Source organism: Balaenoptera musculus, chromosome 11 (assembly GCF_009873245.2).
Source record: "Balaenoptera musculus isolate JJ_BM4_2016_0621 chromosome 11, mBalMus1.pri.v3, whole genome shotgun sequence".
NCBI classification, from domain to species: domain Eukaryota; kingdom Metazoa; phylum Chordata; class Mammalia; order Artiodactyla; family Balaenopteridae; genus Balaenoptera; species Balaenoptera musculus.
The window spans coordinates 23183467-23250565 of NC_045795.1; the positions used below are offsets into that span (position 1 = coordinate 23183467).

General features: G+C 52.5%; 4 protein-coding genes and 2 long non-coding RNA genes across 16 annotated transcripts; 3 read left to right on the forward strand and 3 right to left on the reverse strand.

Moving 5' to 3' along the window:
* The first annotated feature begins 7131 nt into the window (after nt 1–7131).
* On the forward strand, nt 7132–24393 carry DDR1 (discoidin domain receptor tyrosine kinase 1). 8 transcript variants are annotated; one of them, XM_036868874.1, is made up of 19 exons: nt 7132–7186; nt 10499–10664; nt 13414–13543; nt 13634–13736; nt 13938–14166; nt 15489–15636; nt 15896–16004; nt 16497–16683; nt 16793–17039; nt 17586–17681; nt 17797–17948; nt 18837–19002; nt 19691–19801; nt 20889–21133; nt 21302–21429; nt 21643–21858; nt 22325–22559; nt 23134–23283; nt 23396–24389. In XM_036868874.1, exons 3-19 carry the CDS (start codon nt 13456–13458, stop codon nt 23534–23536), a joined length of 2751 nt encoding a protein of 916 aa, XP_036724769.1. In that variant the 5' UTR covers nt 7132–7186; nt 10499–10664; nt 13414–13455; the 3' UTR covers nt 23537–24389. The 8 variants fall into 8 exon arrangements, with proteins under 8 accessions (XP_036724769.1, XP_036724773.1, XP_036724776.1 ...); XM_036868875.1 differs by lacking the exon at nt 7132–7186 and having other exon boundaries at nt 10394–10664; nt 23396–24393; XM_036868878.1 differs by lacking the exons at nt 7132–7186; nt 23134–23283 and having other exon boundaries at nt 10392–10664; nt 23396–24393.
* On the reverse strand, nt 19812–28755 carry LOC118903658. Its single transcript, XR_005021848.1, has 3 exons — nt 28621–28755; nt 28275–28385; nt 19812–20627 (listed from the first exon to the last, which is right to left on the reverse strand). It is a non-coding gene; the product is annotated as an uncharacterized LOC118903658 (long non-coding RNA).
* A 262-nt stretch (nt 28756–29017) lies between these two features.
* Nucleotides 29018–34639, forward strand: GTF2H4 (general transcription factor IIH subunit 4). Of its 3 annotated transcripts, none has more exons than XM_036868896.1 (14): nt 29018–29266; nt 29958–30044; nt 30300–30404; nt 30764–30895; nt 31169–31265; nt 31361–31449; nt 31664–31775; nt 31925–31993; nt 32183–32266; nt 32511–32643; nt 32824–32954; nt 33574–33621; nt 33795–33873; nt 34345–34636. In XM_036868896.1, the coding sequence occupies exons 1-14, from the start codon at nt 29031–29033 to the stop codon at nt 34515–34517; spliced, it is 1575 nt and encodes a 524-aa protein (XP_036724791.1). In that variant the 5' UTR covers nt 29018–29030; the 3' UTR covers nt 34518–34636. The 3 variants fall into 3 exon arrangements, with proteins under 3 accessions (XP_036724791.1, XP_036724792.1, XP_036724793.1); XM_036868897.1 differs by having other exon boundaries at nt 31970–31993; XM_036868898.1 differs by having other exon boundaries at nt 29098–29266; nt 29902–30044; nt 34345–34639.
* LOC118903656 lies at nt 33940–34446 on the reverse strand. Its single transcript, XR_005021846.1, has 2 exons — nt 34305–34446; nt 33940–34198 (listed from the first exon to the last, which is right to left on the reverse strand). It is a non-coding gene; the product is annotated as an uncharacterized LOC118903656 (long non-coding RNA).
* Nucleotides 34640–34733: 94 nt separating the features above from the next.
* On the forward strand, nt 34734–46380 carry VARS2 (valyl-tRNA synthetase 2, mitochondrial). Of its 2 annotated transcripts, XM_036868865.1 has the most exons (30): nt 34734–34906; nt 35380–35607; nt 35742–35823; nt 35940–36040; nt 36332–36453; nt 36822–36888; nt 36981–37078; nt 37629–37710; nt 37881–38000; nt 38458–38569; nt 39281–39369; nt 39884–39974; nt 40114–40241; nt 40359–40462; nt 40649–40730; nt 41049–41125; nt 41207–41282; nt 41568–41673; nt 41892–41962; nt 42091–42216; nt 42435–42539; nt 42697–42765; nt 42890–42968; nt 43089–43216; nt 43349–43501; nt 44296–44502; nt 45191–45302; nt 45448–45623; nt 45785–45913; nt 46030–46380. In XM_036868865.1, exons 2-30 carry the CDS (start codon nt 35407–35409, stop codon nt 46123–46125), a joined length of 3189 nt encoding a protein of 1062 aa, XP_036724760.1. In that variant the 5' UTR covers nt 34734–34906; nt 35380–35406; the 3' UTR covers nt 46126–46380. The 2 variants fall into 2 exon arrangements, with proteins under 2 accessions (XP_036724760.1, XP_036724761.1); XM_036868866.1 differs by lacking the exons at nt 34734–34906; nt 36332–36453 and having other exon boundaries at nt 35467–35607.
* A 4116-nt stretch (nt 46381–50496) lies between these two features.
* Nucleotides 50497–51447, reverse strand: SFTA2 (surfactant associated 2). The gene is made up of 3 exons (XM_036868926.1): nt 51187–51447; nt 50850–50938; nt 50497–50711 (listed from the first exon to the last, which is right to left on the reverse strand). The coding sequence occupies exons 1-3, from the start codon at nt 51245–51247 to the stop codon at nt 50625–50627; spliced, it is 237 nt and encodes a 78-aa protein (XP_036724821.1). The 5' UTR covers nt 51248–51447; the 3' UTR covers nt 50497–50624.
* Between the last annotated feature and the right edge of the window lie 15652 nt (nt 51448–67099).

Consider the following 67099-nt stretch of genomic DNA (forward strand, 5'->3'; position numbering starts at 1 on the left):
GTTTTTTACGTTTTTTTCCCTGTAATTCATTTCTAATCTCATAGCGTTGTGGTCAGAAAAGATGCTTGATATGATTTCAATTTTCTTAAATTTACTGAGGCTTGATTTGTGACCCAAGATGTGATCTATCCTGGAGAATGTTCCGTGCGCACTTGAGAAGAACGTGTAATCTGCTGTTTTTGGATGGAATGTCCTATAAATATCAATTAAATCTATCTGGTCTATTGTGTCATTTAAAGCTTCTGTTTCCTTATTTATTTTCATTTTGGATGATCTGTCCATTGGTGTAAGTGAGGTGTTAAAGTCCCCCACTATTATTGTTTTACTGTCGATTTCCTCTTTTATAGCTGTTAGCAGTTGCCTTATGTATTGAGGTGCTCCTATGTTGGGTGCATATATATTTATAATTGTTATATCTTCTTCTTGGATTGATCCCTTGATCATTATGTAGTGTCCTTCCTTGTCTCTTGTAACGTTCTTTATTTTAAAGTCTATTTTATCTGATAAGAGTATAGCTACTCCAGCTTTCTTTTGATTTCCATTTGCATGGAATATCTTTTTCCATCCCCTCACTTTCAGTCTGTATGTGTCCCTAGGTCTAAAGTGGGTCTCTTGTAGACAGCATATATATGGGTCTTGTTTTTGTATCCATTCACCAAGCCTGTGTCTTTTGGTTGGAGCATTTAATCCATTCACGTTTAAGGTAATTATCGATATGTATGTTCCTATGACCATTTTCTGAATTGTTTTGGGTTTGTTTTTGTAGGTCCTTTTCTTCTCTTGTGTTTCCCACTTAGAGAAGTTCCTTTAGCATTTGTTGTAGAGCTGGTTTGGTGGTGCTGAATTCTCTTAGCTTTTGCTTGTCTGTAAAGCTTTTGATTTCTCCATCAAATCTAAATGAGATCCTTGCCGGGTACAGTAATCTTGGTTGAGGGTTCTTCCCTTTCATCACTTTAAGTATATCATGCCACTCCCTTCTGGCTTGTAGAGTTTCTGCTGAGAAATCAGCTGTTAACCTTATGGGAGTTCCCTTGTATGTTCTTTGTCATTTTGCCATTGCTGCTTTCAATAATTTTTCTTTTTCTTTAAATTTGACCAATTTGATTACTATGTGTCTCGGCATGTTTCTCCTTGGGTTTATCCTGTATGGGACTCTCTGCGCTTCCTGGACTTGGGTGGCTATTTACTTTCCCATGTTAGGGAAGTTTTCGACTATAATCTCTTCAAATATTTTCTCTGGTCCTTTCTCTCTCTCTTCTCCTTCTGGGACCCCTATAATGCGAATGTTGTTGCGTTTAATGTTGTCCCAGAGGTCTCTTAGGCTGTCTTCATTTCTTTTCATTCTTTTTTCTTTAGTCTGTTCCACAGCAGTGAATTCCACCATTCTGTCTTCCAGGTCACTTATCCGTTCTTCTGCCTCAGTTATTCTGCTATTGATTCCTTCTAGTGTAGTTTTCATTTCAGTTATTGTATTGGTCATCTCTGTTTGTTTGTTCTTTAATTCTTCTAGGTCTTTGTTAATCATTTCTTGCATCTTCTCAGTCTTTGCCTCCATTCTTATTCTGAGGTCCTGGATCATCTTCACTATCATTATTCTGAATTCTTTTTCTGGAAGGTTGCCTATCTCCACTTCATTGAGTTGTTTTTCTGGGGTTTTTTCTTGTTCCTTCATCTGGTATATAGCCCTCTGCCTTTTCATCTTGTCTATCTTTCTGTAAATGTGGTTTTTGGTCCACAGGCTGCAGGATTGTAGTTTTTCTTGCTTCTGCTGTCTGCCCTCTGGTGGTTGAGGCTATCTAAGAGGCTTGATGGGAGGCTCTGGTGGTGGGTAGAGCTGACTGTTGCTGTGGCGGTCAGAGCTCCGTAAAACTTTAATCCACTTGACTGTTGATGGGTGGGGCTGGGTTCCCTCCCTGTTGGTTGTTTTACCTGAGGCAACCCAACACTGGAGCCTACCTGGGCTCTTTGGTGGGGCTAATGGCAGACTCTGGGAGGGCTCATGCCAAGGAGTACTTCCCAGAACCTCCGCTGCCAGTGTCCTTGTCCCCACGGTGAAACAGAGCCAGCCCCCGCCTCTGCAGGAGACCCTCCAACACCAGCAGGTATGTCTGGTTCAGTCTCCCCCAGGGTCACTGCTCCTTCCCCTGGGTCCCGATGCACACACTATTTTGTGTGTGCCCTCCAAGTGTGGGGTCTCTGTTTCCCCCAGTCCTGTTGAAGTCCTGCAATCAATTCCCACTAGGCTTCAAAGTCTGATTCTCTATGAATTCCTCCTCCCGTTGCCGGACCCCCAGGTTGGGAAGCCTGACGTGGGGCTCAGAACCTTCACTCCAGTGGGTGGACTTCTGTGGTATAAGTGTTCGCCAGTCTGTGAGTCACCCACCCAGCAATTATGGGATTTGATTTTACTCTGATTGCGCCCCTCCTACCGTCTCACTGTGGCTTCTCCTCTGTCCTTGGACGTGGAGTATCCTCCTTGGTGAAGTCCAGTGTCTTCCTGTCGATGATTGTCCAGCAGCCAGTTGTGATCACCTTCATATAATTCTTTATAGCATTATGCAAATCTAATCATGCCCAGATTCAATTTTTAAAAACACTTTCCAGAACGTACTGGATAAGACCCAAACCCCTTGGCATGGCGGGCAAGTCCTTTCACGAAAGCCTGTCCAATCTCATGAAAGCATTTTGTAGAGGACACTTTTGGCATTCACAAAACGGCCATCCCTACTTCCTTGCTGGGTAAAGCTTTTACAAATTTTATTTGTTTATTGTTTCAGTGCTGCCCTCCCATATATTCAGAGAAGACGGTCCCTTCACGGCCGAAAGAGATATATTACTATGATTGCTCTAAATCAGCCACACCATTTCCATTCCTTTTCCCATGATGGATTTAGGAGTGGGGCTCTGGGCCCAGTGAGACATGGCAGGGAGAGTTAGGGGGGAGTCTGCGGGGGTACTTCTGGGAAAAGCTTTCCACCTCTGTACATTGCTGTTGAGGATGTGGGATGTGGTGTCTGCAGCTGAGGCGGCCAACCAAAGTCTATGAGGCTGAGTCCTGACACACTGAGGATGGGAGAGCAGAAAGTTGGAAAGAAGCTGGTCCTTGATGACATAATAAAGCCACCAGATTAACCAAGAACCTTTCTTTCCCAGGAAACTTCTTCACCCAGAATTTTTTTTTTCTTCTGTTTTTTTTCATTTGTTTGTTTAAGCCTTTTCTGGTACTTGCAGCCACAAGCATTCTCACTGATAAACCTGCCCAGCATCATCTTTTACAATTCACCTTTCCTTCTACTTAAAGCCTGCAGTGGTCTCTCTCACACCTTCACATTCTACACACTCTCACCTCAGTTTTCGGTTCTGTCTTGTAAATTCTTCTTGGAGTTTTCCCCAGGTGCTGCCCTATGACCGTTCACTTTGTGACCCCTCCTTCCCTCCCTCAGTCTCAGCAGCCCTGAGGTCCCCAGCTCTAACTTCCTTGCGCTGGATCTTTGGGGGAGGGTGGGGGTTTGGACTTTAACAGAGATTCCAACACTACAGGTTTCCTTTGGAGACTCCTGAAGGCCCAGGTCGAGTTTAGCCCTGCACTGAGGGCTAGAACTTGAGTAACGTATGGACCCTTTTGGAAGACATACAATTCTCATGGACTTGACTTAAATTATTTTTATAACAAATGTGTGCAAACACAGCTAACTATGAACTCTTCCTGCTTCAGTACTTAAGCAGTCATAAACCCAAAACAAAGTTGCAATAAATTCAAACAAAAGTGGAAAGACAATTTAACCTAAAAGTAATTTGATGTGATGAATAGTGTCCTTTTTCTGAAATGAAGTTGGTGCTGGCAACGTGAACACATAATACCTAACTGGCTCTTTTGAAGTTGACACAATATTCCACTGTGTGCCCAGCATGATTCAGTTCTCCCCCTACTTGTGTCTGTTCAAATAACGAAGAAATCTTTGTTAGTACGTGTCCCCTGGACTTCACTTGGTACGAACGCAACCCAGACAATTAAAGAAGTGCTAACTTGACCACAAGTAGGTAAACACACAACACAAATGCAGGCACTCACATGCAGGGCCCTATAGATCAGTTACATAGGATCCAGAACATGCTTAAAATACTTTCCAAAAAATTACCAATGAAACAAAAACATGGAATTTAATAATTTTCACAGAGCATTCATGGAACCTCAGTTTGAGAAATACTATCCTAGCACTGACCTTGACTTCTGGTGTGACCTTGGGCAAACTGTTAGCCATCGTTCAGTCTCTGTACATTGTGCACAAACAAGAATAATTTGGACCACTAGTATTCTTGGGAGATGAAGGAAGTTAGAGGAGTTAAGGACAATGTCCCAAGATCTTCAAGGACGATAAAGGAAGGGGTGAGGATTTATGACAGATCCCTAGAGTTGGACAAATAACGATAGCTCAGACACTCCAGTCCAGCTTTGACTTTGGAGTCAAAAGGACTTGTGTTTGAATTCCAGATCTGCCAATTGCTGTGTATGTGTCTGTGGGCAAGTTACTTGATTTCTCTGACCCTCAGTTTCTGCCCCTGTAAAAGTGGAAGTATCTCAAAATGCCACCTCACAGAGCTGCAGTGAGGGCCAAATGCGATGACTTGGGCAAGTGCTGAGGGCAGAGCCTGGCACCTAGCAAGGCTCAGTAATCAGCAGCCTTTATCAGGAAGAGGCCAAGGGTTGCCGAGAATGCCACAGGCTTTGGCAAAGAATGATAGAAAAGAGAAAGTGAAGATTCTAAGCTTCTGTCCATAAATAACAGTATTTCTGCTATGTGACTGTCAGCATACTTCACACTAATGAGCCCCGCAGCTACCCTAAGCTTCCGCTCAGCCTTTCTCTTTTCTCCCTCCCTGGCTGCCTCTCCAGAGCTCTGCCCGCCCCGGTTCCACGTCCAGGCTTGAAGCTCCTTCCCTCCAGGTTTTCACTTTCTCCAGTAATTACCGTAGTGTTGGTCACCTGTGCAGCGAGCGCCCCCCAGTGGTCTTTCTGTTCATTACAGGGACCGTGGGGCCTACAAAAGACTGAAGAAAGGTGCGGTTTCCAAGGCGGCAGGACTCAAGAGGCTCAGGCCTTTGCCTAGTCCAGCCACTCAGGAAGCCGTTCTGGATCTCCCTCCTAGCCCCGCCCCCTTTGGAAGAGAGAGGCGGAGGAATCTAGAAGTCCTGGGTGGAAAGCAGCAAGTTGCCACAGATCTAAGGCAAGTTACAACCTCTCCGGGCCTGATTCCCTTTTTAAGAAGATCCCTGCCCCATCCACCTCAGAGGCCCCAAGGAAACAACCAAATGATAGGTGAAAACACCGGGAGAGAACCGCGCATGTGCTTTTCTGTAGGATCTCAACATTTCCTCACGGCTTTGCTGGTTGGGGGGTGGGGGCAGGGGCGGGGGAGAACCCCGGGCGGATGTGGACGAGATAAAGGGGGAATGAACTCCTCTCTTCTCCTCAGCCATTCCTCTGCACTGTGTATCCAACGTGATGCTGCCAGAAACCACTTTTAAAATAACACCCATCTAATCATGCGTTTCCCAGCTCAAAGGCCCAAGGCCCTTCCTCCTCACCTTCAGAATAAATGAAACTACTAATGAGATTACCCCACCTCACTCTGCCTCTCTGGGGTTAACGCGTACAGGCTCTGCCTTCCAGCCACAGCTACGTTTTCACAGAACCATGTTTACGTCTCCCTGCTATTAGCCAGGAATGGCCTTGCTTCGTTTCTGCAAATCTTTGTCTGACTTAAAACCCAGTTCCAGCTCCAACTCTTCCATGATGTTGTCCTTGATCTTGCCTCGCCCCCACTCAGGAGGACCTGGCCTGCCCCTCCTCTGGGTTCCCACAGCCTCTTCCAGCTCTGACTATAGCATGGGTCAGGCTGTCTTCTGTGATTATATACATATACAAACATACACACATACACATATGCGTATTTATATATATACATATATACATACATATTTATACACACATATACACATACATGCCTGGCTCCCCCTCTAGACTGTAAATGCCCAGAGTGGGTTGTGTTCCTCTATGTATCCTTCATAGCTCTTACTGTCAGAACCCTGCCCTGCACAAACCCTTCATAACTGTGGAATGAATTGGGACATGGAACTCAGGGACCCAAGTGACACATGAGAAAGCCACAGATGGAGATCATGTTAGTGGGGTTTGGATGGTTGTTTCCATCAATGGGGCCTGTACGCCATCTCACATTATCATCCCAACAGACCCCCAGGGGTCTATTAGCTCCATCTTTCTGATGAGGGGACTGGCAGGCTGTAGGACTCAGCAAGAGGAGCTAGATGGTGAGTGGCAGTTTTGTTCCTTGCTTCTCAGCGGCAAAGCCTTGCTTTCTCTCCTCCCCTTTTGGTATTTTGCTTCCTCGCATGTGAGGCCTCGTTACTGCTCCCTCCTGGCCCTACTTTCTCCAAGCCTAATCAGTCCCCTTTGGCTTTGGGAAGCATATTTTCCAAATCAAGAATTGGAGTACATTGTCTGACAATGACATTTGTACTTCAGAGGAGACAGGTCAGAATATGTTTGAATTGGGATTGTTCTGGAAAACTGAGGGTGCCTTTAGGCCTTGGGTACTTCCTATGCTTTGGTACAACTTTGGGGGTGCACTCACCAACTAGGAAACTGGTATTCTGGTTCTCCCCAGAGTGCAAAACCCTGACGGAAGAAATGAATTGTTAGGGACGCAGAAGGAGACCTCCTAAGGACCACTGTTAATCTCTTCTCCCACCTCCTGTCTGTTTGTCCCTCTTGCCTGGATTCTCTCCCTCAGCAGGACCTAATGCCTGCTGCCTAAGCTCTCAGCCACAGCCAGCCGCTGCTGCTTTCTCCCGCGCTGCTTCCCTTCATCTCCCTTTGTCTGGGGTCTTTGTCTGCGGTGTCCCTGCGGTTCACAGTCCTCCGCCTCCCCTCCCTTTCTCCCTGGCCTGGCTGCTCCCTCCCTCTCTGCGGGGGCCGGGAGGCTCGGCGAGGGGAGCGGGCTGGGTTGCCATGGTCACGTCGAAGCCCGCCGCAGCTGGCCAGGGCAGCTGCTCCCGGGGCTCCGGATGGGCGGACAAAGCCAGGCGGCCTTGGCAGCCCTAGAGCCGGAACCCTAAAGGCCTGAGACTGGGGGGGACTGGGACCCAGGATAACCCTGAGCTGGAGGTGAGAGGGAGGAAGCGAGAGCCGAACAGGGAGGGCAGGAGTGGGGACTGGTGTTGGGCCCTCCCCTCTTGGGGAGGGACCGGGCGGTCCAGGCTGGAGGTGTGGTGGGAGGAGGGGAGTGTGCCTGAGCCAGAGGGGTGGGGAGGAGGGAAAGGATGGGGAATAGAGTTGGGGGCCGTGGTGTGGCAGATGGGCTGAGGACTAGGATGTATCCAAGTAACCAACCAAGAGGTCTGGGGCCTCTGTGTCCTGCCTTCAGAAGCAGGTTTGCTTCAATCTTTGGAGTTGGGGCCTCTGTCTCCCCTGGTCTGTCCCTCAGTTGTCCCTTCCCTTCTCAGCCCCTTACTCTTCTCTTCTCCCCAGTCCCTTCGTTTCAATCCCCGTGCCTCCATCTTCCTCTTCTCCCATCTCTGGGTTTCATTCCAACTGCTTCTTCTCCCCTTTGTCCTTGTTTGGCGTCCCCTTGGTGTATCACCTCTCGAGGCCCCTCTCTTTCCTGCCCTCCTCTCTGAGTGTCCCCCCACCCTTTCCCCATCGTCTCCACTCCAGTTCACTTGCTCACCCAGCCCTTTTCCCCAAACTCCACTCTTCCCACCTTTTGCCGTATGCCCTCTTATCCCTTTCCTCTCTCTGATCCCCAGTTCCCCTCTGCCTCAGCCTCAGTTTATCTCCTGCCTCTCTGAGTTCCATCACCATGGCCCCATCTCTTTCCATCCCCCAGGCTGCCCACAGCTGAGCTCTGTCTCATCTTTCTCCCTGTGCTATATCATCTCTTCCTCCTCCTGCTCCTGGGCCTCAGTTTCCCATGTGGACTTGGTGGTATCAAGGCCTAACTCACACCCAGGGCCTTGTCCACCCCCTCACTCTGCCCCCCACCCCCCAGTGGATTCTCACTCTCCCCAGCTGCTGACCCAGAGGCAGCTGCACCTCCCAGGAAGGGGACAGCAGCTTCTCTGTGGGGCCCATCTGGCCCATCCTCTCTCTCACTGGTCCTGCTGGGCTTCCCTGTAGTGGCCCAGTAGTCTGCAGGCCTGAAGCTCCTCTCTTCTACATGCCTCTCCTCACATTTTTTCAGCTGTTCCTCCTCCTCTCTTTCCTGGGCAGCAGGAGGCCATTGGCTTGAAGGGGAGGGAGGCCCTGAATTGGAGGACACGGATGGGGGAGGGGTAGAGGGTCCTTTGGGGGCTCAGGAGGACATGGGGGCCTCTGGAGCTGTGAGTGATTCAGGAGATATGAGATGGGCTCTGGGGACCACGGATGGGTGGGTGGATACACTAGGTCTTTGGTACTACTCTGGGGGCCCCTGAATGGCTGGGATTTCCCTCTCTGGCCCCTAAGAGTCTCGGCTCAGAGCCTGGCATTCCAGCCGGCTCCAGCCCCCTTTCCGCTGTCACTTGACTCCACTGGGCCCCAGCCCTGCATCCCTCCCACTCCTCCAGCTCTGGGCTGGGTTGAGGTGGGCATCACCGACTAGGAATTTCTCCTGGGGGAGAAGAGGGAGCAAGGGTTTCAGGATTCTATGGTTTCTTATACTCTCCGCAGTCGACCCCTCTGTCTGGCACCGCCATGCCACCTGGCCGGGGTCAGCGTGGGCCTGCGCTGTGGAATGTCCCACTGGGGTGTGAGGGGATGTTCCTCCTTCCCTGAGGGGTCTGGCTGCAGCTCAGCCGGGCCGCCTGCCCGGGGCTTCCCGGGAGCACAGCCCCTGGAAGGAGGGGCTGAGAGTCCGCCCAGGTGAGGTTACTTGGGAAACCTTGGCCCCACCCCCGGCCTGGCTCCACCCCCGGCCCAGCCTCTCCGGGCCCAGCTTCCCCAGCGGCCCTCTCCGGAGGGGTAGGTGCGCCGGGGGAACCCTGGGGGTTTGGTGGGAGGGGACGATGGGAAGAGGTAATTCTCAGGGTGGCCATGGGGCTGTCTGTTAGTGAGTCCCTCAGCAGTTGGGGCGCCCTAGGGTTTGTGCGTTGACCCGTGAGTTGGAGTACGTGCCCATATGTGCCTTGGCCTCTCCCAAGGGCCAGCCTCTTCCTGGCAGTGCTTTTGTGTACTTGTCTGGGACTTCGTGTTTCTTTCTTGGGACTGTTGTCTGGGACTGCACGTAGGGTGAGTTTATATCTATCTACTGTGAGGTGCAATGGGGCAGAGATCTGCAGTGGCGTGAGACCTTACCCTGCAGGTGATTGGTAGGTGTGGGGTGTGGAGAGAGGTGGTGGGGCCCCAGGTAGCGCTGAGCGGGGTGGCACAGTTACCACCACAGCCCTTCTGTCCTGCCCACCTCACCCAGCAGCTCTCCCGCTCTTTCTCTCACATTGGGTTTGTACCTAGTCTCTCTGCACCCAACTTCTCTGGGTCTCGTGTACTGTTACTTTTTGTCTGTGCGTGATTTTTCTTTCCCCCCTATCCTCCTCCTCATCCCCACCACTCACCTTGTCCGGGCCTATCCTTGCCAGCGGTCAGACCCTCCGACCCCACCAGGGCAGAGCTGGCTGCCCTGAAGAGCACTCCCGAGCTTTGAGCAGGGAGCCCAGGGGAACCAGGACCTCGGAGTCTGGACCCCAGGGTCCTTGAGAGGACTGGGGAGGGCCTTGTGGAGTTATGGGGAGGAACTGGAGGTGGAAATAGAGAGAGGAAGGGGCTGGGAGAGAGGGGGCTGGTCCTACGGCTGGGTTGGGGTGTAGAGGACCAGAGGCTCAGAGGGTGCCAGACAGAAGCAAGGTTGGCGGTGTGAACAGAGTAGGTCTAGGAGGCCAGGTTGGACAGGTGAGCCCTGCTCCCTTCCCCCATTCAAACTCCTGCTGCTGGACCGGGCGCCGGACCTGTGGGAACGTGCTCCTTCCCTGTGCCCTGGGGCTGCTCCCCTTCACCTCCCTCTCCAGGAACTGAGCCCAGAAAAGGGGGAGTAGGGAGGCGGGCCATCCCCTCGTGGGGCCTGGGAGTGGGAGAGGCCCTGAGCGGTTAGCCGCTGGCCCCCTGCTTGGGCCGTTCTTCTTTGTGGGGATCCTGGGGGAGTGGGCCGTGGGTGGGTGGAGGGGGATGGGCACGCAGCGCCGAGCCGGCGGCGGGGGCCGCGGCGCGGGGTTATGGGGAGGGCCGGGGGCGCGGGGGAAGGGGGTGGGGGCCGGGCGTGGGGCGGGGCAGAGGAAGAGAGGGGGGGCCGGAGCGGCGCTGGGCGTGGGGAGAGGGGGTGGCTGGTTCAGCCCGGAGGGGGGAAGGGAGGGCAGCGGCACGAGCGGCGAGCGGGCGGCAGGGGGGAGAAGGAGGGGGAGGCGGCGCCTGGGCGAGCCGCCCCAGCCCTGGCTCCTCTCCCCGGAACAGGCCCACGAGCTGCTTCGGGAGCCGCCTCCCGACACCCGAGCCCCGCCGGCGCCTCCCGCTCCCGGCTCTTGGCTCCCTCCGCCTCCCCCTCCCCGCGCCCCGCCGCCGCCGAGGAGGCCCCGCTTCGGGGTCGGACGCCGGGGTCTGCCGTGAAGAGCGATGAGAGGTAGGAAGAGCGGCGGGAGGACCCCTGCGGGACGGAGAGGCGGGGGCGGCGGCCTGGGGCTCCGGGGACGCGCGCAGTGGCCAAAGGATGAGGGCCTGGCCGGGAGGCAAGATGTTCCCGGGCTGGACTTCGTTGTCCAGCGCCGCTAAGTCTGTCCCTGCCCGCCTCCCAAGTGCTCTGGCTTACTGTCTGAAAATGGGGGGGGAACCCCCTGACTTCCGAGAAAGTGTGTTCCAGCCTTGAGGAAGGACCGCCTTTACCCAGTATAGAGGAACTGAACCCCAGGAAGACAGGTGCTCATATGTGGTCCTACTGAATCATCTCCATGCCTCCTGGAGAAGTGGGCCTGTCCTCCTACTTGGCCAGTCTCTGCGGGCATCTACTAACTGTTAAGCCTCCATCCAGCCAGCTCCCAGTTGGGCAGCCTGGCCTCAGCCCAGCAGAGAGAGGGCCTGACACCATAACCTGCCAGTGACAGCCGCTCATCCAGGGTTGGATGGTCAGTTGGTTCTGCCAGGAGTTACTGTCATTGCCCAGTGAGCACCATCCTCAGTGTCCCTCCCCCACTCCCTCCTCTCCAGCCTTCACCCTACAGGTCCCCTGCTGGCTGGACATTCCTTTCCAGCACCTCTACCCCCAGCCAGAGTCTGGTGCTCAGACTCACTGTTGCTGAGGGCACATAGTGTGTCCAGAATTGAGTGGTACAGTGGAGATGAAAGCTGAGCATATGGGAAAATAGAGAAATGACTTTTTTTTTTGGTCACTCCAGCCACCCAAGTTTCCTTCTGTTCCCCACTCTCTTGACTTCCCTCTGGCTTGGTCACCTTGAGTATTAGGGGGTGGGCCCCAGTTCTCTTGGGATCCTGTGCCTGAGGACCTGAGTGTGTGCCTCACACTGTCCTCTGATTGTAGGAGAATGTTTGTCATTTCATGTTCACAGGTGTCTGAAGATGACTATTAACTAAGTGATGGGATTGAACTTGAAAGAATGCCGAGGTGTGGATGGAGGTGATGTGTGCGTGAGTGTCCGTCTGTGTTTGCCTTGGCTGGGGTGTCTATGTGTGTAATGGATTTATGAGGATGTCACATGTGTCTGTCTCTGAAAGTCTGTAAGACAGTTGTGTGTGCATGTGTGTGTGTGCGTGTGTGTACAGAGCTGTGTGGTGTTGTCTGGGGTGAGGGTTGGGGGTTGGGAGAAGAGGGTGAAGGGCTTGTGGCAGTGTTCCAGCCCCTGGCTTCCAGCCTCATGCTGCACCCAGGGGCGGCACATGGGGGGCCTGATTGATTGTAGTGGGGTTGGGGTAGGTTTTCTGGGCCTGTCCTTGGTGTTTGTGACCCAGTGGAGAGAAATGGGGTGACAGGGTGTCAGAGAACAGATTGCCCCAGACGTCTCTCTGTGTGTTTCTCTGCTTGGCTCTGTGCCCTGCGCTTCGAAGCCTGCTCTGTTTACCTCTTGCTTTGTGTTTCTCGCCCTGTCTCCCCCTGCCTTCTATCTTCTGCCTGTCTTTGTATGTCTGCCCCGGGCTCCTCTTGCTTGCTCCGTCTGGCTCTGATGACTCATCTGGGATAGGCATGAAGGTTACCCAGGGGAACAAGGGCCCTGCTGTTCCCGAGAGAGGTGGGGGTGGAGAGCAGCACCCAGGAATTCCAGGCCAGCTGCCTGGGGCTCCGGCAGCTTGCTCCCCTGTGCCAGCTCCCAGACCCCCAAGGGACCAGGCATGATGCTTCCGGTTCCAGCTCTCCTTTGATACCTGGGTCCCCCCATAACTCAGTCAGCCCCCTCAGCTGCTGCTTTGGAGCTGTGGGGTCTCAGCTGCCTCTTACATTCCTGCCCTAGAGCATTGTGGGAGCAGCTGGAGGAGGACAAAGGGATGGGGGAGTATCCCCCCACTCCTCCTACCTCCTGGGGTGACCTGGCTTCCCTGTCTTTAGATCCGCCCTCATCTCCAAGGCAACTCAGCCTTTTCCTCAGCCCTGGGCTCTTCCTTCTGAGGCAGCCCCCTTCAGAAACTGGGAACTGGGGGGATAGGATGTCGAGGTCTTAGGAAGGGAAGGCAGAGCAGGGAGAGGGGATGGAATGCTTTGGACCTGATGGCAGAGGATCAGGGTTTGAGGGGTGGCACTAGGGGTCCCAAAGGATTCCAGGGCCTGGAGAACTCAGAGCAGACCTCTGCTGGGAAGAAGACAGATCAGGATCGATTTTCCTGGGGCTGGGGCTGGGGTTGAGGCTGGGGAGGGTAGATACCTGGGTTCATAAGAAGTTGTAGTTGGAATGGTTTTCAGGCGGCAAGCTGCCAGGGGCCCAGTGAGGGGGAAAAAAAGCAGGGATTCTCAAGCTTTAATAGGCACAGGTCACCTGGTGATTGTGTTAAAATGCAGACTCTGATTCTGCAGGTCTAGGTTGGGACCTGAGATTCTGCATTTCTCCCAAGCTCCCAGGTGTGGCTGAGGCTGCTGGGTCAGGGGCCAGCAGGGCTACAGAGGACACTGAGATTGGAAGGTTGCTGGGGTCCCCCGCTTCGCTTAGAATTCTGGTCTCCTAGGTGGGGAGGGGACCAGAATTTAGCTCAGTGTCTGGCACATGGGAAGCATTCTAAAAATATAGCTGATGCAGTTAAACAGTGACTGTTGTTGTCATTTCACTGCTATTATCCCCAAAGCAGCCCATTCTGTCTCTTCATTATTGGCTGTGAGCCAGTCTTCTTGATTGCCCTTTAACTAACCTCCCCCCTCATTATGTCCCCTGCAGAGATGTTGCCCCCACCCCCATAGGCCCAAGGGATCGAGAGCAATGGGGCCAGGGGCCCTCTCATTTCTACTGCTGCTGCTGCTCTTGGTGGCAACAGGAGATGCTGACATGAAGGGACATTTTGACCCTGGTGAGGAGACTGGCTCTTGGGTCCCTGAGGGATGGGGCTTGGGAGACCGAGTTGGGAGCCTTGACCCTCTGTATGCCTGTGTTCACCCAGCCAAGTGCCGCTATGCCCTGGGCATGCAGGACCGGACCATCCCAGATGGTGACATCTCTGCTTCCAGCTCCTGGTCAGACTCCACTGCTGCTCGCCACAGCAGGTAGCTGGCACACCTGGGCTGCCCCGGAGGGAACCCCTGGGGACTCTACTTGCCCTTCCAACCCTCTGCCCAAGCCAAGAGGCTTCTGAGAGGGTCGATGCCAATGAAGCCCCCCACAGTACTGGGGGGTGTGTGTTAAATACTGGAGAGAGAGGCAGACCTAGGGCCAGATGTTCCCTGTGGCTTCCTGCCCCCTCCCAGGCTGGAAAGCAGCGATGGAGATGGGGCATGGTGCCCTGCGGGGCCGGTGTTTCCCAAGGAGGAGGAGTACCTGCAGGTGGACCTGCGGCGGCTGCACCTGGTGGCGCTGGTGGGCACCCAGGGGCGGCATGCAGGGGGCCTGGGCAAGGAGTTCTCCCCCAGCTACCGGCTGCGCTACTCCCGGGATGGCCACCGCTGGATGGACTGGAGAGACCGCTGGGGCCAGGAGGTGAGGCTGGCAGGGACAGTGCCCAGGGAAGGCTGGCCCTCCTCTGTCCCCCTGCTGTACCACCTATCCACTGATGACTCTGCAGTGTACGCCCTCTCTAGCCCGGACATCTCCCCTGAGCTCCATCTAGTGTTGCAAACCTGACCACTTTCCACCTAGATGTATTATGGTCATCTCAAACTTACCATAAACTTCTCAAGCTGACGTTGAGCCCCATTCCCATCCCAAACCTGCTCCTCCCCCAGCATTCTCCAGCTCAGGAAATGGTACCACCATAAGCTAAGATGATATCCCTGATTCCTCGTTTTCTCCCACCTCCTACTTCCAAAGCATCAGCAAGGCCTGTCTGTTCCACCTCCATGATATTTCCTGAATCTGCCCACTTCTTACCACCTCCACCTCTACCCCTAGGCCAGGCCCCCACCATCCCCAGCTTAGATGAATGCAGTAGTCCCCAAACTGTTCTCCTTGCTTCTTTCTCTCCTGAAGTCAAATCTCCACCTGGAGGCTACATCCAGGGTACCTGAGAAAATGCAAAGCAGATGCCTCACACCTGGCTCACAGCCCTCTGCTGGCTTTCCTCGCTGCCAGAACAAAAGCTGAGGTCCTTCGTGGGTGCAGAAGCTTAGCCTGTGCTGGCTCCTGTCCACATCCCTTACCCCTCTCCCCATTCTCGCTCCACCCAGGCCATGCTGGTTTTCTTGCTGTTCCTGGTAAATGCTCACCCCACGGCCTCAGGACACCTTCACTTGCTGTTCTCTGTGCCTGGAAAGCTCCTCCCCCAGCTGTCCACAGGCTCTCCTCCCTCCATTCAGTTCTCCCCGAAGATATCACCTCCTCATAGAGCCTTTATCTGACTTCCCACCTCCAGCTGCCTCTTGTTTGTCACAGCTGTTTCTCCTACTGGACTGTCAGTCCTACAGGAGAGGGACTGATTCTCACCCCCAGGAATGTGCCTGGCTGGTGCAGAGTGGGTGCTTAGCCAGCATCTGCTGAGTGAACAGAGGGAATGGGTGCAGGAAGAGGGGAAGCCAGAGCAGGGGTGCAGAGCTGCGAGGGACTGGGTAGAATCTGGGCACAACAGGATGAGAGACTTAAAGGTCAGGACAGACCATCAGGCCCAGAGAGGTGTCAGGGGGCTCTGCTGCAGCCCCTTGTCTTACAAATGCCTGGCTGTACTCCATGCCTTGGGTGCTCAGTGCCACCCTTCATGGGTCTCTTTGTGGCCATTGTGGGCTGGGCCAGGGAGCAGCTGGTGGCTGGGAAATTAGATCCGACCTGGAGCCTTCCTCCCCCATCCACCCCTGCGTCCTGGCCCACAGGTGATCTTAGGTAATGAGGATCCTGGGGGAGTGGTGCTGAAGGACCTTGGGCCCCCCATGGTGGCCCGACTGGTTCGCTTCTATCCCCGGGCGGACCGAGTCATGAGCGTCTGTCTACGGGTGGAGCTCTATGGCTGCCTCTGGAAGGGTGAGTCATTCAGACCCCTGAGGATTCATTCCTGTCCTGGGGACTGGGGAGTGGGAATGGGGGAGAGGGGCATCTAGGATCCTCTCTCCTGTTGGGAATCTGTCACTCTGAGTGAGGAGGGGACTGGCCAGCATTGCCTCCTCCATGCCAGCGGCCTGTGGAGGGATACGAGAGAGGGACCTGAAACCTGCCCAGGCCTGATGCAGGGGTGGGGGATGGAGGCTCCGTGCCCCTAATGCCCCTCCTCCCCCTGCCCCAGATGGACTCCTGTCTTACATGGCCCCTGTGGGGCAGACGATGTACTTATCTGAGGCCGTGCACCTCAACGACTCCACCTACGATGGACACACCACACACACCGTTGGCGGGTGAAAGAAGCGGGCCCCGCAGGACATGGAGCCTGGGGTGGGAGAGTGGATGGAGTGGGTTGGGGAGGGGGTTGTCTGGGCAGTGAGAGGGAAGAACTGCAGAGAGGGATGGCTTAGGTGGGGCTCAAGGGACAGGACCAGGATTTAGGGATAGCAAGGTGACCACTAGCTAATGTGACACTTTGTGCGAATTAGAGAAAGGCCTGCCTCTGGTAAGACACTTAAATCTGTTGCAAATTGTCACAATAAATACACACATCATAGGTTGAGCGGTGTCCCTTAGAGGCGGTGCCTTTGTGTAGCATGTGACTTCAAGGTGCCCTAGAGAGTCCTGGGTGAGGGTAAGAGAGAGCTGTGTGAGGTTGGGGCAGGGGTGGGGGGTTGCTGGGCTACGCTGGCCAGGCCATTGGAGGATGGGGGTTGTAGAGCACCCAGATAGGTGACACTTTCTTCTCTTCCAACCTCTTCTTCCTCGGCTCCCCTCCTCTCCAGGCTGCAGTACGGAGGTCTGGGCCAGCTGGCAGATGGCGTGGTGGGGCTGGATGACTTTAGGAAGAGCCAGGAGCTGCGGGTCTGGCCAGGCTATGACTATGTGGGATGGAGCAATCACAGCTTTCCCAGCGGCTATGTGGAGATGGAGTTTGAGTTTGACCGGCTGAGGACCTTCCATGCCATGCAGGTAAGTGCGGCCAACTCCCAGGGAGGGCTCTGAGACCAGGGTGAGTGCCCTGGGGTGCTCGCTCGGGCTCTCCTGGACTTGACCTTGTGTCCTTCCTTCCTTCCCCCAGGTCCACTGTAACAACATGCACACGCTGGGAGCCCGCCTGCCTGGCGGGGTGGAGTGTCGCTTCAAGAGGGGCCCTGCCATGGCCTGGGAGGGGGAGCCCGTGCGCCATGCCTTGGGGGGCAGCCTGGGGGACCCCAGAGCCCGGACTGTGTCAGTGCCCCTGGGTGGCCGAGTGGGCCGCTTTCTGCAGTGTCGCTTCCTCTTTGCTGGGCCGTGGTTACTCTTCAGCGAAATCTCCTTCATCTCTGGTAAGCCCCTGGTCTCTGCCCAGTTCCCAGCCTCTGGTATTACTAACCCATAGTGCCCTCGAATAACCACTCCCGGCACCAATGAGACTTTACAAGTAAGGCTGCCCTAAATAATTTGAACACTTTCCTCCCCCTTTCCCCCTGCCTGTCTCAGTCTTTCGTTTATGAGCCCCTCACTCACGACTGATGTTGAGCAGTATGACAGTGTGGTTGTTAAAATACTGAAATATTCTGTGCTGGTTGAGAAATAGCCTCTTCTCTAAGCCTCCTGACAGCCAGGATCCCCACCCTGGGCTCTCCTCAGGAGTCCCACTTCTCCCCACAATCCAGCAACTAAAAGATTAACATCCAGCACCACCACAACCATCCAGGACCCTCCAGGATCCTGTTCCACCACCTATCCTGGTTGGTTGGTACATATATTGAGTATCAGCCCTGCTCCTACTCCTCACCGAATAATAGAATTCCCTCGGTCTCATGCATGTGTGCCTCCCTTTGGTCGCCTCCTCCCTATCTGACCTCCCCTTTTTTCTTCCTTCTCCCCAGATGTCGTGAATGACTCCTCCCTGGCTTTGGGGGGCACCTTCGCACCAGCCCCCTGGTGGCCACCCGGCCCACCTCCCACCAACTTCAGCAGCTTGGGTGAGCTGCCCTGGGGCCCCCGCCAGGGCGTGTGGGTCCTGTCACCAGTCCTCCCTGGGCCCCCTCAGCCTGGGTGGGAAGCCTCCCCTGGTCCTGACCCTTCTGCCTCCACCAGAGCTGGAGCCCAGGGGCCAGCAGCCCGTGGCCAAGGCCGAGGGGAGCCCGACTGCCATCCTCATTGGCTGCCTGGTGGCCATCATCCTGCTGCTGCTGCTCATCATCGCCCTCATGCTGTGGCGGCTGCACTGGCGCAAGCTCCTCAGCAAGGTGGGCAGAGTGGGGTGGGGACCCTTGGGCTACTGGGGGTGGGGCAGCCTGGGGAGGGATGGGCAGGATGTGGGTGTGGAGAGTGAGGCCAGTGTGTGTCGGGACTCCTGCGTTAGTTAGGATCCAGCAGGGACCATAGAGCACAGTCGGATGAGAATAATTTGAGGGAGGCTTAGTAAGGAGACCACGTAGAAAGATGTGGGCAGGGTGTAGGTAAATCATGAGAAGCAGTGCAGTTCCCCAGGCCTGGTCACCGCAGAGCTGCTACCATCCCTGGGTCTGTGGGGTGAGCGAAGGAGGCAGTCACTGGAACGCGGGAGGAATCTAGGAGGAGTGTGTGGAGAGGGCGCCTTAGAGGGGCAATGGACTTTGGTTCCAGGATGCAGCTCACCTGGGTCCATCCCTTAGGGAGGGGCTGGGAGAATAAACACCCTGACCTCACTTCCTGTCTGCCCTCCAAACTCCTGCTGGGGCTCCTATCTGGCCAGCCCAGACCCAGCCCGTTGAGGCAGTCCACACTGATCGACCTCTTGGGGCAGAAGCCCAGCGGGAGAAGGTGGCAAGTGGAGCTAGAGGAGCAACTGGAAGAAGTGCGGCACCACCCTAACCCACGTCTTCCAGGCCAGAGTCCAGTGGTGGTGATATGCGTTAAAGTTAATAGTTATGGACTGGTAGGACTGGGGTTGGAATCCCATTGCGGGACATCAGGGAACCCACTTAAATGCCTTGAGTCTTTCTTTACCTGTGAGATGAGTTAGTAATACATACGACTACAGGACTTTGTGAGCACTGAAGGAGGGAACACGGCGTGTAGGATTTAACCAGGAGCTGGGAAGGGGCGCGCTGAGCGGGTAGCTGCGCTTAATATTTCCCGTTCCCCATGACAAGGCCGAGCGTCGGGTGTTAGAAGAGGAGCTGACGGTTCACCTCTCTGTCCCTGGGGATACCATCCTCATCAACAACCGCCCCGGCCCTCGAGAACCACCCCCTTACCAGGAGCCCCGGCCTCGTGGGAATCCGCCCCACTCTGCTCCCAGTGTCCCCAACGGCTCTGGTAAGACCTTCCTTGTTCCAGTCCCACCTCCGTCCTCTGCCTGTCTTCTTAGTGTATCCTTTTTCCTCTCCTTTACCATTCCTTTCTTTTACTGTCTTCCCCAGTTTCAACTCATTTTCTTATTTCTGTGTGTCCCTGGTCACAGCCTTCTGTGTTACTCCACGTCCTTTACCATATCATCTCCCTCAGGAAGTTTCCATGCATTACTCACAGTCCCCAGTGCTCTCATCCTGTTTCTGTGTCCCACACACATCCCTCTCTCGTCTCTGTTGTGCCCTCTCATTGTGTCTTTCTGGCTCCTCTCCTCTCTCCTAGACTCACCATGTTCATTCCATCCATCTACCTATATTTATATATCCATTCATCATTCATCCGTTTGTTCATCCATCCATATATATTCATACGTCCATCCATCATCCATTCATCAACCATGCATCCATCCATCATCTATCCATGCATTCACTATCCATCCATCCAGTCATTCATCATCCATCCATCATCTGTTCGTCCATCCATCACCTATCCATCCAGTTATCCAGCACTCTCCAGATGCTTGTTTTATTCCATTTCTGTCTCTTAGTACATTTGTTCTCATCAGCCCTAGTCTTGCCCTATTCTGTGTCTCCCTGTCTGTCTAGCCTTGAGTCTCATCCCTTCCCCGTGTTTCCCCCCCTCCTTCTCCCGACAGCGTTGCTGCTCTCCAATCCAGCCTACCGTCTCCTTCTGGCCACTTACGCCCGCCCCCCTCGAGGCCCGGGCCCCCCCACACCCGCCTGGGCCAAACCCACCAACACCCAGGGTAAGCCCCTCTGCCCCTAGTCTCTGCCAGGCTCCCCATACCTCTACTGGGGCAGGGAAAAGTCCTCACACCTTGCACTCCCTCCTCTCCCCACTGTGGCCTCTTCTGCTCTCCTGAGCTCCCAAGGAGGAAGCTCCTGTGCCCTTAGCTGTCCTCTGCTGCTGCTTGCTCCTTTTTAAGGCCTCCCCCTTGAGCTGAGGAGTAGAAATCTCCCTGGTTCTCAGCTGTTCCCCTCCTCCTGTTCCACCCCATCTCTTGAGCTCTCCAGAGCCAGACAGGAGGTTGCTATGGTGGCTCCAGGCTCTCTTGAGCCTGAAGTGAAACCTTCCTTCACTCTCCCCTCGCTCTAGAGCTGCAAGGACGGCCTCTCCCCCAGTGCTTGCCCTCTCCCCCAACATGTCCTCTCTCTGCTCACGCCCCCGCCCTTCCTGTCTGCCCTTCTCTTCTGTGTTACCTTCTTCTCATCACCCCTTCCCCAGGGCCAAGGGGGGACAGCTCTGCTTCCTCTCCTCTGTCTGTAGACTCCATGTTGTGCGGGCTGTGAGGAACTGTTTTCCTTTCCCTCTGTGTGCCCCTGTCTCTGCTTGTCTTTGAGCTTGGTGTGTTGGGTCAGGGAGGGCTTGGGTAGCCACGGCAGGGAGGATGAAAGGATGAAAGCAACCGGTAGAATGGCTACGTGAATGACAGTGGCTGGCGGTGAGTGGGTCATGGGTTTGGAAATTGGAGGGTGACCGGATGGCTGGGACCATCCTTCTTCCAATGGTGGGTAGAGGAATTCCACTTGCAGCCAAGACTTCTTTCATGGTCTTGTACTGTGCTGGGATCCCTAGAGAACAAGACTTTATGACATTCTTTGCTCAACCATTTCCACTGCCTTGAAAGCTCTGTAGCAGCTAACTCTTATCCCATGCCAGCGCCTTCTCTGTTTTGAGGCTGGCGGGTGGAATACCAAGAAGAGGAGGGTAGACCCAGTCTCTCACCCACCTGGGAGACGGGGCGCCTCTGGGAGACGGGGGTGTGGAGAACCGTGGCTCTCGGGGGCTGTTCCTGATGCCTCGTCCTGTCTTCTTTTCCCTCATCCCTCCAGCCTGCAGTGGGGACTATATGGAGCCTGAGAAGCCGGGTGCCCCGCTTCTGCCCCCACCTCCCCAGAACAGCGTCCCCCATTATGCCGAGGCTGACATTGTCACCCTGCAGGGTGTCACTGGAGGCAATACCTATGCTGTGCCTGCACTGCCCCCAGGGGCAGCTGGGGATGGGCCCCCCAGAGTGGATTTCCCTCGGTCGAGGCTCCGCTTCAAGGAGAAGCTTGGCGAGGGCCAGTTTGGGGAGGTAAGTAGGATTCCTGCCCAGCCATCGGCAGTGTCTGCCTCTCTGCCTTTCTTGATGCCATGCCCAAACATCCCCCCTGGCTGGGAAACCGTCATCTGTGTTGTCCCAATTGACCATTTCTCCTTGGTGAACCTTGTGACCCCGTAGCAAATCACCTTCTTTCTCCAGGTGCACCTGTGTGAGGTAGAGAACCCTCAAGATCTGGTCAGTCTTGATTTCCCCCTTAGTGTGTGCAAGGAACACCCTTTACTGGTAGCTGTCAAGATCCTCCGGCCAGATGCCACCAAGAATGCCAGGTGAGGACCAGGGATGGCATCTGGAAGAAGGGAGGGGGGAGGCCATGAAGAGAGGGGAGGGATCTAGAGAGAAACATGGTGGAGACCAACAGTGGGGGAGTGTCTGGGGACTAGTGAGTAGAGGTGGGGGAGTGGGGCACTGGTTTGTGGGAGCTGGAGGGAAGCTGCAGGTCAGCCCCTCGGCATCCCGCCACCTTCTCCCTGCTTCTCCAGGAATGATTTCCTGAAGGAGGTGAAGATCATGTCGAGGCTAAAGGACCCAAACATCATCCGGCTCCTGGGCGTGTGTGTGCAGGACGACCCCCTCTGCATGATAACTGATTACATGGAGAATGGCGACCTCAACCAGTTCCTCAGTGCCCACCAGCTAGAGGACAAGGCGGTGGAGGAGGACAGAGATGGGGAGGCGGCCCAGGGGCCCACCATCAGGTACACAAGGGGGTCTCCTCCGCTCCCCTCACTCCAGCTTAGAGGGAAGGGGGGAACATGGGATGGGCAGGCAGGTAGAGGTTCCGGGAGGGGGCCTGGCATGAGACACATGTGGCCATGTTCATCTAGAACTTGAGGGGCAGAAAGGCTGGAGATTACGACAGTGAGGGTGGTGAAGGGACTTGGACCCTGTCAGGAACTTCCCTGTGCTCTCTCGCCCTCACTGTCCCTGAGTCCAGATTGTGGAGCATAACAAAAGCGGTAGCTCCCTGGGGTCGGATGAGCTAAAGAAAGGTTGAGTGGGCACCTACCCGCTGGCCTCCACCAGGGCTTTCCACCTCCGCACCAGGAGGAGGGGTAACCCAGTCCTGGGGAGAGGGCTCTCCTTCATCTCCCAGGAATCTGTGAGGTGGGGACGAGTCTAGAGCTGCCCCTATAACCCGCTGTTGTCGGCTTCCATACTCAGCTACCCGATGCTGCTGCATGTGGCGGCCCAGATTGCCTCGGGCATGCGCTATCTGGCCACACTCAACTTTGTGCATCGGGACTTGGCCACAAGGAACTGCCTGGTTGGGGAAAATTTCACCATCAAAATCGCTGACTTTGGCATGAGCCGGAACCTCTACGCCGGGGACTATTACCGTGTGCAGGGCCGGGCGGTGCTGCCCATCCGGTGGATGGCCTGGGAGTGCATCCTCATGGTGAGAGGCCCTGAGAGAGGCGGGAAGGGAGGGGCGGTTAGGGGAGCACTGGCTGCCACTTAAGCTCTGGGATCTCGTTCAGTCACTTGCCTTCCCTGGACTGCAGTTTTCCTCATCTCTGAAGTGGGGGTTTGGACCAATGCTCTATAAGGTTCCCTCTGGCTCAAGGGACTGGAGAAAGCAGAGAGTTATGGTATGATTGGAAAGGGTCCAGGAGCCAAGAGCGAGTGTGAGAGATGGAGTCAGGGTAGCAGAGAGGAAGAGAGATAAGGAGGCTAGAGATAGAAGGCGATGAGTTGGGAGAGTCAGGACCAGAAAATGGGGGGCAGGATGGGTAGAAACGGGAAGAGGTGAGGAGAGGACTAGAGCACAAGAAAGAAGGCAGAGCCAGAGGAGAGGAGCAGGCTTAGTGGGAAAGAGGGCCAGCTAAGGAGGGTGGAGCGCCGGGGGTTGGGAGGGAGTCAGGTGGGTGTGAGGATGATGCTGAGTGGATGTGGGGTCCCATTGGGGAGAGGAGGAGGGTCTCTGTTGACTGATGCCTTTCTCCACCTCTGTTGCCTTATCCATGCACCAGGGGAAGTTCACGACTGCCAGTGACGTGTGGGCCTTTGGGGTGACCCTGTGGGAGGTGCTGATGCTCTGCAGGGCCCAGCCCTTTGGGCAGCTCACCGATGAGCAAGTCATCGAGAACGCGGGGGAGTTCTTCCGGGACCAGGGCCGGCAGGTCAGAGCAGAGGGGAGGGAAGATGGGTCTGGGGGTCCGGGAGGGCCAGAGCCTGTCATCTTGGGGACTAAAGAACATTTGCCTGCCTTTCATCCACGCTGCCACAATGCAGGTGTACCTGTCCCGGCCCCCGGCCTGCCCGCTGGGCCTGTATGAGCTGATGCTTCGGTGTTGGAGCCGGGAGCCTGAGCAGCGACCACCCTTTTCCCAACTGCATCGGTTCCTGGCAGAAGATGCGCTCAACACAGTGTGAATCACAACACCCAGCCGCCCCTCCCTCAGGGAGGATTCAGGGGAGGCTAGCGGCACTAAACAAGAGGAGCTAAGCGCAACCCACTCCATTCCCCCTCCTGACCGCCCTTCACCTCTGAGAGAGGCAGTGTGGCTTAAGGTGGGCTGGGCCTGCCGGGGAGCTGACGCCCTCCCTTCCCCAGATATGCTCTCATGCCCCCTTCCTGCTCCTCTCTTAGAAGCCCCTGCCACCCACCCAGCTGGCCCTGTGGATGGGATCCTCTTTGACCTCCTCTAGCCATCTCTTGGGGGAGGTGGGAGAAAATATAGGGCAGACACTGGACCTGGCCCATTGGAGCACCTGGGCCCCCCTGGGCAACACTGGTACCTGGAGAGAAGGCTGTTGCCCCCAGCCTCTCTCTCTCTCCGTCACACACTGGACCCCACTGGCTGAGAATCTGGGGAGTGAGGAGGACAAGAAAGGGAGAAAGGGGTTCCCTTGTGCCTCCTCCTGGGATTGCCCTCAGCTTTGGCCTCTCCCTCCTCCATCCTCTGAAACACTGGACTTGGGGGTGATCCCTACCCCCCCAGCCTCCCCACTTCCCACCTGCCCTGTTGTAGGTAGAACTTCTCTAAGCCTGTATGTTTCTGTGGAATAAGTATTGGGATTAGGGGGGAAAGAGAGAAATGGCCCGTGGCCCTGGGGTTGGACATCTCTATGGTAGCTGCCACATTGTTTTTTCTATAATCACTTGGGGTTTGTACATTTTTTGGGGGGGAGAGACACAGATTTTTACACTAATATATGGATCTAGCGCAATGCTATTTTAATCCCCTGCACTAGGCAGGTAATAATAAAGGTTGAGTTTTCCACAGCTACGAGTGGGTTTCTTGGGGTTTTGGTGAAATCTGCCTCCTGCCCCCCCAAACCCATTTCCTTTCTTCCTTCCCCTCTTTTTCCCTCTTCTTCCCACTCCATTTCCTAACATGTGTTTTTCCCAGCATAGCGTTCTGTTTCTGCATAAGCCAGGCCCTCGCCTGTGGGACCTAAGGTCCCACATGAATATGGAGCTCTGCAGGAGGCCTGGAGGGAGGTGGATTAGGCCAGCGGTCCTAACCTTGTCTGACCCATGGACCCCTTTGGCAGTGTGGAGAGGTCTACTGATTCCTCCTCAGAATTATGTTTTAAAACCCGTTTAAAAGTATTTCATATATATATAAAATACACAATTATGATTACATATATATAACAGGAAATCAAAGCATTTACCAAAATGTTAAAAAAATGATATAGTAACATATGTGCTTCTTTTAAATATATTTAATAATAAGCCTAGTAGCAGGTGTAATAATTATTGATATTTTCAAAAAGTAATGAGCATAAATGATATTCTGAGATTTCTACAGCTATAGTGGGATATGAGAATAGCTGTGGTGTCTATTAGTGACAAGTGACAGGTACTGCTAATATACTGGGGGTTTTGCTCATAGTCATATTTGGAGGAAACGCTAAATTTCAGTTAGAGGTTAATAAAAATAGAGATTAATTCTTGCCCAAATTCTAGGAAACCCTCTCCCACTGCCTGCACCCCAGGGTCTGGAAGTCCCAGGAGGAGAATCCCTGTATTAGACTGATCAAGTGTTCAAATTACAAATAGGTTTGAATTGTTTGAGAGCCAAGCCAAGACCCTAAATTATCTCAGAGGCTTGGAAGGATGAGCCACAGCTGCCAAGAAAACATTTAACAGAGTTCAAATTTGGTTGGAATGAAAAAAAAAAAAAATCAGTTGCAAGTATGGGAAAAGGCAGACCCATCTTGATGGCAGTTCATGTGAAATAAAGACCCTGGGGTCTCAGTTGATGACATTTACAAAATGAGCCAACTGGATAATGAGGATGACAATAAAGATAATTTAATCTTCGGTTGTATTGATAGGCCCTTGGGGTTCCAGGTCACAGGTCTGAGTCCTGCTGGAACCTACACAGGTCAGACCACTGTGACCCACAATTTAAGACAAGCACTGACAAGACAATAGTTTAGAGGCCAGAACCCAGAATGGTGAGCAAAAGAAGCCATGGCAGTGAGCCGAGAACTCCCAAATTTCTGAGCTTAGAACTCTTAAGCTCTAGACCTGCACAACCACCTAGGGTTCATTTGAATTTCAGTCTCAGCATGTTCAAACCTGCTGCTCCTCCGTGGTTCTCTGACTCAGTGAATGGCAGCTCAGCTGCGCAAGCCAGAAACCTGGGCATCATCGTTGACACCCCTTCTCCCTTACTCTCACCTCCCAAGTCCAGTCTGTCAAGAAGCTCTGTTGCCTTTGATTCCATATTTCCCTTAAATTCATCATTTCCGTCTCTAACCCGATCGGAGCACACACCACCTCCATCTTGCTTGGACCACTGCAGTAGTCTCCCAGGATCTGTTTCTGTTCCTGTCTGGTTTGTTTACAGGCCTACAGCCAGTGTGATCTTTAAACACACAAATCTGACCCCATTCCTTTATTCTACACCCTTTAATGGCTTCCCATTGACCTTAAAGAACAAAATCTTCTTGGCCAAGTTTGCCCCTCCTCCTGCTTTGTGCACCACTGGCCTTCTTTCAGTCCCTCCAATGGACTCAGTCCTTCTTGCCACATGGCATTTATAGCTTGCTGTTCCTCCACCTGGAACATAATTCCCTGCTGTTTTTGCCTTGTTAAAGGCAAAAACAACTCCCAACTCCTGCTGGTCCTTCAGCAACCTTCCCTGACTTGCCCGACCAGGTCAAATGCCCTTGATGCTCTCTGAGCACATGCCTCTCTTCTTTGTAGGACCTACTACAGATGCGAATTTACATGTTTTTTGTTTGGCTGGTTTTTTAGTAATGATGATGCTATTTACTGAGCACCCTCTCTGTGCCAGGTACCATACTTATTACATATTGTATCTTATTTAATACAACACAGGAAGTAGTTAAACTTATTGCCATTTCACAGAGAAGAAAACCTCTCGTTAGGTTAGCAACATGCCCAAGGCAGCACAGCTGGGAAATGGAGAAGCTGGTGGAAAACAGGCCCGTCAGCTCCTGGCTCTGTTCTTTCTCTCCAGGATGCTACCCGAGGGGAGGAGGGCATGAGCTCTCCATTACCCAACATAGGACGTTTTCAAGCACAGGGTGGATAGCCCTATGTCAGGGAGCTCTTTCCACAATCTCAGCTCCTAGGAGCCCAGGGTGATTTTCTTTCTGAAGGCCAGTTCCAGGAACCCAGCCTGTGCTCAGCCTGACATCAGACACCTTGCATCCCTTAGGGCAGGGCTCTCCAAGAGAACTCTGTTATCATGGAAATGGTCTATATCTGCACTGTTCAATAGGTAGCCACTAGCCACATGTAGCTGTTGAGTATTTGAAATGGGGCTAATGTGACCAAGGAACTGAATTGAAAATTTTATTTCAGTTAATTTAAATTTAAATAGGGCTTCCCTGGTGGCGCAGTGGTTGAGAATCCGCCTGCCAATGCAGGGGACACGGGTTTGAGCCCCGGTCTGGGAAGATCCCACATGCCTCCAAGCAACTAGGCCTGTGAGCCACAACTACTGAGCCTGCGCGTCTGGAGCCTGTGCCCCGCAACAAGAGAGGCCGCGCGACAGTGAAAGGCCCACGCACCGCGATTAAGAGTGGCCCCCGCTTGCTGCAACTAGAGAAAGCCCTCACACAGAAACGAAGACCCAACACAGCCAAAAATAAATAAATAAATAAATTTATGGAAGAAAAACAAATTTAAATAGCCACAGGTGACTAGCAGCTCCTGTTCTGGACAGTGTAGCCCTAGTTTTCCCTACCCTGTAGGGAACTGTGACCAGTCTGCCCAGCTCCCCCCTTGCTTGCTCTAGTCAAAATGAAGCATGTGGCCTATTTGAGTTTAACACACACATAAAAGCTTCTTTTACAGAGATGGCACTGGATTAGGTATGCCATTTTGTAATCTGCTCTTGTCCCCGTCATGATAGGTGGTACGTAGCTCAGGCCAGTATGCAGACAGTGACCTCCTCTGCAAGCGCTGTCCAGTATTCTACATTGCAATGACCCACATTTTATCTAACCAGCTCCCAATGATGGACATTTGGACTGTTTCCATTGTTTTCATGCTACAACAACAAACACACTTCAGTAAACATCTTTGCATGTATATCTTTGTACCTACGTGGCAGAATTCCAGTATGCTACTTTCCTAATGGGGGAGTTGCTAGGTCAAAGGGTAATTACATTAAAATCACTGGTACATACCGCCAAATTACCCTTAGAAAGGTGTGCCTATGTCAACCCTCCACAAAAATATATGAGTATGAAAAAAAAAATGAGTATGGTTAAGTGCTCATGTATACTCATGCCAACAATGAGGTTGTCAATCCTTTTTTTTTTTCTAATTGGACTTTTTATTATTTCTTTAATTTACTTTTCCTTAAGAGTGAAGTTGAGAGTTTCTTCATTTGGTTACAAGGCACTTGTATTTCTTCTGTTTATTGCCTGTTATTTCTTAATATTTCAACTGTGTTGTTTCTTTTTCTTATTGCTTTACAAGAGTTCTTTGTATTTTGTCTATTTTATCAAATATTTCTTCCCAGATTGTAATTTGTCTTTTAACCTTACTCAACGTTTGCCATAAGGAAGCTTTGTCAGTTTTGTGTCATTCTTTGAGGATTTTAAACATTGCTAAAGAAACGGAACAACAAAACAAGCATGGGTGGGCTACAAGGTATAACAAAGTCTTAGTTCTTACCATTTTGATTCCTGGTCACTCGCAAATGAACTTCAACTCCCAGTTCGGGCACTTTCTAGCTGTCTGACCGTGGGCAAACTTCTTAATCTCATTGAGCTTCCGTCTTCTAGTCTGCAAAGTGGGAATAACAAAACTTGCCTTATAGGAATGTGGGGAAACGTGTAGCTCTGGCTTTGGCTGAAGACGTTCCCTTCCCTTACCCGGCAGTAGTTTCATAAATCAAATCAGACCAAACAATTGGTTTCTTTTTAAAACTGCATTTATTAGGATCTTCTAATTAAACGGGAGGTGGGGAGGTGGGTGGAAGCATGGAGGACGTGACAATTAAGATTTATTGAGTACTTACGTGCCGAGGAAGGCGCACTGGATCGAATTAACTCCTAATTCGAGAAAATGCTCTGGATAGTGCATTATTCCAAATTCACGGGGAGCAACTGAGCTCAAAGAACCCAGTTTCGTGCGTCTCCAAACCCAAGCGCCTCACCACCATGTCTTTTCTGCGCCTCCGCCAGGAAGCTCTCAGGGCATTTCTACTCCCAGCGTCCCCACTCCAGCTCAGGTCGGTTAGATTTGCCGTTGGCCGAGAGGGTGGAGAGCGACGCGGAACAAAGCGGCCCAACCTCTGGTGGCCCCGACTCTCTCAAGTAAAAGCCAGCCTCTCCCCTCTAGGCTTCCCCGCGATGCCTTTTGGGAGTTGTAGTCAGACGCGCTTCAGCTTGCTCCCGGGTGGGGAAAGACAAGACTCCAATTCCCAGTATGCCCTGCGGCGGGCGAGCGCAGCGCCGATTCTCGTCCTCCCTGCTTCTCCACTCCTTCCCTTCTTTTCTGAATCCTCCACTCTGGTCTCCTGTCGGTGAAATCCTTCGACCCTCTCCCATTTTTTTCTCTCATTTTCCGCCATCCTTTTCCCTATTCCCCGGAGCCAATGAGAGACATTGGCTCCGTTTAAGCGACGAGACTTGGAGTGCACGAGGGGGGATCGACACTGAGTGGTAAGGGGGCTGGGAGAGAAGCGGTGGCGGAGGTATAAGAGGAAGAGAGTTGAATGAGAGGCGAGGACTGGGAGGAAAGTAGGGGACAAGTTAGGAGATCAAGCGGTGTGGGTCAGGCTGAATGGGGTGAAGTAGTCTTGGGGGCGGGAAGAGGAAAGAGGTGGAATTGGATTTGGGAGACATGGAGGGGTAAGGTAGTTATTGCCGTGCCCAGCACGAGAAATGGGGCCAAGAAATAGATGGGAAGAACGGACAGATTTGGAGCTTATAGGCTGCTCAGACCAGGAGAGGTAGGAGGGAGAGAGGGTTGGGCTCCAACAAGTCTCTTTGTCACTGCTTAGGTAAAGATGAGACAAGTCATTGAAATACAAAGTTTGCAAATATGGGACAGTTAACAATTCTGCCATCTAGAAATTTAGAGAAGACTGGAGTTGAGGCCAGCAGTGGGGCAAAGAGGCAGGAAAAGAGGGGAGGTTGGTCAGGTTTGGGAGAAACAAGAGATGAGTGACATGAAAAAGGAAACCATAGAAAAGATGCATTCTTGTGGGGGCCAGTGGCTCTGGAGCCAGAGTGAGAAAGGTGAGGGGCAACACTGGCGTGGACTGTGGGGGAACACTAACACTTGCACCTCTCAGGTGATGGAGAGCACCCCTTCCAGGGGTGGACTGAATCGAGTACACCTACAATGCAGGAACCTGCAGGAATTCCTAGGGAGCCTGAGCCCTGGGGTATTGGACCGATTGTATGGGCACCCTGCCACCTGTCTGGCTGTCTTCAGGTGAGGACCCCCTTCATGGCAGGGACCATGGTGGGGAAATGTAATGAGGCCTGCAGACTGGAATAAGTTCTCGTGGGTAGAAGCTTAGCCCTCGTGGGCTTGGAGATTGAAGTGTGCCAAACCAGATGGAGGTAGTGGGGGCAGCAAGACTGGTAAAAGTGTGGGGGGTGAGGTGAGGTGTTTGAGGCCATTGAGAGCAGGGATGCAGTTCTCAGGCAGCTCTGATATTAACATTTTCCCTCTCCTGCCTTACAGGGAGCTCCCATCTTTGGCTAAGAACTGGGTGATGCGGATGCTCTTTCTGGAGCAGCCTTTGCCGCAAGCTGCTGTAGCCCTGTGGGTGAAGAAGGAATTCAGCAAGTGAGTGTCTCCTGCATTCTCAGCCAGATACAAATTTCTCAATAGCCAGGTTTCCCAAACTGCTGTTCTTGGGACACTTCCAGGAAATATTGATGGGAACACCACAAAACTTGTAATTAAGCAAGTTTTGGGAAATTCCGTTTACTGTATTTTGCCTCTTGGAGAGTTGTGAGGTCTGTAAGAAGGCTCTGGTAGGTGTTACAGTAAAGAAATTTGCCTTAAGAAGACACTGATCTTACTCTCACGTGAAACAGTGTTCCAAGGATCACCAGTTCAGAACAGGCAGAAATGGAAGCCTTTATGGGCCTCCTTCTTTCTGTTCTCCGGACATCCCCCTCACCTCTCTGCTTCTGTTCCAGAGCTCAGGAGGAAAGCACGGGGCTGCTAAGCGGCCTCCGTATCTGGCACACCCAGCTGCTCCCTGGTGGTCTCCAGGGCCTCATCCTCAACCCCATATTCCGCCAAAACCTCCGCATTGCCCTTCTGGGTGGGTATGTCACTTACACCTTTTCCTAAGCTAGGCAGGGGAAATAGTGATTAAACTGCTCATTAAACTGCTGGAGGGGAAGCTCCTGAGGGGGCCTCTCTGGAAGCTTGTGGGCTGCACTTTGGAAGCTCCTTTAGGAATAAGTTGGACCAGACATAGCTACATGGTGTAGGAAATGTCTGCCACTCATGGCCCCTGGGGACGAAGGTGGAAAGAGGGCAGAAGGGTGGGTGGGGAACACAGGCAGGGTTCCTTACTCTCGGCCGTCCTGGCATAGGGGCAAGGCCTGGTCTGATGACACAAGTCAACTGGGACCAGACAAGCACGCCCGGGATGTCCCCTCACTTGACAAGTATGCAGAGGAGCGATGGGAGGTGAGGACTTGGGACTCTGTGTGTGTCTCTGCTTGTGCTCCTACTTCCCACGGCCTTTAGAGGCATCCGACTCTGTGTTCTCTTCCGTTCCTCAGGTGGTCCTGCACTTCATGGTGGGATCCCCCAGCGCAGCCGTCAGCCAGGACTTGGCTCAGCTCCTTAGCCAGGCTGGGCTCATGAAGAGGTGAGGAAGCCAGAGGTACAGCGGCTCTGTTTTGCCATCTCCTTGGGTCCCTGCTAAATGGAGTGTCCACATCGGGTCAGGATTGCAGAGGGTTGACTGTAAAAGGAGAGCTGAGCAGAGTACGGCCAGAGATAAACCAAAAAAACTGTGATCACACAGGTGGGATGGTGGCCTTTCTCTGCACACCTCTGCCATGGGCCCTCTCTGTCTCTAGTGCTGAACCTGGAGAGCCGCCCTGCATTACCTCTGCCGGCTTCCAGTTCCTGTTGCTGGACACCCCGGCCCAGCTCTGGTACTTTATGTTGCAGTATCTGCAGACAGCGCAGGTGAGCAGGTCAGGGGCTGCCTGCCGGCATGCTCTGCTCTTCCCAGGACCCACTGAGAGACTGCTGCCCGTAGACTCTGTTCCCTGATTTTTTCTCCTCATTTCCTCCCTCCCATCCCTCCCCCTTTGTCTCTGCCCATTCCTCCCTAGAGTCGGGGCATGGACCTAGTGGAGATTCTCTCCTTTCTCTTCCAGCTCAGCTTCTCTACTCTGGGCAAGGTAAGCTGGGGGCTTGGGTGGGCAAGATGGGAAAAGAGTAGAGAGATGGGAAAGGGAAATGAGGTTATGGGGCAATACAGTGAAAGATAAGAATGAACAAAGATGGGAAAAGAGGGAGTGAGTGTATGGGGTTGGGAAAGGGAGGATGAGATGTGTTTTGGACCCCAGCTGGCCATCTCTCTTCCCTAGGATTACTCTGTGGAAGGTATGAGTGATTCTCTGTTGAACTTCCTGCAACATCTGCGTGAGTTTGGGCTTGTTTTCCAGAGGAAGGTATGAGCACCCAGATACATGGCTTTTAGGGAAGAGGCAGGGTGGTATGGTGCCTTGGCCTTAAAAAGGAGTGGGGTCTCAGGAGGCAGGAAGCAGTTGCCAGGACTGAATGCTTGGGTCCCTCGGGAGAAAAATTGGGAGTTGAGGTTCTGTGCACTGGAAGGAATCTATAATGTCTGAGGAGGAAGATGAAGGGCAGTGACGCCGGAGAGAGGGCCTATTGCCTTTCCCTTCTCCTTTCCAGAGGAAATCTCGGCGTTACTACCCCACGCGACTGGCCATCAATCTCTCGTCAGGTGTTTCTGGGGCTGGGGGCACTGTGCATCAGCCAGGGTTCATTGTCGTGGAAACCAATTACCGGCTGTATGCCTACACGGGTGAGGCTGGACAGAGGGCCCCTGGGAGAGCAGGCTGGGGAGGGGAGTGGGGAAGGGGAAAGAAGGAGGAGGGACTGCCAGTTTCTGGTCATGTAAACTTGGTGGTTTACAGAGCTCTCTGAGGCTTGAGCTCTGGGTGTGGAGGAGCCTCCTAATCCTCTCTTCCTATCCTTGGGTCAGAGTCGGAGCTGCAGATCGCCCTCATTGCCCTTTTCTCTGAGATGCTCTATCGCTTCCCCAACATGGTGGTGGCACAGGTGACCCGGGAGAGTGTGCAGCAGGCCATTGCTAGTGGCATCACAGCCCAACAGGTATCGCCTCTTGGGGAAGGTGCAGGTGGGAAGAAAGGCTGCACCTGGCCTGTGGGGTACAGGGTGGTCACCTCATGGAAGGCTAGCATGGGGTCTGTTATAGTAGGTGGTGGTGACGAGAAATCAAGGCTCTAGGTGTGGGAATAGGTAGACCGTCGAGGGGAAAAGACATGGAAGAAGGACACCACCACTTCCTAGCTGCAGAGATGGTCTAGTTGTTTCTCTTCTCTGAGTCTCAGTTTCCTCATCTGGAAAATGGAAATAATGAGAGTTCTCACCTCATAGGGCTATTGGAAGGATTCAGTGAAATAAAGGTAAAGCATTTAGCTCAGAGCCTGCCATGCAGTAAGTGCTCAAAAATAATAGTTGCTGTTATTTTAAAGATAAAAAAACGAAAAACGAGACTATGGAAAGGACAGATGTGTCAAAGAAGGAGTAGCAGACATCACCAGTGGGAACAGCACCTTGGGACAACAGCTAAACTGGGATGGGTTGAACTGTTGACAGGCATGTGCCCATGAGTTTTTAAACAGTTGATGTTCAGTGACATTAGGTGACAGCTTAGGTAGCTTTCCTGCTTTCTTAAGCCCTTGATCCCAGGTCTTGTCTGTTTTCCTAGATCATCCATTTCCTAAGGACAAGGGCCCACCCAGTGATGCTTAAACAGGTACAAACAGGAGACTGGAGGTACAGACAGCTGCTGGAGGCTGACAGCCCTTGGCACCTGGCGATGAAGTGATGGAAAAGAGAAAGGGGCACCCAAATCTGGGGGATGAGTGGAGGGCTAGGGTTGTCTGGAGTAGTATTCCTGAATCTTACAGCCATCCCTTGCCCCTGCAGACACCTGTGCTGCCCCCCACCATCACGGACCAGATTCGGCTGTGGGAGCTGGAAAGGGACAGACTCCGGTTCACCGAAGGTGAGTGGCTTTTGCGGTTGATTCTTGGTCATTGGCCAGAGGAAGGACAATTCAGTCTTGATGAACTGAAAAAGCTATTCATGCATTTTATTTTTTGTTTACTGCATGGGCTGGTAAACGCATGCACTTTTTATTTTGGGGTGAGTCGGTGGCAGTAAATAAATTGTCTCAAATCTGATTTAAATTTGGATTTAGCTAGAAGAGGGAAATTGGGAGGGATAATTCATAGTAATTTCTCTGGTTTTGGTAAGCATTAATGGGTTTTCTTATTGTATTATACTGCTTTCCTGAATATGGCTGGATCACACTAGTGTTAGGATGAGCCCTGGAAGAGGCAAACATAGAAGATTAGTATTTAAACGTGGTGGATGGCAAGCCCAGACCGCTGCCCTGAGGCTGCCACCCAGGGGCTCCGCGCCTCAGGTTCTCACCTCCTCTCTCTCCCCGTCGCTCCTGACCTGCGGACCCCAGGCGTCCTGTATAACCAGTTCCTGTCGCAAGTGGACTTTGAGCTGCTGCTGGCCCACGCTCGGGAGCTGGGCGTCCTGGTGTTCGAGAACTCGGCCAAGCGGCTTATGGTGGTGACCCCGGCCGGGCACGGCGACGTCAAGCGCTTCTGGAAGCGGCAGAAGCACAACTCCTAAGAGTGGGGGACCGGACCCGGGAGGGCGGGCCGCGTGGAGGGGGGTGCGGCGTCGGAAATCAGGAGTTTTCTTATTCACACGTCGGGACTGTTCTTGTTTAATAAAGTTGTTAAAGTGAACCATGCAGCCCCCGGCGCCTCCCCGAGAGGCCACCCCGCTCCGCGGAGAACGCCCTCCTCCCCGCGTCGACAGCCATTGGACCTGGAGGGGAAGGAGGTGGGGCCGAGGCCAGTTACCGCGCATGCGCCCGGGCGGGGACCCGCCTCCCAGCGCCGCGGTGACCGCGAGTCAAGTTCCGGGGTCCAGTTAGCTGGTGCTCGAGCGCCTGACGCCGCCGCCCCAATCGCCCGCAGCCGCAGGGCGCCCTGGGATAGCGGCGGGCTCACCGGGTGAGCGCGCGGCGGGCAGGCCTTCGGGGAGTGGGAGGTGTTGCGGGGTCAGGACCCACGCGGCGGGACGGGCGGGAAGGCCTGGCACGCGCTGGCTGGGGGCAGTGCGGACGGCCTCTGGGGCAGGCGGACAAGTAGTAACCCTGGCGGGACTCCTTGCTGACTCTCGGGAGCGCTAATGTCCATCATCTGCCAGAATCCCTGAGTCCTTTCCCCTCCTCTGTGTCCGCGGTCACCCCCACGTCGCAGATGAGTAGGTTGAGGGCCTGAGAGTCCTACCCTGTCCTGGAAGAGCCCTGTCGACACCGTGCAATCTAGTCCTCACAGAGGAAGGGTTGTGAGGGAAGGGATGGATACTTAAAGTAACAGACCAGTGCTTGGAGGGAGGCAGAGAATAAGGAGGAGGATGTGATTTTGGGAGGTGTGACCCTCCCTCACCACCCTAACTTCCTAATGTGCTCTCTCTGGAACAGACCTTGGCCCCTTTCCAAGTACTCCCGATGCCTCATTTGCCTCTGGCCTCTTTTCGACCACCACTCTGGGGGTTGAGGCCCTCAAAGGGACTCCCCAGGTCCCATCCCCTTTCCACCCAGTCAGAGCCCAATGGATCAGCCATCTCGCAGAGGAACCGTGAAGCCAAACAGAAGCGCCTGCGACAGAAACAGGCGGCGCTGGAGGCTGGAATCGCCCAGAAGACCAAGGTTAGGGGTCAGACAGCTTGTCCTTGGTTCTCTGAGAAATCGTGGGAGGGAGCTGGAGGAGGAGACTGGCTGGATTCCAGATACCTGGGGTACATTCGAATTGCATCCCCCCTTCTGGTTCCTCCTCTCCGCAGTCACCTGCAGAATCCAGTAAGGCCTGGACTCCTAAGGAGATAGTGTTGTATGAAATCCCCACGGAACACGGTGAAAAGAAAGGTAACTAGGACACTTGAAGGCCTTTTCCCTCACATTTTGGTTGCCCATTTGGTCTGCTGAAATGCAACCTGGGAACAAAACTCAGGAGTTAGTGGAGCTCTCCTCTTCCTCCATAGATGTCTCCCGGCCCCTGCCTCCTGCATACAGTCCCCAATATGTTGAGGCTGCCTGGTACCCTTGGTGGGTGCGAGAGGGCTTCTTCAAACCAGAATATCAGGTTAGTACCTGGTAGGGAGGGGTGCTAAATGGTCCTCAGGGCAGAATGGCCCATGAGGTTGGTGGGCATGAGTCTGGAGCTCGCAACCAGCCACATTGCAGGGGCTGCCAAAAGCAAGGAGAGCTTGCCTTCTCCCTCTGGTGTCTCCAAGGTGTCCACAGGTTTTCCCCTTCCCTGTTATTTGCCCGACTGTTTTTCCCGCAGTTCTTTCTGCCTTGGAGACACCAGAGTGTGCTATTTCCCCAGGGAACATGCAGCCCTCTCTTGCCCTTTGATCTTCCCTTCCTCTAGGCCAGGCTGCCCCAGGCCACACGGGAGACCTTTTCCATGTGTATCCCACCCCCCAATGTCACGGGCTCCCTGCATATTGGGCATGCGCTGACCGTAGCCATACAGGACGCCCTCGTGCGCTGGTGAGACGGGAATGGGGCTGCTTGAGTTCTTGGAGGGGAAGGAGAAAGTGGGAAGGAGTGAGGATAAACAAACATGTAAGACCAGGGATTCCTGTGAGGGTTTTTCTTTTCTTTTCTTTTTAAAAATATTTTATTTATTTGGTTGCTCCAGGTCTTAGTTGCGGCAGGTGGGCTCCCTAGTTGCGGCTCGTGGGCTCCTTAGTTGCACTCGCCAGCTCCTTAGTTGCGGCACGTGAACTTTTAGTTGTGGCATGTATGTGGGATCTAGTTCCCTGACCAGGGATCAAACCCCGGACCCCTGCATTGGGAGCGCAGAGTCTTAACCACTGCGCCACCAGGGAAGTCCCATGACGGTATTTCTTTTGCAGGCACCGGATGCGTGGGGATCAGGTGCTGTGGGTCCCTGGATCAGATCATGCAGGGATTGCTACTCAAGTATGTCTTTCGCCACTTTTCCTTTTCTTGGGTGAGAGAGTTCTTCCCCCAAAGCGACCTGATTCTCTGTTTGCCCCCTCATCTTGCTGTAGGCTGTGGTGGAGAAACAGCTGTGGAAGGAGCGAGGAGTGAGGAGACACGAGCTGAGCCGGGAAGACTTCCTTAGGGAGGTGTGGAAGTGGAAGGAGGAGTGAGTATGGTGGGCAGGACTGGAGGGGCCGAGACAGCAGGTTTGGGTCCTGGCTTCCCAGCCCCTCTCTCCTAACATGTAGTCAAGGCTTTTTCCATTCAGTCCTAACTTCCTGTGGTGACTTAAGCTCTGAAGCCCCTTAGCATTTGGTGGGGTCTCCAAGCTTTGTGTGTGTGTGTGTGTGTGTGTGTGTGTGTGTGTGTGTGTATTGTATATGTTAAAATGTAGATATTTGTGTATATGTATGTATATATATGTATGTATATATGTATGTTTTTCCCTCTATTTATCCCATTTTCCCTTGCTTAGATTTCATCATCTCTCCTCAGCCATTCCCACTTTCCATCCACTTGAAATTACCCTCTTTCTTCCAGGTCTGTTAACACATACCATCTTCTCTGTAAAGCTTCTTTGGGTTTCTCACAAATCAGCTCTCCCTTCCCGTTACTGTAGAACTTTATGCTTCTTTCAGTGTCAAAGAAGGCCCCATACTGGGTTTGTCTGTGTCCATTAGCTTCTAGAGGCTAAACCAATGCCGTACTCACTCCAGGAAAGGTGGAGAGATCTGTGAGCAGCTCCGAGTGCTGGGGGCCTCCCTGGACTGGGACCGAGAGTGTTTTACCATGGATGCCGTGAGTGTTCCGTGCCGTGGTCCCTGTGGGTGTCGGGGAGGTGTTTAGAGCTCTGTGCAGGGAGGCGGGTTGCTGTGTGTGTTGCGGTAGCAGGGTGGGATGCCCGGGTCCCTGAGTGGGGTGATGGGCTGAGAAGAGGCTGTTGGATGTGGACACTCAGATCATTCTAGGGCTCCTCAGTGGCTGTGACAGAAGCTTTCGTGCGGCTCTACAAGGCTGGGTTGTTGTACCGGAGCCGGCAGCTTGTCAACTGGTCGTGTGCTTTACGCTCTGCCATCTCGGATATTGAGGTGAGGCAGAGAAGGAGAGGTGGGTTTGTGAGAGCTCTGAGGCAGGGGGAGAGCTTGGACTTGGGAGCCAGACTGCCTGGATTCACATCTGAGTCTGGCCACCTCCCAGCTGTGTGGCTCCTGGCAGGCTGTTAGTTTCTGTCAGCCTCAGTTTCCTCAGTCTGTAAATTAGGGGTGATGGAAATGCCTGTGTCATGGGCGTGTTGTGAGAATTCAGTGAGAACTCCTGGAAGGTGCTCGGCACAACACCTGTGCGTGGTTTAAGTGCTTGGTGAATATTTTCTGTAACTGTGGCTGCACAAGGATTAGGTGAGGGAAGGGAGGTGGCTCCTGAATCCTGCAAGTGGCTTTTAGATGGGTTGCAGGGAGGCGGGGCCGTGGATGAATGGAGGTGGGAAGCTGGGTGCAAGCCTTGCAGAAAGGCTGCTCTCTGACCCTGCTTTTTCCACGCCTCCAGGTGGAGAGCCGGCCCCTCCCTGGCTGCACGGAGCTTCGGTTGCCTGACTCCCCCACCCCTGTGTCTTTTGGCCTCCTCTTTTCCGTGGCCTTCCCCGTGGATGGAGAGCCTGGTGAGGGTAGTCCTTGGAAAGGTCACCCACTTGTCTCTGCTTCCCCTGTTTTCTCAAGCCCATGTTGGGCTGATGGAGGGAACCCCCCAGCCTATCTCCCACATGACATAAGGAACCTTGGTAGTGTTGCGTCCTCATGGGCACTCACCCTGGGTATCCTGGGCCATGTAAGAAAAGTGCACGTGGTCACTGCCCTGTGGGAGCTTCATAATTCTGCAGGAGGCTGCTACCCCCGGAAGAGACAAAAGATCAGTTCTGCAGCGTGGTTTGAACAATAAGTGTTCCCAAGAGTTTGGAGAAGGGGAAGATAGATGAGCTGGAATAGTCAGAGGACGTTTCTTGTAGGAGAGGCTGCTGCTTGCCCCAAAGAATGCACAGCATTTATGATCAGGGCACCGAGAACCCCCAGTGTCCTCTGTGCACCAAGCAAGGATTCTAGTTGTATTTATTAACATTCTGTCCTTGTCTCACAAGCAAGTTATTGAGGAATTCCGCAGCACCAGACACCCCCTCAGGCCTCTGGTCATTAGCTTGGGGGAAACCTCAGGCTCCTGTAGACACTGGTCCTAGTTTTCTCTAGTTACTCCTGGGGGCCTGCTCAACTTTGACCATCCCTGTCCCCTCCCTTTGCCAGTTCTTCTGGCTTTAGCTTTGTCAGGAGTGTGGGGTGAGGGCGAGGACCAACTTTAAGTGCTTGAATTTTGTCTTCAGATGCAGAAGTTGTGGTAGGAACCACGAGGCCAGAGACGTTGCCTGGAGATGTGGCTGTGGCCGTCCATCCCGATGACTCCCGATACATGGTAATACACAGCGCGCTCTCTGCCACCTGGCCTTCCCACCCCCATCCTCTTCCCTTCCTTTTAGAATGGCAGCTTCTCCTCTCTGCTTTCTCTTCCCTTTCCTAAGATTTCCCTCATCTCAGTTCTCCAGTGTCTCTGAGTCTACTCCCTTCTCTTCCTGATGTTACACTTCAGCTCAGGGGCTGACAAACTATGGCCCGTGGGCCAGATCCACCTGCTGCCTGTTTTTGTACGAGCCACCCTCGTTCCCTCTGTATCGTCTGCAGCTACATCATGTGTTATCTAACTCGGCCATGGTGGCGGAGTGGAGTTTTTGTACAGAGACTGAATTTGCCTCTTGGCCTGTAAAGCTTAAAATATTTATACTCTGGTCCCTTAAGAAAAAGTTTACCGAGCCCTGCTCTGGCTCTTTACCTTCTGGTTTTCACCCTCATATTCCCAGGGTTCTCATGCCCACCCCAGACCCTTCCATCCCACACACATGCCTGTCCTTGTTCCCTCTCCTTCCCTTCAGCATCTACATGGGCGACAACTTCATCATCCCTTGACGGGGCAGCTTCTCCCCCTTATCACAGACTGTGCTGTTCAGCCACACCTGGGCACAGGTGAGTGGGGGCAGGGGAGAGAGAGGAAGTCAGGGCTTCTGGGGGACGAGAGGGAGAGATAGGGTAGCGTGGGCGATGACGATACATCTGAAAAAGTCAGGGTCAGGGTTCAGTGCTTACGTCAGTTCTGCGCCCCTAGGGGCAGTGAAGGTGACTCCAGCTCACAGCCCTGCCGATGCTGAGCTGGGGGCCCGACACGGCTTGAGCCCCCTGAGTGTCATTGCGGAGGATGGGACCATGACCTCCCTCTGTGGGGACTGGCTGCAGGTAGTACCAGCTCAGTGATACCCTGTCCTTTGGGGGCACCCTCTGCCCCATCTCCCCTCTCCCACTTTCTTGTTTTCCTAGCAGCCTTTAAGCTTTCCTGTTGCTGCTTTTCCCCAGGGTCTTCACCGATTTGTGGCCCGGGAAAAGATTCTGTCGGCACTGAGGGAACGGGGCCTGTTCCGGGGATTCCAGGACCACCCTATGGTGCTGCCCATTTGCAGGTAACCCCATTTTCACTCCTTTCCATAGGGACCACCCCAGATGGGAATGGATGAAGCTTAAGAGTGACCGCAGGGTGGGCTGTGCACCCCTTATGCTAGAATACAAGCTCTGTGTCAGTGTTGTTTGCTGCTGTATCCTCAGTGCTTGAGGGCCTGGCACGTAGTCGGGTCCTGTGTCCCTTTCAGCCGTTCCGGGGATGTGGTAGAATACCTACCGAAGAGCCAGTGGTTTGTCCGCTGCCGGGAAATGGGGGACAGAGCTGCCAAGGTGAGGCTGCAGTGTGAGGAGGGCCTGGGGCCTGGGCCGGGGGACTCCCTGAGCAGTGGAATGAAGAAACAGGGGGGCTGGGGGCCCTTCTGCCCCCCAGACCTCTCTAGCTGTGCTCGTTGAGAGGAGAGCTGTGGGGATGGAGGCCTGGTGCACAGAAAGGGCTGGCTTGCATCCTCACTCAAGCCCAGAATCTTCTCAGGAGGCTTGGGAGGTTCTTCCTGAGTTTTAGAACCACCTCAGAGACCACTTGTCCCATTCATGGGGGGTTGAGAGGTGCAGGAAGGGAAGCACCGTCTAAAGGTCCTTTCCCTCCAGGCTGTGGAGTCAGGGGCCCTGGAGCTCAGTCCCTCCTTCCACCAGAAGAACTGGCAGCACTGGTTTTCCCACACTGGGTAAGGAGAAGGGGGGGCTCTCAGGAGATGGGGAGGGGGCCCACTGGTTATGCTAGGAAATCACTCGTGTCCTCCCGGCAGGGACTGGTGTGTCTCCCGGCAGCTGTGGTGGGGTCATCAGATTCCAGCCTACCTGGTTGTAGAGGAACACACACAGGTTGGTAGGAAGAAGCGGAAGGGAGGGCTGGGTGTGGCTGAAAGAGCCTTAGCACAGGAGTCCGAGGACTTCCAGTGCTGGTCCCAGCTCCCTGCCTTTGCTGTGCTTTCTGGTCTTGGTCTCGTAAACATCTGTTGTGTGATCAGAGCTCCTGAGCTGGCGATTCTTCATCCCACCACCAGAGGGTGCTGGCCATTCTCAGACCACCTGAGAACATGAAAACTCAGTGGTGTTTCACACCTGTCAGGTGCTGTTCTTCCTCACTCTTCCCTACCCCTTCTGCAGGGCGACACGAAGGACTGTTGGGTGGTCGGGCGGACAGAGGCTGAGGCCAGAGAAGTAGCTGCAGAATTGACAGGGAGACCAGGGGCGGAGCTGACCCTGGAGAGGGGTGGGTACTGAAGCTGGGGAGGGCAGGGGAGGGCGTCTGGGTGTTTGAGGGAGCAGGTAGTGAGGTAGAGAAGGTAGGGTCGGGAAAGCTGGGAATGGGGCAGAGGGCTCGACCCCTGGTCTCTGTGGGTGGGGCTTGGGCTGGAAAGGTGGGTAGCAGTGGGCCGAGGTTCTGAAGCTGAGGTTCCAATTGTTCCCATTCCCCGTTCTGTTTTCCAGACCCCGATGTCCTGGATACCTGGTTCTCCTCAGCTCTTTTCCCCTTTTCTGCCCTGGGCTGGCCCCAAGAGGTGAGGTGGGTTGAGAGGAAGAGAGTGAAGGTGGGGATGAGGAAGTGGCCCCCAGGGCCCCCAGAGAGTCTTGAGAAGAGCTGGAGGCCCTGGGCTTAGGCCTCTCACTGCTTATCTTTTTCTCCTAGACCCCAGACCTGGCTCACTTCTACCCCCTGTCACTTTTGGAAACGGGCAGTGACCTCTTGCTGTTCTGGGTGGGCCGCATGGTCATGTTGGGGACCCAGCTCACAGGGCAGCTCCCCTTCAGCAAGGTAATGGCCCTTTGGTACCCTGCCCCTCTCTGTGACTCCCCAGTCTTCCCCAAGCCTTGTTGTCCATTCTAACCCCTAATGTGGGGTTTTCTGTGTTCCCAGTTCCTTTGTCCTGATTCACTTCCCAGCCTAACCCCTAAAGCCCGGAGGACAGCCAGGGGATCCTCCAGGGTAAAGTTCTCCAGGCCCCCCTCTGCTGACCCCCGTCATGCCCCCAGGTGTTGCTGCACTCCATGGTTCGGGACAGGCAGGGCCGGAAGATGAGCAAGTCGCTGGGGAATGTGCTGGACCCACGGGACATCATCAGTGGGGTGGAACTGCAGGTCAGGATGAAGGGCCTGAAGAGGGATGGGGTTTTCAGGAGAGAGGAAGGCAGGGGAGGGGCCGGCAGGGAGGGCTGGAGCTGGGAGGGTCAGTAGGCGGGGCCCTTGTAGGGGTAGGGTCTTCCACTGAGGCCAGTGAATTACTCACCCACCCCAGGTGCTGCAGGAGAAGCTGAGGGATGGGAACTTGGACCCCGCAGAGCTGGTGATCGCGGCCTCAGCACAGGTGAGTCGCCAGTGTCTGACCCATCCCAGCCTCTAGCTCGTGGCCACCAGGTTCCTCTGCAACCCAGCTTCTGGCCCTGCAGCCTCATAGGCAGCTGCCACCCCTCTTCTCTTTCTGGTTGCAGAGAAAGGACTTCCCTCATGGAATCCCCGAGTGTGGGACAGATGCCCTGAGATTCGCCCTGTGCTCCCATGGGGCCCTGGGTAAGCCTGAGCGAGGGCAGCCGGCAGCGGCCCCTGTGCGGTGGGGCAGGGCGGGGCAGGGCCAAGGACTCCCCGTGCAGCCACCACCAGTGCACGCTCCCTCCTGTCTCTCCCTCCCAGGGGGCGACTTGCACCTGTCTGTCTCTGAGGTCCTGAGCTTCAGACATTTCTGCAATAAGATCTGGAATGCCCTGCGCTTTATCCTGAATGCTCTTGGGGAGAAATTCATACCCCAGCCTGCAGAGGAGGTAAGAGAGAAAGAAGGGGTGCTTGGGAGCTGGGTAGTCCGACATCTGAGGCTTGGTGGAGGCATCTAGAAGGAGAGGAGGCAGCGGAGTGGGAGTCAAGCTGTTCCACCCTGAAGCCCCTTCTGCCCGCAGCTGTCCCCCGCCTCCCCCATGGACGCCTGGATCCTCAGCTGCCTGGCCCGCACTGCCCGGGACTGCGAGCGGGGCTTCCTCACCTGCGAGCTCGCGCTCGTCACCCACGCCCTGCACCACTTCTGGCTTCACAACCTCTGTGATGTCTACTTGGTGAGTGAGGCGAGGGCATTCCCCCTGCAGACCTGCTTCCTCTTCCCTAGCGGAGAGCTCTGAACTGGGTTCCTAATTCTGCCCTCCGGACAGGAAGACAGATGAGATGGGGAAATCCTAATTCCCCTCTTCCCTGGGACTGGCCTGGGCGCTGTTCCCTGCTTGTCACCAGAAGAGAGAGGAGGAGGAGGGGAGATTTCTAGAAAACCCAGTCTGACAAAGCAGGATTGGGAGGCAGATGGAGATTTTTTTTTAGTCCCTGTGATTGCTCAGTTTGGACCCCGGGCAGGCTGGGAGCTGGGAGCGGACAAGGAGGAAGAGTAGGGGTCTTTAGACCAAGGGCTTCTCTCAGAGGGAGGGCTTGTTAACCGCGGAGTGTCAGTCCCACCGCCAGAGCAGCTCAGCCAGCAGGTTGGGGGGTGGCTGGCAAGAATGTTCATTTCTTGTCCCAGGTGATGCTGACACTGATGGCCCAGGACCACTGCCCTAGATTTCTGTTTCTCAACTTTTTAAAAAATTTCTGTCTCTTTTTGATTAAAAAAAACTCAGTGCTTTTCATCCTAAACAACACAAACCTCCCTAACAATTTAATTCCCCACCCATCCCTGAGAGTCCCTGCCCTAGATTTCCCGTTGTCACACGCTCCACACTGTGTCCAGGGACAGTTGATGGTCTCAGAGATGCTGGGTGCTCCTGCCCGTGTTTACCCACAGCATCCCCACTGGTAGGGCGGCGAGCGTGTGGAGGAAGGACATGGCCGTGGACGTCCCCTGACCCGTTGGCCTCCTCCCTAGGAGGCTGTGAAGCCGGTGCTGTTGCACTTGCCCCACCCCCCGGGGCCTCTTCAGGTCCTGTTCTCCTGCGCTGACGTTGGTCTCCGCCTCCTCGCCCCGCTGATGCCCTTCCTGGCTGAAGAGCTCTGGCAGAGGCTGCCGCCCAGGCCTGGTGGCGCCCCTGCCCCCAGCATCTGTGTTGCCCCCTACCCCAGTGCCCGCAGCTTGGTGAGTCACGTCCATGGAGTCTTGGAGTGGGACTTCTGGTAAAGGCTTGGGGAGCAGTCTTCTAGAAGGGCTTGCTGCTGTGGGGTCGTTGACAGTGGTGGTCTGTATTTTGCCGTGGAGTCTTTGGGAGGATGGATTGTTCCTGTAGGGCTGGGTGTTGGGGGCAGTATTAGCAAGTGGTTAGAGTAGGACGTTGTCACCAGACTGACACTAGCTGTGTGACTGTGTATCGGTTAGTAATAGTACATGTCATGGTTGTGATGAGATTAGTTGTTAGTGATAGGATATCCCAAAAATCTTAGTGCAGTTTTAAGCTTTAATAACTTGAGAAGGATAAAATGCTACAAACTCACCCAAAAAATAATTCTAAAGTTTAACTCAATTTCTTTTTTACTTACTTGATTTTGTGAGTTTTGAATAATATCTTTTAAATTCTGATTTTTGGTTGTTTGTCATCTCCAGTCATAGCGACTAAACAGACATTAACCAGCGATCATCTAAGACCTTCTTAGATGACACCCCGGTTTTTGCCATGTTCCATTCCTTGAGGTGGTGAATTATGTGTGTGGTGGAGAGAGCAGATCGTTGCTCTAAGGAGATAGGGGTGGGCGGGTGGAGGTTAGAGCCAGGAGAGTTGAGACCAAGTCTCCCAGGTGCCCGCTTATCGACTCTGGGTGCCCATCTCCAGGAGCACTGGCACCAGCCCGAGCTGGAGCGGCACTTCTCCCGGGTCCAGGAGGCTGTGCAGGCGCTGAGGGCTCTCCGCGCCACGTACCAGCTCACCAAGGCCCGGCCCCGAGGTGAGGCGGGCCCTGGGCTCCTGAGTCTCTGCAGACAGGAGGGGCTGGTGGGGAGGAGGGGGAGCCTGGAGGACAGAGCCCAGAGTTAGGAGGTGCAGGATGAGGAGCTGATCTCTTGACCCTGACAGTTTCCTTTCCTCCCCAGTGCTGCTGCAGAGCTCAGAGCCAGGAGACCAGGGCCTCTTTGAGGCCTTCCTGGAGCCCCTGGGCACCCTGGGCCACTGTGGGGCTGTGGGCCTTCTACCGCCAGCTGCAGCAGCTCCCTCGGGCTGGGCCCAGGCCCCTCTCAGTGACACCGTTCAGGTCTACATGGAGCTGCAGGTGACCAGAGGAGACTGGAGGAGGGAGGGGTGGGGTTGAAAAGGATGTTGGGAGGAGGGCAAGGGGCGGGTTCTATAAAAGTGAGGAGGGATCTTAGAATGGGGGGAAGGGCATGCTGGGTGGACTGCAGATGTCTGAGCCTTCTCTCTGTTCTTCCGCAGGGCCTGGTGGACCCCCAGACCCACCTACCTCGGCTAGCTGCCCGAAGACACAAGTTGCAGAAGCAGCTTGATGGCCTCATAGCCCGGACCCCATCAGAGGGAGAGGCAGAGACTCAGAGGCAGCAGAGGGTGAGGCTGGGGCAGGCGACCCAGGATGCCCGACTCCCTAAGGGAATGTGGGCTGGGGACAGGGGTGGTGGGGGGAGGCTATACCTCGATCCTCACCTGCTTCTCTCCTTGCCCAGCTTTCTTCCCTCCAGTTGGAATTGTCAAAACTGGACAAGGCGGCCTCTCACATCCGGCACTTGATGGATGTGTCTCCCAGCCCTGGGGAGCTCTGAGCTCTAACCATCCCTGGTAGCTTTCCTGCCTCCCAGACCCGCCTTTGAGGAAAGGTTCGGCAACTGTCATGGTGCCGTGGAGCCTCAGAGACCGTGTGGTCCAGTTCCCTCCTTCGTCAATGAGGAAACAGACTGGTTTGGTCAGAGTGACTGGGTGTCCTCGAGACGCTCATGTTTTTGCCGCAGCCTCCCTCCTATGCAGTCCCACCTGGAAGTTTAGGAATGAGGAAATTCAGATAAACTTAAGAACCCAAACATGTCTGCTTGTGGTCCTTTTGTCCCTCTTTCCCCCAGCGGTGACTTTCCGCCTCTTGGTTGTTCCCTGACACTTTGGTCTGGGAGAGAGGCGGGTGGCCTCTTAGCGCTGGTTTCTGGGCCACAGTGGGAGTGTGGGTGCTGGGCGGGGCCGCCCTCATTGGAGGAAGGAGGAGCTCTCGGTAGGGCCTGGGAGCAGTGACCTGGCTTCCACCTACTTCCTGCACTTACTGACAATGGCCCGACTTCTGCAGGCCCTCCCTCTTCTGCTTCTCACCGGAAGGAAGCTTCCCTGCTTCTTGGCCTTATCGCCAAGGGTGCTGAGAGGATCAGGGACTTCCTGCAGGCCTAAGGGGAGCTGTAGGTTGTGCTGGGGATTGAGTTCCCCCCTGCTTCTGTGTACCTGAAACCAGAGTGCCAGGGACACACCGCCCAGCCCCAGGCAGGGATATACACATGCACAGATGCCCACCTAGCCACCTCCACCTCCAACACCTTGTCTCATTGGTGGAATTCAGGGGCCTGGCCCTTCCACACCCAAGTGACATTCTGTCCAGCAGCTCTGAGAAGCTACTGTATGTGGCAGGCCTATACTGGGCTGAGTCCTCTGTGGTGCCATTTAATCCTCCCAAGAACCTCATGAGGTGGATATTTGCTCCATTTTAGAGTTGAAGAAACATGCTCAGGGAATAAAAGTAACTAGTCCAAAGTGTCAACTGGGATTCAACCCAGTAAGTTAGGTGCAAGTTTTCTAACTGCTGTAACCAAGCTTCAAAGATAATGGTGGCTAACCTATAAAAATACTGAATCACTGTGTTGTACACCTGAAACTGATATTGTAAATCAACTATACTTCAACTCAAAAATAAAAAATAAAAGTTATTTAAAAAAAAACAACAACAAAGATAATGGCTCAGACGAGATGGGTGTTTCTTTTGCTTGGCAGAAGCAGTGCAGGACTCTGCGATAGAGGGTCCCATACCCCTTTTGATCTTACTTTCCTGACATTTTGATACACTCTTCCCAACTCTGGGTCTAAGATCTTCTCCCACCACTATATCCACATCCCACCCAGAGGGAAAGGAAAAGGAGGGAGTGAGCACCTTGCTTTTTCCCTTCCCCCAGTTCAACAAGTATTTCTTGAGCACCTATTATATGCTGGGCCCTATTCTGGACCGTTGGATTCATCAATGAATGAAACAAATCTCTCTGCCATTGTAGTTCTTTCATTCTAGCAGGGAAAGTCAGAAATAACACATGTAAATAAATAAACCAGTGTGTCTGAAGGTCATAAATGCCAGGGGGGAAAAGGGTGGAATAAGGTAGGGGGCTCGGGTGCATATGTGTGTTGGGGGGAGGCAGGCTGTAATATGAAATGGGTCAGGGCAGAACTCATTGTAAAGGTGAGATTTAAGTAAAGACTTGTAGGAGGTACAGGAATTAGCCAAGTGGATGTCTGGGAGAAGAGTGTTCCAGGTAGAGGGAAGAGCCAGAGCAAAACACTAAGATGGGAGTACACCTGGAGAGCTCAAAGAGTAGCAAGGAGGTGGTAGGGGGTGGGGGGGAGAGTGAGAGGTGAACTCAGGAAGGTAAGGGATGTGGTAGGGGTCAGGGAAGGCTCAAGGCAATCATCTAGACCTGTGCTGTCCAAAATGGTAGCCACAAAATGGTAGCCACTTGATTATCTAAATTAAATAAAACTAAACATTCAGTTTTTCAGTCACACTAGCCACGTTTCAAGTATTTGATAGCCACGTGTGGCTAGTGGCTACCATATTGGTCAGTGCAGGTTATGAAATAAAACATTTCCATCATCATGAGAAGTTCTATTGGAAAGCGCTGGTCTAGGACCTTGTAGGCCTTTGTAAAGACTTTGTTTTCTTCCCTCTGGGAGCAGGGAAAGGAAAGGAAGTGACTTTCCTGTCAAGGATATTACCAGGAAGTTGTATACATACTTCCTTTCTACTTGCAACCCGTTGGACAGAACCTGATCACAAAGCCATTCCTAGCTGCAAGGGAGGCTGGGAAATGTAACATAGCCACGTGCTCAGCTAATATTTACATCACTATCCAAAAGGAGGGGAATGACTATTAGAGGAAAGTTAGCAGCCTCTGCCACCCCTAGGTCTAGTGAACCCCAAAGCATTCTTTTTACTGCCCCGCTCTGCCTAGAGTCTGGGAAGAGAATTCTTTGAGAAAAGAATCTGGAAATCACAGCCCTATGATTCCAGGCCCTGAGATTCAAGAACCAGGTTAAGAAGCAGTTAGCTTGGGAGTTCGGGACTGACATGTACACACTGCTATATTTAAAATAGATAACCAACAAGGACCTACTGTATAGCACAGGAAACTCTGCTCAATATTCTCTGATAACCTAAATGGGAAAAGAATTTGAAAAAGAATAGATACATGTATATGTATTGCTGAATCACTTTGCTTTACACCTGAAACTAATACAACATTGTTAATCAACTATACTCCAATATAAAATAAAAATTAAAAAAAAAAAAAAGCAGTTAGCTGTCTGCTCCTCCAGCCTTTTGGAGATCCAGACATTTAATCCCTTGACTTGTTTGGGGCCTATTCACTTGACCCATGGGTGTCACCTGCCCGCCAGTGCAGGCTAGGGGCCAGTCATGAAATACTGGGGCCCTTTGGAGCCCCCAGCTACCTCTCCTCCAGGCCCATAGTCTCAGGACAATTGTCAAGGAAACTAAAGGAATTTTGTTTTACTATGCTTTCTCATTTTCAGGGATACTCCATATGGAACTGTTGTCTTCCCCTCCCTCTGAAGGAGTCAGTCTCTAGTTTCATATGGTGGTGATGGTGTGCAGGGGAGTGGGGGACGAGGTTGGTAGAACAGGTATTGTGGAGAACAGGAGGCAATCATACCAATGCCCTCCACATGGTCAAGTCTGGGCTGCATGCTTGCATTTTGAGACAGCCGGTAAGAAGTCAAGATCATCTTGAGTGTGGAGTCAGATGTGTACCTGCCTCAAGAAAAGCAGGAGATGGGAATTCCCTGGTGGCCCAGTGGTTGGGAGTCTGCGCTTCTACTGCAGGGAGCATGGGTTCAATCCCTGGTTGGGGAACTGGGATCCTGCAAGCCGCGCCGCCAAAAAAAAAAAAAAAAGGCAGGAGAAGGAGGACCCCTGGGGGACTAGGATTTATATGCTGGGACCAGGTTTCCACCCTAATAACGATCCTTACCTCCCAGGCCCACTATCTGAGAGGTACCATGGCAAGTGCCCTAGGTAACTTATCCATGTAATCCTCAGACCAATCCTAGGAAGCAGGTACTATCATTATCCTCATCTGGCAGGTAAAGAAATGGAGGCTCTAAGAGAATAAGAAACTCACCTAGGATTTAAGAGTGGGCCTGTGGGACTACACGTTCGCATAGTTACCAGCACAAGAACACCCATCCTCTTCTCCCCACCACTCTGCCAGGCTGGCCATCCTCTCACAAGCTGAACCCCTCATCTCTCACCTGAACTGGCCCCCATGCCACGTCCTACCCAGACTGACCTGTGTGGATCCCTTGGTCAGGGGGCCCATATCCTGGGGGTGTTCTGCTCACATCCCTGTCTGAGGTTCCTGAGCCCCCAGCCCCAAAGCTTAAGCAGGGGGAGATGAAATTAAAACCTTGCTTAAGCCAAGGCATTTGCCTGGTGTCAGATCTCTCCACTGCTAATGGACCTCAGTGAGTGACTTATGCTCGCTAAGCCTCAATTTCCTCATCTGTAAAATTGGATAATGAGACCTATTATGCTACATGCAAGATTGTTGCAAGCATTGAAATGGGAAAGCCTCACGCCTGGAACAAAGCAGGAATTCAATAAATGTTCCTTTTCTTTATTCCCAGGTGTTCTGAAGAACTCAGCTTGAAGTGTGTGTGTATATGCACATGTGTATGTGTGCGTGGCGTGTGTGTGTGTGTGTGTGTGTGTGTGTCCAACAGTTAATTCCCCACATTCCTTCTGGCCTTTGACACTGGTGTTAAGAGAGAGAGCGTCCACCCTGGAAACCCTCTGCTTAACAAGGGAGAGTCAGAGACTTGAGTGTCCAATTCCATTTTCCTGCCGGCCCCTCTGCTCATGAACCCACAAAGTCAAGTCATTGAGCTCAGCATATTTACTGCCACTCAGCAGGGTGAGGGCCTGCTGGAAGACGGGGTCAGGCATTGCACCTGCACCCCGGGGACGGGATGCCCCAGCCAAGAAGGGCACAGGCTTCGACTGCTCTCAGACTTTGCAGGTGACGTGGTGTGGGGATCCTGCATGATGCAGGGTGACACTGGTCCCTGATGGGAGGTGGAGGAGGGAGCAGAGCTGAGGGAGAGAAAAGGTTAGAGGGCGAAGTGTAAGATGGCTGTCACTCACACCCCGGAGACAGCCAGAGGCCCAAACTGACTCAGAAATGCACTCCAAGTTCACACAGCCCCATCCTTTTCCCTCCCCAAGGACTACCTTCTCGAGCAGTCCCAGGAAGCTGGAATCATAGGAGGAATTTGCCAGAAAAGAGTCCTTCATCTTCAGTTGCAAAGTCATTTCTGACCCTAGGAATCCAAAAGCACAGCTTAGGACCCAGCCACCAGGGCCGGATTCCCTCGGAGATGCGGGCACCCCCTCCTGCCCCACACCCATCCGCGTTCCTCTTCCCTGACAAGGCCCTTCCAGACCCTCTCGTTGCAGGAGTTCAGCCCTGAACACTCAGGAACTCAGGACTAGGGTGCCTCCATCTCTCTCATTCCCTTTCTCAGACCCTTGTCTTGGGCACCCAGGTGTCTAGCCTTCCAGACCTTACCTGCTCCCTGTGAGCTGGCGAGGAGGGTCAGGAGGATGAAGAGGGACAGCCCAGCCCCCATCGCGGCTTTATCGCTTCTTGCTTCTCAGATGGACAGAAGAGATGTCTGAAGGCCTGCTGGCCTCTCCTTAACTGGCCTGCCTTCCTACTCGCCACTCAATCCTTAGCACAGGTGTGTGTGGGGAGATGGGAGGGGGAAGCTGGGGAACTGGACTTTCCGGTTCTCTCAGTTTGGCTCTGAGGACCCAGGAGAGGGCCATTCACTGGGCTGCTGGGGAAATAGAGAGCGGTCCCCTTTCCTCCATCCTGCGCCCCACTTCTCCCCCATGTCTCGAGGCTTGAGGGGGTGGGTCCCTGGTCTCACAGAGAGGGAAGCTGAGGAGGTATCCCTCTGTGCAGGTGTCTGGGCCCCACCCAAGCTTGGGCCTCTCATTGCTCTTTAGGGATTAATTATTAACTGCAATTAATTTCTATCATCCCTGCCACCGAAGGGCTCAGGAATGTGGGCCCAAAAGGGAGGGGTGGGTTAGGACAAGTTCTTCCCAAACCCAGGTGTTCTGCTCCCCCAGCCACAGTGGCTTTCTAGGTGAGAAATCTGGGTAAGGGGGAACTTTCGTCTTTGAATATTTTGTTTTAGTTGCTCTAAAATATCCTAGCTACTCAGGCAGGGACACGAATTTCATCAAATATCCGCCCCACCCCCCTGCCTTGTGCACTCACGGCAAAAGGGATTCCCTCATCCTCCCAGCCAACACCCTTTCACAAGGCACTCAGAATGGCAAACACAAGGACAGATTTGTAGAGGGAATTTGGAGCCCATCTAGTTTACCTTCTTTCTTTAAAAACTGCGAAACAAAGGCTCAGAGAGGGTAAATGACTTATTAAGGTCACACAGTCAGTAGCAGAGAGATTAGAACCCATCTGTCATTCTGCCAGACACAGGGGTAAGCTCAACAGACTGACAAACTTGTCACGTAAACCGCCTAGAATGCACAAAGGCACATGCCCTTTGTCTTCTTAGCTGCCTCCCTTTTCATCTTCTCCCTCTTCCCCCCAAAACCAATGGGCCCCTGTACATGGAGGCAGAGAGGACCCTGGGCAGAGTCAGGGAGAAAAGCCAAAAGCAGGACCAGGCACCTTATCTTTGATAAAGGAGGCAAGAATATACAGTGGAGAAAAGACAGCCTCTTCAATAAGTGGTGCTGGGAAAACTGGACAGGTACATGTAAAAGTATGAAATTAGAACACCCCTTAACACCATACACAAAAATAAACTCAAAATGGATTAAAGACCTAAATGTAAGGCCAGACACTATCAAACTCTTAGAGGAAAACATAGGCAGAACACTCTATGACATAAATCACAGCAAGATCCTTTTTGACCCACCTCCTAGAGAAATGGAAATAAAAAGAAAAATAAACAAATGGGACCTAATGAAACTTAAAAGCTTTTGCACAGCAAAGGAAACCACAAACAAGACGAAAAGACAACCCTCAGAATGGGAGAAAATATTTGCAAATGAAGCAACTGACAAAGGATTAATCTCCAAAATTTACAAGCAGCTCATGCAGCTCAATATCAAAAAAACAAACAACCCAATCCGAAAATGAGCAGAAGACCTAAATAGACATTTCTCCAAAGAAGATATACAGATTGCCAACAAACACATGAAAGAATGCTCAATATCGTTAATCATTAGAGAAATGCAAATCAAAACTACAATGAGATATCACCTCACACCAGTCAGAATGGCCATCATCAAAAAATCTACAAACAATAAATGCTGGAAAGGGTGTGGAGAAGAGGGAACCCTCTTGCACTGTTGGTGGGAATGTAAATTGATACAGCCACTATGGAGAACAGTATGGAGGTTCCTTAAAAAACTAAAAATAGAACTACCATACGACCCAGCAATCCCACTACTGGGCATATACCCTGAGAAAACCATAATTCAAAAAGAGTCATGTACCACAATGTTCATTGCAGCTCTATTTACAATAGCCAGGACATGGAAGCAAGCTAAGTGTCCATCAACAGATGAATGGATAAAGAAGATGTGGCACATATATACAATGGAATATTTCTCAGCCATAAAAAGAAACGAAATTGAGTTATTTGTAGTGAGGTGGATGGACATAGAGTCTGTCATACAGAGTGAGGTAAGTCAGAAAGAGAAAAACAAATACCGTATGGTAACACATATGTATGGAATCTAAAAAACAAACAAACAAAATGGTCATGAAGAACCTAGGGGCAAGACGGGAATAAAGACGCAGACCTGCTAGAGAATGGACTTGAGGATACGGGGAGGGGGAAGGGTAAGCTGGGACAAGGTGAGGGAGTGGCATGGACATATATACACTACCAAATGTAAAACCGACGGGTAGTGGGAAGCAGCCGCATAGCACAGGGAGATCAGCTCTGTGCTTTGTGACCACCTAGAGGGGTGGGATAGGGAGGGTGGGAGGGAGGGAGACGCAAGAGGGAAGAGATATGGGGATATATGTATATGTATAACTGACTTACTTTGTTATAAAGCAGAAACTAACACACCATTGTAAAGCAATTATACTCCAATAAAAATGTTAAAAAAAAAAAAAAAGCAGGACCAGGGAAATGGAGAGATGGAGGGAGACACTGTCTATCCCATAAAAGTAAACAAAGTGCGATCCCAGGGCTCCCAGACTTGTACTGGAGAGCAGGAAGCCCAGAGTGGGAAGAATTAATAGACAAAAAGATCATCAGACATAGGAGGTAACAGCAGGGGTGAGAAGGTGAGAACATAGTGAGATGCCTTGGGGCATCTGAGTCCTCTTAAGAGGAGAGTGGGAGCACGCCCATGTCTTTCTCAGCTGGCCCTCTTCTTTCCATGTAATCATAGCCGAGGCTTCTGTGTGCTAGGCACCTTAGAAACATTATTTCCTTTAATGCTTATTATGGCCCTTTGAAGTAGGTACTACATTACCCCAGTTTTAGGGGTAAAGAAACGAAGACTTCGATAGGTCATGTGACTTGCCCAAGCCTGCACAGCTTAGAAGTGGTGGATTCCAGTGCGGTGGATTTAGAGCTGGGTTCTGAACTTGCTCATTGCACTGTCCCTGAACACGATGATTGTCTTACCAGGTGTCTCTCTTCTCCCGTCACCCCTTCTCAGCCAAAGGAATGGAAAGCTCTGTGGGCTGCAGCCATTGGGAACGACGGATGGCTCAGGTGTTCACCCTCCTGCCCTGCCTTGGGCTCTCCTAAGGGTCAGATGCAGTCCCCAGATAGTGACGTTCTCCACCCACACCCAGCTCCCAAATCCTGCTTCCACAAGGGACCCGTATATCCTCACCCCCAATGGTTATACTTCTAGGAGCAAGAGGACCTTGGGAATAGGACACCTGGGTCTCTTCCCTTTGAAGAGGACCTGGGCTGGGGACTGACTTGGGCCTGGGGGTTAGATCCCTAATCCGGAAAGAGCCTGAGAGCCTGGTAGGGGAGTCCTCGGGATCTTACTCACTCTCCCCCTCACCCATGGCTTCCTGGGATCAGGCTGGGACAGGTTAGTCCCCTGGGGACAGCTTGGTGGCCTCTCCCTGGGGATGGAGATCCTGGTGTTGATGGAGGCCCCGGCACACCTGGCTCTTCCGAGACTTGTAATAAGGCCTCAAAGCCTTTAAAGAGCCGGGGAGACAGTCCTGGAAACGCACCTCAGCGGGCATCATGGATGCTGCACTGGCGCTACTCTTGGGCCTGCAGGCCTTGGCTGGCTACAGTGAGCACCCGGGCTCTGACGTGAGGCACTGGGGTCAAGATGTGGACTCTGGACCCAGGGAGATGGCCAACTCTTCTAACACCATCTTATCATCTTTCTTCTTCTTCCAACAGCTCAGCTGATCCCATTGGGGACCTCTAACTCTGGAGGCATCTCCATCACCTCTGGGGATGTCTCTGCTGGTCTCCCAACTGCCTCTGGGGATATCTCTGCAGGTCTCCCCACCATCTCTGTGAGTTTCTCAAGTTTCTTCAACATCTGGGGCTTTGCCCAGCAGTCCTCAGACTTTAGATCTGACCATTTTGGGGAGCACGTCAGGAGTGGTATCAACTTTGCCAGGTGATACTTCTGTTGCTCAGTCCATCTCTGCAGAACTCTTTGGCTTGGCCCATAGCTTTGGGTGGGGGCTTCCTGTGTTCAGCCCTGAGTAAGTTGTTAGTTCCCCGGAACCTCACTGAAGCAGTATCCTGGCCTTGGTGGCTATACAAAGGCTCCCCTTCTGCTTTTCAACTTATCAACTTTTTCTCTTAGTGCATTTTGTATCCTGCCTAAGACATTTTTTTGCCTACTTCGAGGTCATGAAGATATTCTCCTACACGTTTTTCCAGAAACTTTATTATTTTTGCTTTCAAATTTAAGCCTATTATGCATCTCAGATTAATTTCTGTGTATGGAGTGAGGTAGGAGTCAAGATTCCTTTTCTCCCCTTACAGATAACCAGTTGCCCCAGAACAATTCATTTCAAAGACCCTCCCTTTCTCCCCACCATTGAAATGTGTGAGTCCCTTTATCAAAAGTCAAGTGACCATGTATGTGTGGGTCTATTTCTGGACTCTCTTCTGTTCTGTCTGTTCTTACTCCAGTACCACAGTCCTTAATGTCTGCAGCTTTGCAGCAAGACTTGAGGTCTGCTAGTGTAAGTCTTCCACTTTTGTTTTTCTTTAAGACTGTCTTAGCTATTCTCAGTCCTTTCATTTTCATTGAATCCGTTTATCAATTTCTACCAAAAACTGGCTAGAATTTCAATTGAGGGGGCACTGGATGGAATTTCTGCTTCTGTTCTCGCTCAGATCTCCTCTAGCTGTTTTCCCCTCTGCCTTTCTGGGATCTTTCTCGGCCACAACAGCCCCTGGGACTGCTTCACCTGTGCCTGGGACTTCCACACCAAGTGGGGCTGTCTCAGGAAGTTCCACTGCCACCACAGCTGGGGCGGCCACCACATCCCCTGAGCTCAGCATCCCGACCTGTAAGGTGCTCTTGTTTGCATTGGGTCATTGACCTGCAGGCAGCTCGGCTCCTGGAGAGGAGTGTAGGGACAGGCATTAGGACCTGCTTTAAACTGTGTTTTGAGTATGTCTGAGGATGTCTCCAATACTTAAAAGGGTTTTGGTTCCCCCTCAAGCCTCTGGTCCGACCAGCAGCCAGATGTCTTGTTACCTGATTGCTTCCTCAAAAGGTTTTCAACTTTATTCCTCATGGCCCAATCTGTCTTTCCAGGGCAACAAGCATCCCCTCCACAGATCCTGTCCTCCCTCCTCCCTCTGTCTCCCTCCTTCCCTCCCCTTCAATCCTAGTCTCCCCACCAGGCAGTCTGAGGGCAGGAAATGAGTGGAGGGAAAACACACAACTGACTCTGGCTCCCCTTAGAGATCAGAGTTAGGGTGGGGCGGTGGGAGGACAGGGGGGCTCAGAAGAAGGAGAGAGACCCACCCAGGGACCCTCACAGTGCAGAGACATCACAGATGGAGAGAGACGCGGACAATAGAGCCTGCGATATGGAGGAAGGTTCAGAAAGACGGAGAGACGTGGATGTCAGTGAGGACTTTAGAGACTGACAGACACGTCCACAGGTGTCGGGAAGAGGTGACTGGGGCTTGGAGTGAAGCCCTTTAAAACCCCCTCCACTGAGATTCTGTTCCCGAGATGACAAGACAGAATTCCACAGAGAAACATGGTCTTAGAGTTACATAGATGTCAGAGTCACAGAAGGAAAGATGGAAAGTCACAGAGGGCAGTGGGGGTCAGGGGGTTGAGGTCTCCCTGTGTTCCTCAGGCCCAAAGCCACAGGAGAAGGGCTCTGTCCCTGACTGGGCCATTGTGTTGATCACTCTCACTTTGGTGGCAGCAACTGTCAGCCTACTGTATAGTATCAAAAAGGTGAGTGGGGACTTCCCTGGCAGTCCAGTGGTTAAGACTTCGCCTTCCAATGCAGGGGGTGCAGGTTCAATCCCTGGTAGGGGAGCTAAGATCCTACATGCCTCACAGCCAAAAAACCAAAATATAAAACAGAAGCAGTATTGTAAACAATTCAATAAAGACTTTAAAAATGGTCCACATCAAAAAAATCTTAAAAAAAAAAAAGGTGAGTGAAGCTATGGTCCAAATGTGTGGGTCCCTGAGGCCAGTGGAGCTGGGACCTGGTGCCCCAGAACTCTGAGAAGAACAGGGGCTTCAGGGTAAAAGATGACAGCTTGCCACACTTAGGGAGGGATGAGGGGAAAAGGGAACCGCAGTCTGGGTGGCTGAGAGGAAACACTGACCGGGCAGGAATGGGGGTTTGGGGCCACTGAAAGAGAGGCTTGGGAGCGCTGCAGGCTGACCAGCCCATGGAGGTGCTAAATTCAGCTCTAGGCAGTGAAGAATCAACTCTGTGAAGTTAGTTTATAACCTGGGTTTTGAATCCTGGCTTTGCCATTATAGCTGTGTGACCTTGTGCAAGTTACTTAACCTTTCTGTGCTCCATATTCCTCATTAATAATAATAACTAATAATATATAATATGGGCTTCCCTGGTGGCGCAGTGGTTGAGAATCTGCCTGCCAATGCAGGGGACACGGGTTCGAGCCCTGGTCTGGGAAGATCCCACGTGCCGCGGAGCAACTAGGCCCGTGAGCCGCAACTACTGAGCCTGCGCGTCTGGAGCCTGTGCCCCTCAACAAGAGAGGCCACGACAGTGAAAGGCCGGCGCACCGCGGTGAAGAGTGGCCCCCACTTGCCGCAACTAGAGAAAGCCCCCGCACAGAAACGAAGACCCAACACAGCCAAAAATATAAATATAAATAAATAAATTAATTTAAAAAAAATTTAGAGGAAGTGAACATATTCCAATAATGAGTTTAGGGAAATAAACGGACTAGTCCTACAAGCATTACATTAAAAAAAAAAAAAAAATATATATATATATAATAATAACTAACACTTAAATAACACATTATGTGCCAGATACTGTACATATTTTAGTTCACAGCAGCCCTGTGATATAAGCAGTATTACTGTCCCTTATTCTACTGAGGCCTGGGTCCCTGGGGGAAAGTGTGGGGTAGCAGACTAGTGGAAACAGGAGTTGTCAGTCAGCCCTGCGTCTAGATGAAGCCGCAGGGGAGGGGTCTGCCTCTGCTTCAGTCTCCCCATCCTTCAGGACGCATTGCCTGGGAGGAAGCCTGCCCAGTTCTGAGCATTCGGTCTTTGGCATGACTCCATGGAGCTTAATTAACCTCCCATTAACTGCATTAATGAGCAGTTGGCCGCTCCTCTTCCCTCGCATTCCAGCCCTGCCTAGGGCTTAGGGACCAGTCGTGCCAAGTACTGAGACAGATTCACATATTGGCCCTCTAGTCCTCCCGTGAGCCCCGCTGCCCCAGGGCCCTGGCCTCCTGTCCTCTGGGTCCAGCCCTCTCCACCCCCTCTGCCTGTTCCACGTTGCCCTAGAACGCTGGCAGTAGCCAGCCCTGGCTTCCACTCCATTCGGCGGAGTCAACACTATTGATTGTCTCCTGTGTACCAGGCCCTGTCCCAGGTGCTGGGGATGCAGCAGCGATCATGGCAAAGACCTCGCCTGCAGGGTGCTGACTTTCCAGTAGCGGAGACCCACAGTGAACAAATTAAGTGGGTGATAGAGGCAGTGACTTAGACACCTGGACCCATGGCTTTCTCTCTCCTTAGAGTCCCAGGTAGCCTGTCCTCCCCTTACTCCAGCCTCAGCCACTGTCTCTTGGGAACGCAGTGTATGAATTTTGACAGTCTCTGAGCTAATGTTTGCTTCAGGCAAGGAATCAGGACAAAGGGGAGAGAGAGACTCCAGGGAGCTCCTAGAAATGAGAGGTCTGCTTTTCTGTTTAGGGGTGGATGGGGGCTTGCAGGCAAAGAGACTGCTGCTGGGCTGAGGTGGGAGGTGGGGGGGGAAGAGGGAAGGCAGAGCCCCTGTCCGCTGAGCATCTCTGCCAAATATCTTGGCTTCAGTGCCTCTGGGTGGCCTGGACCTGCTGGCATCCCTGGTGAGGGATGTCAGTCCCTGGGGTTCCATAGCTGTCTTGTCTCTGCCACTGCCCCCACTGTCCCCACTTCTTGTGTCATCTCTGGACACCTGGAAGCACCTGTCTCTGCAGCAGTGGGCTATGTGAGGGCTTTCCCCCTTCTCTGCTCTTTCACCTGATACTCATGGACAGCTCCACCCAGGGCAAAAAGAGTGACCTTGTGTGAGTAAGGGGTGTGGAGAGCTGGGCTGACGCGAGAGAAGTGGGAGGGGGAATGTGCAGCTGGAGAAGGACCAGAATGTGAACCTCCTCCCAGAATCCAGGCATCCAACCAGCCCCCTCCCCATCCAGCCCCAGGCAGAACTCACTCCTTCTGGAACCTATCATCTGCTCCCCACCTGCCCAGAACCCTGGAGGCTGCCCACCCAACCCCCCACCTTCCACTGGGGCTGGGGCAGGAGTCTGTCCCTCCCAGTTGCCTTTCCCTGCCCCCAGATCCCACCCTTTCCGTAGGCACCCACGTTCCTCGCTCCATGACGAAGCAGCTGCGGTCTCCCGTTATCAGGGCACCCCTGTGGGGTGGGGCAGTTCCATTTGTTTAAGATTTAGGCCTGAGGGGCCCCAGCCCCAATGACGTCAAACCTGGGCCCATATAAGCTGAGGGGACCCCAGCCCATGGCCTCAAGCAGCCATCCAGCTCCAACATGGCCCAGCCGGCCCACGGCATCCATTCCATCTTTGGCCTCCAGTGCTGCTTCCTCTTCCTTCTAGCTTCCCAGGAGGCAGGTAAGGTGCCCTCAGAGGCGAAGGGGTCACCATCACATGGGGGGATAGAAAATAGAGAGGGGTTGTTTCTTAGCATTCATGTGGTTGAACGACCAATCACAGAAATGAACAGCAAGTGACTATGTGGTGGGAAAGGGGGTGGGTTCGGAGCTACTGCATACAGTTGTCTAGGGTGTACACTGCTCAAGTTTGCCAGCTAAGGGGCATGTCGGAGATGAATTACAGCCTATGCTCTGCTCCTCAAGACATGGCCTGCAAGGCTGCAGCCACCAGAGGGGGGCTTCTTTTAGTCTGGGTAAAGACACTGGCTGGGTTGGCAGTCCTGGGTAGGCAGCGGCAGGGACCTTACACTCCCTGAGCCCCTGCTCTGTGCAGGGAATTCACAGGCGCTCGAGGTACTTCATCTCATTTCATGTCCTCAAATCCCCTGAGGTGGTTAGTAATGTCCCATTTTATAGTGAGGAGAATGAGACTCAGAGAGGTAAAGGGCTTGTCCAAAGTCACAGAGGCAAGCAGGGGTTCCACCACGCCACCCCCGCCGCTGTCCTCAGGGGGCATAAGGTGCATTTCTTTCCCAAGAGCCCTGCTCAGTTCTGATCTGGGTTCCAGCCCTGACTCTGGCCCATGTACTTAGTCTGGGCTTCTGTAAAATGGGAAGGATGCTGCCTGGCTGACATCAACAGTTACTACGCGCTTGGCGTTGTTCTAGGCACTTCATCTGTGTTTACTTATTTAATCCGCATGACAACTCGATAAGGTGTGTATGGTTTTATCCCCATTTTACAGTTCCGAAACATCCCAGGGCTTTGGTAAGAAAGTGAATATAGAAAAGTTTGACGGTGGCCTATATGGGGAAAAACTTTTTTAAAAAAGTGGATATACATATATGTATAACAGATTCACTTTGCTGTACAGCTGAAACGAACACAACATTGTAAATCAACTATACTCCAATAAAAATTTAAAAGAGGGCTTCCCTGGTGGCGCAGTGGTTAAGAGTCCGCCTGCCGATGCAAGGGACGCGGGTTCGAGCCCTGGTCTGGGAAGATCCCACATGCCGCGGAGCAACTGGGCCCACGCACCACAGCTGCTGAGCCTGCGCTCTAGAGCCTGCGAGCCACGGCTGCTGGGGTGCCCGGGCCTAGGGCTCGTGCTCTGCAGCTAGAGAGGCCACCACAATGAGAGGCCCACACACCGCAGTGAAGGGTGACCCCCACTCACTGCAGCTGGAGAGGGCCCGAGTGCAGCAACAAAGACACAACGCAGCCAAAAATAAATAAAATAAAATAAATTAAAAAAAAAAAAAGAGGTGCTGAATCATTAAAAAAAAAAAAAGATAGAAAAGTTTGGCAAGCAAAATAGACCCTACAAGATAAAGTGAAATTGCAAAATAAGTTCACTTAGTTAAGAGAGTTTTGTGACTGAACCTGGGGAGCAGAGATGCCCAAACATAGGGGCAGCTTGGAGGGGCCTGGGCGATTCAGAGGAGGGTCTTACAAGGTAGACACTTGGCAAAAATAGATTCAGAGAGACTCTCTACGTACTGCATAGGGTCATCCACGGTAACAGCGTTGATGATCCCAAACCAGGCCCGGGAAGGTCGTGAGTCTGGATGCTCTGGGCAGCACTGTGGGCAGGGGAAGCAGCAGCTTTTCCTTCCAATGGTATTTGATCGAGGGTGATGTTAGAGGAAGTTTCTCCTTCCCTGAGCTCAGGGTCATGCTGGGGCCGGAGGGGATGCAAGCTGGTGACTGGGCAGATGGTGGACGGCAGGGGCAGGGGCAGGGGCTGAGGCATCTCTAAGTTGTCTCTGCTGGGTCTCAGCAGTGCCTTGATTTGATGCCCTTCCCCCCACCTCGAGGGTCTGGGGACAGAGGCATCAGAGCCGCCCTGAGCCGCCCACCACCCAGTCCCACGCACCTTCTCTTCCCCTTCCTGTCACGCTGATTGTCCCACCTGCCACTCTCCATCCCCTCCTGTCCTGCTGCTGCCCAGGAAGAGGAACCTGTAGGGGGCAGAAGGGAATGAGTCCCGAATCATCTCCACACACATTCACTTTTTTTCCTCACATTCACTTTATTTTTTACAGTTTATTTTATTTTTATTTTTTAAAATTTATTTATCTTATTTATTTTTGGCTGTGTCGGGTCTTCGTTGCTGCATGCGAGCTTTTCTCTAGTTGCAGCGAGCAGGGGCTGCTCTTCGCTGCAGTGTGCAGGCTTCTCATTGTGGTGGCTTCTCTTGTTGCAGAGCACAGGCCCTAGAGTGCGTGGGCTTCAGTAGCTGTGGCACGCAGGCTCAGTAGTTGTTGCTCCCGGGCTCTAGAGTTCAGGCTCAGTAGTTGTGGCGCAGGGGCTTAGTTGCTCCGAGGCATGTGGGATCTTCCCAGACCAGGGATCGAACATGTGTGCCCTGCATTGGCAGGCGGATTCTCAACCACTGTGCCACCAGGGAAGTCCCTCCTCACATTCACTTTTGAGGGAGATTTTCTCTGAGGCACAGGACAGGCACAGGGCACACTCAAAATCCGAATTCTGGAGCAGGACACTCTGGGCTCTGTGTGTGTGGTCTGGGAGACAGCCACGCTAGAGCTTGGCTGGCTGGGATGGAGGGCACGGGTGGGGAGGGAAGAGCCGCTGGGCGCTCATATTCTGCAGAGAAGAGCAAGGGGGAGATAGGTGGGGGAGGGCTTGAGTCTGGGGTGGGGTTGGGATGGAGTCAGGGTGGAAGTGGAGTGTAAGTCAGGGCTGACACATAACTGTGTCCAGCAGACAGTGCGGCCAGGGTACGGAGGGAAGAGTGACAAGAGGAGTGGATGAAGACCTTTAGCCCACAGGTCTGGGGTACGCCCTGTCACTTATCCACAGGACCAGTCAATACCCAGACGCAGATAACTAGATCCTAGAACCCCAGAGTCTGCATCATGCAGCCACAGAACCACAGGTGCAGCATCTAGATTAAATCATCACTGAAGAAAGCACAGATGGGGCTGAGGTCCTGCCTGAGGAGAATCTAAAAAAGATATTTTCCTATAGTAAATGTTATTTGATTTAATTTCTATGACAAAAATAATATATGCTCAATCTAGAAGCTGAAAAATGGAAAAAATTAGAAAGAAAAAGAAAATCTTTTCTAATACTCTGTAGTTGTCCATGCAAACATTTGAGTGTTTTTCTCTTTCATCTTTTTTACTATGTCTGTGTTTTAGGTCACATATTGAACTTAAACTGTATAGACACTTTAACAAACATTTACGCACATTATTGCAAATGGAGTAAGCCATTTTTGAGGGATGGGACACCAAGAAACATCAGAAATACTCTTTTGCGTGAGGCTGCTCTGACAGAGACTCCATAGCACGAGTCACTTAGTAGGACGTCCATCTTCTTTTCAAACCAGTGAATGAAGCAGATAGAACAGGCCCTTGGAACTGTACACAGTTTTGATGCTGTGGGATTTGTTTTTACTCTTTTATCCAGGCTGAGTATCTACCACCAGTGTCTTGTGCTAAAGCCAGGTTTTGCTCTCTACCTATACCTCAGTGACCAAAACAGTTCTTTTCTGACCACTATTGTAGTCAGTGAAATGAATATCTCATGGTGGAAACTTCCTAGGAAAAGAAAGTTGCTACCAATGATAGATCTACTGGGGAGAAGAGATGGTCATCTCAACCTGGGGGTTAGGTCACTGATTTGCCTCAAGACTCAGGACCAAGGAATCCCTTGAGCTTCAACTCCCGATTTTATAATCAATGGTTCCACAACTATGTGATGTAGATCTGGAATTCTAAAATCTAGTTATCTGAGTCTAGTTATTGACTATGTGGCTCCTGTGGTTAAATAATGACCAATATCCCAAAACGGGTGGGCGAGAGACCCTCTTTCAACATCTTTTCATCTCAGGGCTCAATTACTTAACATAGCAGAAGTTACCCTTGGTCTCCCAACCTTTGGAGGCCACAATTATGTTTGTTTTCTTACTTAATATGCATAATGAAAGGTTGTTGGCATGGCTTCTGAAGAGTTTTCATCAGTCTTAAAATATTCTCTCATTCATCCATTCAACAAATACTTATGAAGTGCCTCCTATGGGCCAAACATTGCTCTGGACTGGAGGACCTAGGCAATGAATAAAACACATAAAAGTCCCTGCCACTGTGGGAAGTAAACCGCACTTGTAATACATTAGAAACTGGTGAGTGCAATGTTGATAAAACACAGCACGGGGAAGCGACTCAGGAATGTGTGTGTGCGGGTTGCGGGGGGGTGGGGGGGGTGGGGGGGAGGTGGGGGGGTTGAAGGTGTGGTCAAGGTAGACGCAGAAGTGTATGGGGTGGCGGGGGGTAGGGGGGGAAGCCAGGAGAGACATCTGGAGCTGCAGAAGACAGGAGGGCAAGGCCACAGGCTCAGGCTCCCCTTACTACCAGGAGAAGAGCAGAGCAAAGTATGAGATTGTTTCAAAGACTACAACTTGAATTCAGCAAACACTTTAAAGAGTCTTCTACGCTCCAGAGTCTTCTATGCTCCATACTTCCTTTAGTCTTCACACTACACTGGTAGGTTGACATCATCGTTATTTACTGTTCAGGACATGGGGCTTCGGAGCATTTAAGTGACCTGAGTAAGGATGCAAACCTAGTGAGGGATAGTGCCTGGACTCTATCCTCTCCTCTGATTCTTTAAGGCCAGTGGAATTTGCCACTCCGGGCTGCTGCCTGCACATTTATTCACTCCGTGGATATTTAGTCATCTCCTATCACATTTAAAAGCATCTGGGGTGTAGTGAAAAGCCTCTTTGCCAATTACTCACCCTCTTTGAACTTCCTTTCCTCACCTGCAAAAGAGTAAGATTGTACACTTGCCTCACAAGTTCGTGGTGAAGATTAAATAAAGAAATATATGTTTTTGGTCTTTTTTTTTTTTTTAAACCCACTGAGTTGTACACTTTATTTATTTATTTATTTGGTTGCACCGGGTCTTAGTTGCGGCTCACAGGCTCCTTAGTTGCGGCATGAGAACTCTTAGTTGTGGCATGCATGTGGGATCTAGTTCCCTGACTAAGGATCGAACCCGGGCCCCCTGCATTGGGAGCGCCGAGTCTTATCCACTGCGCCACCAGGGAAGTCCCTAAATAAATATATAAACATCATCCTTCAGAGGTTCCACAAATGTCAGTGTTCTTCCTTCTCCAAGAGACTGGGCTGACCTATAGGCTGTATAGTGTGGTCTTAACCAGTTAAAGCCTGGGCCTGGGAGCCCAGAATGTATGTTCCTGTTCTGGCTCAACCTCTTACTTGCTGAGTGTCCTTGGGGAGATTACTTAACCTCTCTGAACCTTGTTTCCTCATCTATAAAAAGGGAGAATAACAAATAGTTCTCAACCTCAAATGGCTGTTGTAAAAAGTAAATGAGTTAATACACCCTCCTTCGTAGGACCTGCCTGTCTCCCAGTAAGTGTTCCAGAAAGGTGGGCCATTGCTCTGGCTGTGGGATTGTGTGCAAGTCACCATTGCTCCAAGAAATTCAAGTTTCTTGGCTGTAAAATAGGGACATTGACAGATTCTAAGATGCCTTGTGGGGAGCTGGGAGATCAATCACCTTAGAAGACAACCCAGAAAGAGAATGACTATGAGGCAATTAGCCGAGCTCCTGGCCCCAAGAAGGGGCCCAATAAACAAGGGTCACAGTCGGTATTGCTGCCGAGGGAATCAGAGAATGGACCCAGCCCGGTGAAGTGAGGGCCTGGCAGTTCAGCCCTCCTCTCTCCCCAACCTTGAATCCCATCAGGGACTTGGGCTTACCTCCTACCCTCACCCCCTTCTCGTCCACCCGTATTTCTTTCAAGGACTAAGTTCCCCAACCCTCAACCCTCTTAAGGAGTCAGCAGGGAGGTGGGTGGATTGTGGTTTCCTGTGACTGGGAGTGTGTCCAGGTTCTGGTTGCCACCTTGAACTAACAAAGTCTGGAAAGCTCAGTTATGTAACGACGCTATCTCTCTCACTTTTCCCGCTCTCCTGGCTCTTACTGTCCTGGTTAGATATCAGAGACATCTCCTCTGTTCCCACTGGTTGTTCTTCCATGGAATTAAGGCCCACATCTGTTCATTGATAGGGGTGTTTTCCCTCACACACTGTCCATAAACATAGTCGGTCCCTGCCAGAATCCAGCTGCCTTGTTCACACCTCCCAGGACCCCCAAGTCGATATCCTTTTCTTTCAAAAGGGTCACCTTCATCTATCTCAGATGGCTTCAGGTGTGTGAAGAGCGGGAGCCAGTGGGGAACCATAAGGGTTGAGTCATCTCATCCGCTTCCCTGCATCCAGGTCAACCTTCATCACCAAAATGAAAGGTTCCCATCCCCCTCCTCTACCTACCGTCCATCCCTCTTCTTATCTTCTCACACATCACCTGTGTCTACTTACTAATCTCTGTGGGAAGTTTTGCCAGAGGTCTCACCTCAGTCTCTCACACAGTCACATTTGTGATGGAGCTGGACTATTATGGAAAGATAGAGATTCTGACATTTATTCCCTTTCCTCTCAGCTCTGCAGTGGAAAGGCAGCTCCATTCCATAAGTATATAAACTCTAAAACAGCACTTGTGGAGCAAAAGGCCAATCAATATCTCCTCTCAAAATCTTACAATGTGATAAGCCAGACAGAGAGTAGAGGTTGACAGGCACACAAACAACTGTAATGTCACGTTGAAGGTAGCAGGAAAGAGTAACTAACAAAAAATTTTTTGAGCACTGAGATGAAGCTGGATCTTATCTGCTTAGAAAGGTCAGGAAAGATGCCGTACAGCTAGAAAGATCTGAAATTGAGAACTGAAGAGTAGAGGTGGAGAGGAAAGAGGTGGCATTGCTGCTGAAAGGACAGCCTCAACAGAGGTCCAGAGACTGGAGGTGAGAATGGGGATTAGATACCAGAGTATTCTGAAGAGACTGGCTGGGGAGATACATCTTGGGTAACAAAGGGACCCCTAGAGATGAGGTGAGAAGGGAAGCAGGGAAGAGCATGGAGGAAGTTTCTTATTTGCCTCTCTCCCTTCACAGGTGCTGCCACACTTCAAGAACTCCAGAAAACTCGTGAACACCCAACATCTGATCATTTGTTCT

Excerpts from the sequence above, each read along its gene's own strand:
- DDR1 (XM_036868874.1), top strand. The coding sequence starts at position 13,456 with ATGGGGCCAGGGGCCCTCTCATTTCTACTGCTGCTGCTGCTCTTGGTG. Across the intron at positions 16,684-16,792 it reads GGACCTTCCATGCCATGCAG|GTCCACTGTAACAACATGCA; the intron begins GTAAGTGCGGCC and ends TCCTTCCCCCAG. Across the intron at positions 19,003-19,690 it reads CAGTGTCCCCAACGGCTCTG|CGTTGCTGCTCTCCAATCCA; the intron begins GTAAGACCTTCC and ends TTCTCCCGACAG.
- GTF2H4 (XM_036868896.1), top strand. The coding sequence starts at position 29,031 with ATGCCCTGCGGCGGGCGAGCGCAGCGCCGATTCTCGTCCTCCCTGCTT. Across the intron at positions 30,045-30,299 it reads ACCTGTCTGGCTGTCTTCAG|GGAGCTCCCATCTTTGGCTA; the intron begins GTGAGGACCCCC and ends CCTGCCTTACAG. Across the intron at positions 30,405-30,763 it reads GTGAAGAAGGAATTCAGCAA|AGCTCAGGAGGAAAGCACGG; the intron begins GTGAGTGTCTCC and ends CTTCTGTTCCAG.
- VARS2 (XM_036868865.1), top strand. The coding sequence starts at position 35,407 with ATGCCTCATTTGCCTCTGGCCTCTTTTCGACCACCACTCTGGGGGTTG. Across the intron at positions 42,540-42,696 it reads TCAGTGGGGTGGAACTGCAG|GTGCTGCAGGAGAAGCTGAG; the intron begins GTCAGGATGAAG and ends CACCCACCCCAG. Across the intron at positions 44,503-45,190 it reads ACCCCAGTGCCCGCAGCTTG|GAGCACTGGCACCAGCCCGA; the intron begins GTGAGTCACGTC and ends GCCCATCTCCAG.
- SFTA2 (XM_036868926.1), bottom strand. The coding sequence starts at position 51,247 with ATGGGGGCTGGGCTGTCCCTCTTCATCCTCCTGACCCTCCTCGCCAGC. Across the intron at positions 50,939-51,186 it reads CGCCAGCTCACAGGGAGCAG|GGTCAGAAATGACTTTGCAA; the intron begins GTAAGGTCTGGA and ends TTGGATTCCTAG. Across the intron at positions 50,712-50,849 it reads TCCTGGGACTGCTCGAGAAG|CTCTGCTCCCTCCTCCACCT; the intron begins GTAGTCCTTGGG and ends TCTCTCCCTCAG.